Here is a 67,042-nt window from a genome sequence, read left to right on the forward strand (position 1 = left end):
AGCTGTACCACCTGCCACCCAGAGTGGTCTTTCCCCTCCCGGGGTAGCAGCTGCCTCTGGAGCCAGGCAGAAACCCCATTGCACCCAAATGCCCATGGTTTCCTTGCCCCTCTGACTTTGGCCAGGTGAGGTTTAGGTGGGGAGCAGGCACCCGGGTGGCATTCCAGGATCTAAATCCATCTCTGCTGGGTCTGATCTCAAGCCTCCTTGCTCCACCAGGGCAGCGCCTTCAGGTCCTATCAGTCCCACTCCTGCTCCCAGCTGAGTCCCTTATCTGTCACCTCTCCCATCTGTCCCCTCCTGATAACTCCCATGTCATCAGTGCCCCGAGCCAGCTGCCCCTGCCAGCACCCTGCAAGGAGCAGGACCCTCCCTTTGGCTCTGCTTTCCTGGGATGCTCCATGGAGCTGGCCAGAAGGGGACCTTGGGTTTCAAAGCAGACGTCCCCCCTGTTGTCCCCAGCCCCATGGGTGCCACCCCACCAGGGTGGACGTGTGCTGGGTGTGCAGGCAGAGCTGCATAGCTGCTGTGAGCAGGGTGGCAGGATGTGTGTTTATTTTAGCAGCTTGATTTTAGGCAAAAAGCTGCTGTAGGGTGAGCTGAGGGTCGACTGGCTCGCTGCAAGGGTTTCCTATGAAGCTCTCAGGAGCTTTTTTTTGAGGACAGGGAGCTGGATGAGAGGCTTCCCAGGCAGCACCCTGCCATCAGAGCAAACCTCCTCCAGGACACTCACCTCTGCAGCATCTTTCAAGGTTTCCAAACTAGTTCTTGCTGCTTAGAGGAGCAAGGTTTCCGAAGGTTTCCAAGGTTTCCAAACCTGGCCCTGCTCAGCCACTCATGGCCACCTCTCCTTCCCACAGACCACAAGGAGACCTGGATGGTGCTTACCCATCCCAGGATGCTGCAGGCATTGGGCTCACCCCCAGATCATGGACAACACTCCCCTGGCTACACTCAGCACCCCTTTTCCTAACTCAAAAAATGCACTCCTTTTCATTGAGCTAATGTTTTCCTGTATTGAACCTTCACTTTCTCATATGGAAAAGCTGTGACCAGCTCTCCCCCGCTGACCTTCAAGCAGGGAGCTGTTTCCCCTGCCTGCTTCCACCTTCACTGTTTTAAGCACAGTCTCTTCATTCTCCCAGCACTTACTGTTCTCCTCTAGCCTGTGCAACTTGCTGACCCAGCACTCCTGCCCAGTCCTCCATCCATTTTTTCTCTGTGCTTGATGTTCCTCCATGATCTTCCCAAGGAAGGACATGCAGAGTGGGGTCACTGCTGCACTGGGGGTCGTGACCACACAGAGGTCCCTGTGCACCAGCCCATGAGCTGCCTGGGTCCCCACACCTGGGTCTTCCTTGCTCTACACCCTGATATTTGGCCCAGACACTTCCAGGGATGTGGGAAATCCCGAAATATCTAATTAGGGATTAGATATTTCAGGACAGAGATGCTCAGTGGCCCTGCAGACCGCTGCACTAAGCCAGGCTCAGCCTGTCTACAGCCTCCTTGCATCTTTGTCCAGGCCAGTAAGGAGGGGGCTGGGGGCTTGTGACTGCCTGTAACAACAGCCCAAGGTGGGGGAAACAACAGCCCAAGGTGGGGGAAACAACAGCCCAGAAGTGAACAGCCCAGATCTGAACAGCCCAGCTGTGCACAACAGCCCAGCTCATGCCATAACCCGAGGGATGCTTCACGCCGGGGGTGCTGTGCCCAACGCTTCCCCCCTCTGCCCCAAAATCTCTCAGCAAGCACTGCCTGGGTGCAGCCCCTGGGGCTTTGCTGTGCCCCTGGTCACTGCCATTGTCACACCTGGTGACAGAGAGGAGAACCATCACATGGGACCCACCTGGAGCCTCTCCTCTTTCCATCTGTGGAGGCGCGGGCTGCTGACCGCGGGGCCTCGTTCGCTTCATGAATGAATTTCAAAGCTGAGCTTTTGGATGAGTTTTGGGAATACAGCAAACTTTTTGGGAATGCCAGGCTAGGACAGAGTCTCGGTGTCTCCAAAAAGCCTTGTCTCCTGGATTCGGAGTGAAACAGTAACCAAACCAGGGGATTCTCATAAAGGAAATCAGCAAAGACAACTACTTTTGTATGGCCGCTTAAGTATTTAGGTCAGTATTTTTAGAATAAATAGCCGTGGGTTGGTTCCTATCTTTTCACTTTCATTTTTCACACTTCAGCTTCATTTTTCCTGAATCTGGTTATACTGAAGCAGCAACTGGGTTTTTCAAAGCACTCACACCTACCAGCACGCTGACCTCACTGGCTCCCATTCCTCCACCAGCTCCTCTGACCTCCTCTCCTCTCCTGAGCTATTTCCACAATTATGGGCCCAACCTGGCCCCTTCCACCTTAAAGATATCTCCAAGACTGGACAAGGGAAGGGAAGGATGAACTGCAAAGAGGTCAGCTCTGCAAGGAACTGGGGAGTTTTGCTGGCCTGAACTGGGAAGATGATGCAGATGGTGGCCCAGGATGGATGTGGGTGATTGCTCCAATCCTGCACCCAAAGGCACCCGAGTCCCTTCTCACCGTGGGGAGAGCCCCGGCTGTGAGCTGCACCCTGCTATTAAAAGCAAATCATCTAGAAGAGTCCTTCGGAGTGAAGGCAGCTTTTAAAGGAAACATTGGCAGCCTCGTTTGGCTGCAACAAGCGCCTGCTTTTTGCTAACGGCCTCCAAAATTAGAAGAGGCTCAGAAACTTAGGATGGATGTGACTGCAGCAGAGCGGGGAGGGGGGCGAGGGGGAGGCTGGAGCCTGCTCAGCCTCAGATGTGCTTCCTCAGAAATCGGGATGCTGCTCCGCAGCCCATCCATGCAACCTTTTGTTTTGGGAGCAGGGGGTGGGATAAGGATCAGCTGTGGAGAATGGATGGTGGGGAGCAACACCTGACCAGTGTGGAAACCCTGGGGCTGCTCATGCTGCTGGAAAAAGCAGTGATCTCCCCCTCCCCAGTGCCACACATGCTCGGCGGGAGCACCGGAGATGTGCCAAAGCCTCTTCATGACTTAGCTCCTAATAAACACGCCGTGGGTGGGAAATGAGCCTTGGGATTTCTCCAGCATGGTGCTCACCTTGGAGATGCTCCATCCCCACAAATTGGGGGCTGCAGGGGGGGGGGTACATCCCTGGTGCTTGTTGAGGCTGGAGTCGGGCTCCTGCCTGCCCTGCATCACTCCTGGGGGAGTTTATACCCAAAGAAAGCTCTCCTCCCCTCTGGCTCAACAGCAGCTTCACCTCCAAGAGTTATTCACAGCTAAACTCCATAAATTTGGGGGACAGCCATTTTATCACTCCTGGCAGCTCTGTGCATTGCCTGCCACAAGGTGAAGAAGGCGAGGGAGCTGGGAAGGGATGGCAATCCACCTCCAGGAGAGCAGGAGCATCCGAGTACCTGGTCAGGGCCAGCTCTGCTCCAGGGCATCTGGGACCTACAGGACAGCCCCAGCTCTCACTGCCTGTTTGGGGTTTTGGAGGCTTTGTTAGATGCAGAGAAAACCTCCTCCTCCTCCTCCTCCTCTCTCTGCCTTGCCTCCATGGATGATTTATTTCGACATGCAACTCCAGCCTGTTTTGCTGCATCACTCCAGGAGCTTTATTGCCTCCGGCCTGGACTGCCAGCATCCCCTCACCCAACCCTGCCTGCCTGGGAGCAGAAAAAAGAGCCCTCAATCCCTGCCACCAGGGTTTGTGACCAAAATGCTCCCAAGCTTGGGTGGTTCGCTGGCCTTTCCTGACCTCCTGGAGCAGCTCCCCTTCTCCTGGCCCCTTCCTGGACCTGCTGGTCCATGGCTGCCAGCCCCATGCTGCCCACAGGCTCTCACCCAGGGTTGTTGAAGGTGCCCACCTCTGGAGGATGGATGGCTGCCTCACCACTATTTTGCTGGCACACCACCTATAAAAACAAATAAAGATTTTTTTTTAAAAAAACGCCCAACCCTCATTCACTTTGCCCTCCACTTACCAAAGGTTTATGGGGCTGTTCCATAGCTGGTGACAGCCTCGTGGGGCTCCTGAGGTGACCCAGCCCATCTTGCAGGACTGTCCCCCTGCCACCAGCTACTTGCTGCAGGAAGTTGGGATTTTGAATTATTATTTTCACCCAAATAAAGTGTTAATTTTTTTTTTTTTTAATGATTTATTTCCAAGTGGCTGCTTGGACACCACCACCCCCCCTCCTCCACGAAAAACAACTCCTCCCTTTCACCGAAGCGCAGGGTTGGTTCGAGAGGGGTTGGGTTTGGTACCTAAAATATCCCTATCTTCTAATAAGGCTTTTTTCTCCCCAGACAGGCGAGCAGGAAGAAACATCCCCCCCAAAACCCCCCCCCCATGGGTCGGGCGAGATTTCCACACCTCAGTGGCAGTGGCGAGCGCTCGGCATGGTTTGCATTCAAATGAAGTGGGTGCAGGGTGGGTGCTGCACCCACCTCCTCTCCCACCCCAACCTCCCGGTGGTTTTTTCGGCAGGAGGACTCGTTCGGCTCCTTCGGGGTTCCCGGGGGGGGGGTTGGGGTTTCCTGTGATGGGCTCAGCTGCCCCCACGGGTGGAGGTGGAGGTGGGTCGGGGCCGCCATGCCGAAACATCACCGGGTGCCATGACGCCCAGTTCGTGGCCTTCCCCAAAGCTGGCTCCTCGGTTTCAAAAAACAAAAAAACCCAAAAAAACCCCAGCCACCCAGCCTGGAAAAAAGGCGCTTTTTTCTTTTTTTTTTTTTTTTTGTTTTTTTTAGGACGATTTTTTAGGAGCGAGCTGCTGGTACGCGCATGATTAATTAAACCGCATAATTAATAAATTGCATTATTGATAAAAGGCTGGGGGGAAGTCCGGGATTTATCGGTGAGTGCCACCCTGGCAGGCAGGAGGAGGCACAGGAGAAGCCCCCCAGGGTGGGATGGACTGGGGTACCCCCCCCCCACCCCAGACCCTCCCTCCCACCACCGGAGCCTCCTGGCGCGGGCAGCGCAGGCAGCAAGCTCAGCCGGTGGGCAAGAGCCGAGCAGGCCGGGTCAGGTCCCGCTGGCTCAAACCGGGCCGAACCCCCCCACCTCCTCTGCCCCCCATCCCGGGCCGCCCCCCGCAGAGGAGCGCGGGCGGGGCGGTGCGCGGAAGGGGCCTCTTGAAACCGCTGCGCGCTGATTGGCGGAGAGCTGACCACGCCCTCTCCCCCCTCCTCCCCCCACTCCCCTTCTTCCTCCCCCCCCGCAGGGGCCCGGAGGGTGCCGGAGGGCGCCGTGCCCCCGCCCCCGGCTCTGGCCCCGTGGGCGGGCGGGCAGCAGCCGCCGGAAGGCCGCGCCTGAGCGCCCGGGCGGGGCGGGGCGGGGAGGGGCGGGGAACGGGTACGGAATGGCGGGGGGGGGAGGGGTGGAACGGGGAGGCGGAGCCGCAGAGCGCCCGCTCGGAGCAACGGCGCCCCCTGGCGGCGCACAGCGGCATCGGCACCGCGCGGTGTCCCCCCCCCGGGTCCGCTGTCCCTGTCCCCCCCGTGTCCCTGTGCCCCCCCCATGTCCCTGCGCCCCCCCGTGTCCCGTGTCCCTGTGCCCCCCCCATGTCCCTGCGCCCCCCCGTGTCCCTGTGCCCCCCCGTGTCCCTGTGTCCCAACCCCGTGTCCCTTTGCCCGTCCCGTGCCGCTCTGCCCCCCGCGGGTCCCCTGTCTCTGTGCCCTTCCTGGTCCCGTATCCCTGTGCCCCCCCGGGGTCCCAGGTCCCGTGTCCCTGTTCCCCCCCCCCGAGACCCGTGTCTCCCTGTGCATCCCCGTGTCACTGTACCCCCTCCCCCCCTCGTGTCCGGTGTCTCTGTGCCCCCCTCGTGTCCGGTGTTCCTGTGCCCCACTCGGGGTCCCGGGTCCCTATGCCCCCGCCCGGTCCCCTGTCCCTGTTCCCCAACCCCGTGTCCCTGTGCTCCCCCCAGTGTCCCTATGTCCCAACCCCGTGTCCCTGTGCTCCCCCCATGTCCCTGTGCTCCCCCCATGTCCCTATACTCCCCCCCCCCATTTGTCCCTATGTCCCCTGTCATATGTCCCTGTAACGTGCCCCCCCCCCCCCGTGGCCCTCTGCCCCCCCTGTGGCCCGTGGCCCTATGCCCTCCATGGGTCCCGTGTCTCTGTGCACCCCCCCCGTGTCCCTGTGTCCATCTCCCCCCCCCGAGACCCGTGTCCCTGTGCATCCCCGTGTCCCTGTGCATCCCCTTGTCCCTGTGCCCCCATTGGGTGTCCTTTGTCCCTGTGGCCCTACTGGGTCCTGTGCCCCCCACCCCAAGGTCGTGTGTCCCTGTGCTCCTACCCCATGGTGCTGAGTCTCTGTGGCCTCCTCAGGGTGTCTTGTGCCTGTGTACCCCTCCAGGATGTCCCTGCCCTCATGGACCCCCTGGGGTACTCCCTACCCCCACAAGCCCCCAGCCAGCAGACCTATTCCTTGACACCTCCCAAACCTTCTCCAGAAGGTCCTGCTCCCAACATACAAGTGGGAAGGGAGCCCCTGCTGCTCCCCGTCCCAGATGGACACCACGCTGGTGCCCCATGTCACATCCCATCCCATTTGCCCATCAGTGTTCAAACCAACCGCGCTGACTCTGGGTTTATGTTTGAATTAAAACCAAAATAAACCTCACAGCCTCCCTCCTCCTCCCTGCCACGGGGAGGACGAGCTGGCCTTAGAAAAATTAAGTAAATAGCAATGGAGGAGTTGAAAAATAGGTTACCTTGTAATTGATTTTTTTTTTGCCTGCAGCTAAAGAAAAATTAGCCTTCCTGCTATCTTGTGCAGCCTGTGTGTTTGAGAACTTACCAGGGTGTGTAATAGCTGAAAGGGTGGTGTGACAGCTCCTTGGCCCAGCCTTTTCAAACACCTCACTTCTGAGCTCTGTTTTTTTTTTTTTTTCCCTTTTCCCCTGCCTTTAAACTCCAAGAGCTGCCAGGGAAATTGAGAGCTTTGACAGCTTGGAGGAGCCAAGAACAGAACTCCTGGCAGAGCCATGTGGCCCCGATCCTGTGCCAGGAGCTGGGGGAGAGCCCCTCTCCAGGGGACACCCCAGCTTTTGGGGTGCTGTCACCCCATCCCATCACCCCACAACAAGCTCCAGGACAGAGGACCCTCAGTGGCTTTGGAAGTTGTCCTCTGGGGGGACACAGGACCAGGCAGACAGTGTGGCTACAGTGTGGCTCTGCTCTCAGAAGACACGAGGGTTTGATTTATCAAGCTGGTGCATCAGGATAATTTTCCCCCCCCCTTTTCCACAACAAGCTCTTTGCACAGCCTGTCCTGCTGCCCTCCCCACCCAGGTTTTGGGGGGAGAGTGGCAATTCCCAGGGAGAAGAGACCTGCAGCCCAACCTTGGACACTGCACCCCGAAATCATCCTGGCATCATGTTCTCCCCCAGCTGGGGTTCTCTCCCTGTCTTTTTGGCTCAATCTCCAGCAGCCCCATCCCTGTTGTGGTATCACTTCTTGCTTTGTGGGGCTGTGGCTGGACAGGTACCACGTTGCCAAGGAAAAAAACCCCTGTATTTCAGCAAACACCTGACTCATGCCACAGCCCCTTCCTCCCTCTGCAAACCCAGCGAGGAATTTATCCTCCCAGCCACTCCAAGAAGTGGTGAAAACCAGCAGATCACTTTTTTTTTTGTTCTTTTCCTTCCTCAGCAGTAATTAATGGTTTAATTAACACTCACGACATCCAATTCCTGTTGCTTTGCACCAGCAGCCTCCACTGCCTGGTCCGGACTCCAAACTCTCCACTAAGAAAGGGCTGGAAAGGGTTTAGACGAGGAGGGGGAGGGCAAGGAGCCGGGGGGAGCTGCGGTCTCCCATCCGGCCATGATTTCATCCCAAGCTGGAAACTTCTCCTCCTCCTAAGCAGCAGCAGCTTTCCCAACACGGGTTTGCAGCCTGCTGTGGTTTTTTGCACGGGCTTGTTCGTGGTGCAGCCGCTTTTAGAGCCCAGGGAAGGAGGGAGGGGACCGGGCGCCATCAGCCCTGGCTCCTCTTGGCCCTCGTTATTTACTCTTAACGATTTTACAGTATTTTAACACCGGTCCCCGAGAAAATTTCCCGTGTCCCAAGGAGAATAGCTGCTTGTAACCGGTTGCTAATTACAAGTATGAATGTCAGTTAATTCATTTAGCTAATTACCCACTCTCTGAGCATCACGCACCGAAGAACTGTAAGAGATGGGCATATGGCGATGGATCGGGAGGGAAAAAAACTGCTGTGTGCTGCCTGGGCAGGGCCGGGGGAAGGCGTGCAGGCAGGGGGAGAGCTGGGAGACCACGGGAGAATACAGCTGCCACCAGCCATAATTACTGCGTGCTGCTAATTGAGCCTGGAAAACATCAGCTCACTCCTTGCGACTTTCCTTTGGAGGCTTGAGTGAGGGTCAAGCATCCAGAAGTGTTTCTGAGCCTGCTGCTCCCTCCGACATTGGAGTGAGGGGGAAGAATCATTTCCGTGCATCCCTGCAAAGCTCTTGATCCCTGTTTGCAGAAACAAACAGTCCTAAGGAGGGAGCCCAGGAGCTCCCTGAGGAGCCTCCGTACTAAAGGTGGGGATGCAAATTGCAATCCGGCCATCCAGTAGCCTCAAAGGGCACCTGGGATGCTGCAAGGGGAGAAGAAAACCATCTTGGTGAAAAATAATCTTATTTACTGCCCCCGAAAAGGAACGTGTTTTAAAGGAAGGATTCTTTTCTGCAGTGGTTTGCATCTGGATTGCAAATCTGTAAAAGCATAGAAAAGGTTTTTTTTTTGTTTTTTGGGGGGTGAGAGGGGAGCTGTACCCCCTCCCTGCTCTCAGAAGCTGATGAGGGATGGCAGATTTTATATTGCTAATGCTCTGTGGGGTTAAAGCCCTCAATCTCCTTCTGGAGAGAATCTCTATCACCGTGCCAGGATCAGTCACTTTGGTGCCTCCTCCATTCCCCAGAGACTCCTAACCCTCAGTGGGCAACCAGCACCCCAGGCTGGGCCAGCAGCTCCATCCCTGCCCAGCACAGCCTTCCCAGAGGTCCCACAGCACCCAGACCTGGGGTTAGGGCTGTGATGAGCATTTCCAATCTCCAGCTTAAAATTTGGTCACTGAGGCCCTGAGCCCAGCACCCAGTGCATCCCGTGGCATCAGATACTGATGCTCAGTGCCCACTGTCAGAGTTTGCTCTGTTCCAGTCCTTCATTTTTTTCTTTACCAAAAAGAAGAGAAGCCTTGTTTCCTCCTGAATTTGTTTAATCATTTCACCTCTGGCTTTCCAGCAGCAACGCATGAGCTGGCTGTGCCTGCAAAGAGCCTGGAGCCAACTCTTGATAACCAAGATTCACTTACAAAAGTGGGTAAATCAAATGCAAATAGAACAATATTTCCCCAACCTCCCCCCCCCCAGAAAAACCCAATAATCTGTAGTGACACGGTGATTTGCACTTTATTTCCTGTTCTAAAACAAACAAACAAAAAAGTTTTTTATTATAAGCCGCGTTTTTCGTCCTTCAAAGGTAGCAGGGACAGGGAGAGGCTTGGGTGGATGGGAACAGCTCTGTATAAGTTTCTGGAGGCTTTTCTGGCTGGCTGGGGTGAGGAAAACGATATATTCAGGTAGGTTTGACTGGAGGAGCCCTGGGGAAGCAGCCAAGTACCCTGGTGGGGTAATGGGGGTGATGCGAGGGGTTGGGGAGGGGGCTGCTGGCCGGGGAGAGCTGGAAGGAAGGCAACAGCACCCTGCCCCAAGGATGGGGACCCCAGCTGCAGATGTCACCAGCCCTGTCACCTTCCGAGGTGCAAACCCCCTCCCCCCAAAAAATAAATTCCGGAGCACCGTCCATTTTCCGGAGCGGCTCAAGATTTGCCAAGCGCTACCTTAAGAAAAGTTCTGCCTGACCATATTTGAGGAAGCCGAGGGTGTGGGCTGGCCCCGTCCCAGGGCCCTGCGCCAGCCCCTCTGCCAGACGCCGGCGCTGGGCTGACTGCGAGCCCGTCCGATCGTCCGTGCAGGTGTCCGGACCTTTCTCCTTCTTTCCTCACTGCTCGGCCATCGTCTCATCGCCACCCACCAATGCTCAGCTTCTTCTGGCTGAGGTGAGGGGCTTGGGGACAATGGGGACAAGCGCTGTGCGTGTGTGTAGAGGGGTTGGGACACCCTGTGGGGGCTGTGGGACCCGGCGTCTGACCCCTCCGTGGTGGCTTCTCCTGGCTTGTCCTGGAGCCGGGAGGCTCTGCTGGAGGGGGGGTGTGGGGTGGGAGCCCCTCATGTGCTGCCCCCCTTGAGGGTGTCCGTCTTGTCCTTGGGGTGTGCAGACTGTCACGGTCAGCACGGGGACGTGGCACCTCCTGGCTGCAACAGCACCCCAGCTCCCCACCCCAATGTTTTGTGGGGTGTGCCGGGAGGGTTTTGGCTCCAATCAGCCTTTTTGCACCTCAAAGCAAGGGGCAGATGTTTGGGAAGTGTTGGCACGGAGCTGTCTGTTGGGAATGTTTTGAGAAAGGCAAAGGAATGGCAGCGTGGGTGGCCAGATGGGGTGGGTGGCATGACACTGTGGTGGTTTCCACCCTGGTGGGCTTGGCTGTGGTGGTCTCCAGTGAGAGGAGACCATGGTGGAGATTGCCACAGGCGAGCCCATCAGGATGGAGATCACTGCTCCACCAGAGTGTCCTCCCCTGTGGTCTCAACCAAGCGTGGTGGTGGGCACCACCACCACTACCAGGCCCTCCACTGTGGTGGTCCCCACCATGGTGGTCCAAGCCACCATGGCTGCAACTGGGACGATGCCCACTATGGTGGTCACTGACTTGGTGGTCTCGACTGTGGTGGTCTTGCTGCTCCAGCAGTCTCCTCCCCAGCAAGGCCGTGGGTGTCAGGGCAAAGGTGCTTGGGCTGGGCCATGTTGTTGGGTGTCTCTCTCACAGGGTGACAAACAGCTTTGCTTCCTCCTGAGCTGGAGTGCCAGGTGACCTTTGTCTCCCAGGATTGTCTCTGGGGGGACTTCACCTCCGTGCTGGCAAACCTGCCCTGGCCTTTCCAGGAGCTGCAGGGAGCAGCTGGGCAGGAACATGGATGGGGCTGTGGGCTGTGAGCAGGGCTGGGGATGCTTCATCCAGCTTTGATCTAAGTTGTCCCCATGAGGGACATGAACGGGCTGAGGGGGCCTCCTCTGGGCTCACCCTGAGGGATGATTTTCCCTAGGTGGCAAATATAAACCCATTGGTCCCTTGTCAGAGGCGTTGTCCTGATGTCCCCCCCCTGCCTTTGGCCCTTGCTTTGCACTTTCCTGGCCCCGTGCCTTGCTTTGCTCCAGGAAACTCACAAAAATACCACTCATAGGTTGCCTTGCCCTTTCTTCTGGGCTAGCCACTCTTCTGAGGTCCATCTGAGACCTGCCACAGGATCAGTGAACAGACCCTTCTCATCCCAGTAAGGTCACTATCCCAATAGCCTTGTGAAGAAACCAGCACCCCACACATGAGAGACCAGCATAGGTCTTGTCCTGGGGACCCTGCATCATCCCAGCAGGCTTGGGACGATGGAGCTGGGCCAGGCTGGGCATCTCCTCACCACTTGCTGGTGGGGTTCCCACTGGAGAGAACACCTTCTCCTTGCACAAAACCTGCCTGTCCCATCTTGGGCTGGGTCTCAGGGGAAGGAGAGCCCTGGCTGGCCCTTAGAGGTGGCAGAATTTCCCAAAGTAGGTCAGGTTAATTTTTTAACGCGTGCAGATTTGCTTGTTACCATGGATATTGCTCAATTATACACCAATAATCCCCCATGAGAACTTCATTGTCGCTGCTTTCCTTCTCCCCCCCCTTTCTTTTTTCTCTAAATGCTCCCAGGGAGGGATAAGGACACACTGAGGGGATGAGGCAGGGGTAGAGAACATGTGGGTGCTGCAGGACCCCTCTGACAGGGTGTAGGAGAGCAGTGGGGTGCTGTGGGGCTCCTCTCCCCCAGTGTTTGCAGGGTTTTTGGGGTGTCCCTCCCCTTCATACTGACTCCCCTCCCCAGATTTGCTCTTTGTGGGCTCTTTATGCCTTTGGCAGCACAGGAAGCGAGCATGGCAGGAGGCAAGAGAAATATTCAGCTGGAAGGGTTTTCTAATGCAAACTTTTTTTCTTTTCTTTTTTTTTTTTTTTTTTTTGGGTAGAAGTGGGTCACTCGAGGGGTGACAGAGTAAGAGCATCATTGCCTGGGTACTCCATCCTGTTGCCATGGTGACCCGAGGGCTGTATCAGTCAACAGCTTTAAAAATGTGACAGTTGAGTGAGGCTGAAGATTCTAATGAGGACAGACACTTGCTCGCTTCGTTCTGATAACCAAATCCTCTATAAATACCCACTGGCTGGCTGGTTCCTGCTCTCTGGAGCACATTTGTGGGTGCTCCCCTTCCCTGGGCATCTGAGTGAAAACATGGGTTGGGAAATAACAGGAGTGGGGGGAGGATGCAAATGAGATGGCTCTGTTTGGTTTTTTTTCCACCTCCTGCTGACCCAGCCCAGGGGACAAGGTGACCTGGGTTTCAGGTTTAGGTTTCTGTGGTGTGACCTGAACTGCCTCACCTCCAGCTGCTCTCACTGCCTGCAATAAAGCACACCTAAAGCTTGCCCAGCTTGCTAAAGAGGAGATCAACTCTTGCACCAGGCTCTTGAAGGGGTGAACGAGCCCTAAGGAAGCTCCCAAGCCTCAAGAGCAAGGCTGGAGGAAGCAAAACCAGCAGGGGTGGGAGGATTTTGGAAGCTCAGCAATGCCACTTGCATCCACCAACTCCAAGCAGCCTCATTTCATCCCAAACACAAGGGGTGCACACTGTGCTGAGCCCCAGTGCCAGCCCCCCTGAAGAGCTCATGGAGCAAGAGGCAAATCTGCAGCTTCCACTTTTTTAGACAACACTTTGCCAACTTTTTTGTCCCATGCTTTGGGGAAGGAGCTGCTACCTTGGGCATCCCATGGGAGCAGGATTCTTGCTGGGAGAGCTGACAACACCCCATAGGTGCTGTGTGTAAAAGCAAATTGTCAATAGGAAGCCTCTTCCCAATTCCACTTGCTCTTTGGAGCAGCTCCCACACTGCCTCTCCATCCAATGCCACCTCTGTGTCCAGTCTGGGCCCCGTGGCAGTGCATGTGCAAGGACACCTGATGTCTTGGGGGGGATGCCAGGACCCCCCAGGGCAGGGCAGAGGGGCTTGTGCAGGGCTCTTCCATTTGCTACCCCCGGTACCACCCGTGTGCAGTGCCAGCCCCGCCAAAAATACACTCCCAGCTGTCTTGTGACCCTGGCAGTGTCACCGTGCTGGCCGGGGGACCTTCAGGACACAGCCCTCTGTCACATGCAGCAACACGGAAAGTACTGACACGATGTCACCAGCCAAGGAACGGGCCACAGCACGGCGACCTGAGCTGGTCCCAGCACCCTGAAATAGCTGGGAGCTTTTCCATCACTGCTGGCCAGCCCTGACCTGACCCTGGAGGAATGGCCAGCACAAGCCCTGGGGCTGTTTTGGCTCTGGCCCCCCCCTCTGATAGGTGCTGGGGACAAGGTGGGACATCCCACGGTGCAGGTGACTCCGTGGCACCCACCAACCCACGCTGCCTTGTTCCACGGGTGCCCTCCCTCTCGGCTCCTCTCGGCCCTGCTGTAACCACAGCCACTCTTCTCCTTTCCAGGTGTCTCATAAAAATGGTCAAGGGGGATTTTGTAGCCCCTGAAGAGATCTTGAGCTTCTGTTGCAATGGCCTCCAGGTACCCCCTGTGCCGTGCAACTAACCCCCATCCTCCTGGTGGCTACTAACCAAGGCTGGGCTGGCCCGGGCCGGGGCCACCACATTCCCGGCACCGGCTCCCTCTGCATCCATCCCCTCCCCACATCAGCATCCTCGGCGTTTTTCTGCCTACAGTGGGATCAGGCCCGTTCCCATGGGGTGCTGTCTTTTTCCCGAGAATATTGAGATGCCAAAAGCTGGGAAAAGGAACGGGGCGGGAGGGAGGGAAGATCTCCAGCCGGGCTGGCTGCTCGCTTTGCAGCAGGAGGCTTTGGAGCTCTTTGCATTGCTGGCTCCTACCCCAGAGCCTGCTGGCTTCCCGAAATAACTCTGTTGGTACTTGTGTAGGCATTTTGGCATGCTGAGAAACAGCCGGGGAGGTTTGCAAAGGGGTTCGGGACCTGCGGGAGGGGCCCCGGCAGCCGGGGGTCCGTCTCGGTGCGGGATGGAGAGGAGGGAGAGGGGGGAGAGGGGGAGGGGACCCTTTCCCCATCGTCGTGGTGTCCCGCCTCTGCTCAGCCGAGGTTTGTGCTGTGCCTGGGATGTGGTGTACCAGTAGCTATGGAAACAGAGGTTTAGACCCGCTGGAGAAAAAAAAAAAAAAAAAAAAATTGCTATTCTGAGAGGCGCTGAGCCCGGGGTAGTCGGGAAAGCTTCATTTTTTTCAGCATCAAGCCATCTTTTAAAAGAAACCGGGCAAACCAAAGGGCGAGGGAGCTGCTGCTGCAGCCAGGGCTGTGGATGGGAGCCGTGGTGGGAGCAGAAGGCGGAAGGAAGGGCTGTAATGAAGCCCAGACAGCTCCTCATGGCTCCTCAATTACTCACCGGGCTAACCGAGTTCACCCCTTGTGTAACATGCCTCACTTGACAACTAATCAGCTATTTTTCTTGCTGGCACAGTGGCAAATACCACCCTTCCCGGTAGCACCACAACCCCAGGATGCTTTTCCCCCTTCCCTGCTTCTAGCAGCCAGGAAAAAAAACAGTTTTTGGTGTTTCCTTTGGCAAAAGGGGGGTCTTGGGGGAAAGCTGTGGAGCCCTGCCTGGCCCTGTGTGCAAGCTCTCCCCAAACCATCCTTTGCTTCAGCCCCCTGAAAATGAAGCTGTGGAGGGAGGGAGTGAAATTCCTTCCCAGAGAACTGATTGATTTTGGGAGGAGGATTTGCAGAGTTTATGGGAAGCAGCAGCAGGGTTAGGTGATAAATGGCCCGGGAAGCTGCAGCAATCCCCCATGGAGATCTTTTTAGAGAGATTTGTTTGTTTGTTTGCTTCCTTTTTGGCTGCAGGCATCACGACTTCGGCAAGGGCTGGGTGGGTTTTGGCGGTGCTAGGGGCTGTGGGTCCGGGTGTGTGTGTGTTGGGGGGGGAGGGGATGCTGCGGGGCTCACTTTTTTTTTTTTTTCCTACGGGGATTTTCCTCTCACTTGAGTACAACGGAGCTTTCATCCCCCACTCCCCTCCCAGGGCTCGACCTCTCCACCACGTGCCCAGGAGCCAGGGGAACGGGAGGAGACGTGGGGGGCCATGGCGAGCCCCTCGCCCCCCTGCAACCCCACGGAGGTGCAGATGAGCCAACTGGTGCTGCCCTGCCACACCAACCACCGCGGCGAGCTCAGCACCGGCCAGCTCCTCAAATGGATGGACACCACTGCCTGCCTCTCTGGTACACCCCATCCCACTCCCACCACAACCCTGAATCCCAGCGGGATGGGAGGGAAAGGACCTGGTGGTGCATCCCCCCCCCCCCTCCACCCAGGTGCTGATCCAGCAGCAGCATCTCTGGGGAGCTGATGCCAGCTCGGGACCCACGTCATGGCATTTTGCTGAGTAATTAGTGAAGATGGAGCAGGGGGGGGGGGGGGGGGGGTTTGAGACGTGCACTGCAGCACGCACGGTTGCTCAGGGATAGATGAAAATTGCTGTCTGCTTCTTCCAAAACACTGCCCTTTTCCTGGCCCGGTATGCAGGGCATGGGGTGACCTGGTTGGTGATGTCCCTGGAATCTTTGGGGTGGGTGGGGATGGCTCGGATCCTCTGCTGGGCAAGAAGCTCACCCTGCTGAGCGTGCTGTGGGTCACTGAGCACGGGGAGAGGGGCAAAGGGGTGCAGTGTTGCAGTGGGATGAGCTTCCCAGGGAAATTTTGCACTTTGAGGTTCCCAGAGTGCCAAAGGAAAGCTGGAAGAGCAAGATGGCTTTAAAATGTTTGCTGCATATGGGGAGATGATGTTGCCTGCCTGAGCATCCCTGCAGCAGCTGGAAGCATCGAGGGGATCATAGGATCATGGACTGGGCTGGCTTGGAAGAGACCTTAAAGATGATTTAGTTCCAACCACGGGCAGGGACACCTCCCATTAGACCAGGTTGCTCCAAGCCCCATCCAACCTGGCCTGGAATACTTCCAGGGAGGACAGGTTGGATGGGAAAGGCAAACATCTGGGCAGCTGTACCTCCCCCTTACAGCACACCCTCCAGACCCTTAAAACATCTGCAAACCCAGCACAGGGAAACCCCAAACCCCACAAAGGTGGCAGGGGGAGGGACGAGCAGGGAAAGGGACACCAGCCAGGTCCTCATCAGGTGTCACCAGCCCTGGGGTGACACAGCTGTGGGGCACACGTGCCCCTCGCACGCTGGTCGTGCTGCTGCAGGTAGCTGATGGGGTTTTGTTTTTTCCTTCCAGCTGAGAGACATGCTGGCTGCCCCTGCGTCACAGCTTCCATGGATGATATCTATTTTGAGCATACCATTAGGTAAATACTGGGCTTGCCAGGGGGGGGAATGCGTGGGGGAAGGTCAGTGGGTTTTTTCCTGTCTGCCAGGTGCAATGGAGATGGCAAGGCTGGAGCTGGGATAGGCAGCAGCGTGCTTGGGAGGGGAAGGGATGGGGTGGCAGTGCCAGCCCCTGGGATTGAGGCTCTGGCTGTGCTGGGGGGCTGTGGGGTGACTCTCTGCTCTGATTTATCCACTGTCTGGTTGCCTGGAGAGCTCCTGCTGGGTTGGCTTCCCAGTATTTCCTCTGACTCCAGCTCCTCCCTGGCTTTGTTTAAGGAATGACTCTTGAGTCGGTGCTCTGGAAAACTTAAATCTTGCAAACCCTGTCCCTGCAGCAGCCATAGGGGTGGCTGCCAGAAGAAGTGTGATCTCCCTGCATGTCACAAAATGAGATGCACAAAGCTGAGCATTGCCTGGCCCAAATCCCCTCCCTAGGGATCTGCTGGCCACAGGCTGGTCTGGCAGAACAAGCTGTGGCCTATAGGATCCATACATCCCTGGCTGTGAGTGCTCCAGCTCCCAGGAGCTCCAGCTTTCCCCTGTGGGTTTTGGGAATGGGAGGATGGACCCAAGCACCACCCCAGAGCATTAAATCAATCCCTGCAAAGCATTTGCCCCTCCTTGGGGTGAGCTGGGAACCATTCCAGGGGGCCAGGGAATTTGTGCTGCTCCTGACTCAGATCCCACTTGCTGTGTTCTGGATTAATGCTCCAGACCTGGGGCCTGGCAGGGTTTTCCTGTGGTTTGGAGGCAGAGGGAGCTGATGGTGGTGTTGACTGTCTGCTCTCCTCCTCACCCACCTCTTCTTGCTGTCTTGCCAGCCTTCCACCACGAGGGAGGGACCCTCCAGGGGAAGGAAGGGGCTGTGGGTGCTTGGGGGCACCGAGGAGACCCCAAAACAATCACTGACTTAAAAATTCACCACTGGGTATCATTTACTCTCCATCCCTCAGCACTGCCATGTGGAAGTGCATCCTCCCAGGAAGATGACACCTGGGTTTGTGGGGCTTTTACTGCACCAGCTGGTGCCGTTTGGTAAGGAAAGGGATGATAAATTATTTTTTGGGGGGAAGCAACACAGAGAGCCGGGGCTGCCAGTGGACCCCTGCCCTTGGCCAAACCCAGCTGGAGCGCCCAGCTTCTCCGTGCCACCACTCTGTCCTTCATCTCTAACCCTCTCCATCCATCTTGCTCTTTCTTTTCGCCCCAGCCAGGCGTCCACAAACCCTCCTGGGCAGCGGGACGGGAGGAGCGGTGTCTGGTACGGATGTTTGCAGCCCTAGAGCAGCCGCCCTAACGCAGCGCTGCCGTGAGTTGGGAGCATCCATTAACCCTGCTGAGCCTGCATGGAGCCTACCACCTAACTCTGCTAACCTCCTGCCATCTCTCAGAGGGGCACAGGGCTGGGGGCTGTGCCCTGGGCGGGGGGACAGCTGGAAGCAGCCATCCCAGCCTCGTGCCATCCCTGCCTCCAGCCAGAGCCAACGCGCAAAGCGTAGTGAGTAGGAGATGGGATTATGGTTGGCTGAAGCCAAAAGTTGTTGGCCTGGGGTGAAGGTGGAGCTTATGGTTCCAAAGGAAGGAGAGGGTAGCTTAGGTCAGGTGTTAGGAAGAAATTCTCCACTGTGACCCTGGAGCAGGCTGCCCAGAGAAGCTGTGGCTGCCCCATCCCTGGAAGTGTCTCAGCCCAGGTTGGATGGGGCTTGGAGCAACCTGGGCTGGTGGGAGGTGTCCCTGCCCATGGCACTGGGGTTGGGATTGGATGATCTGAAAGGTTCCTTCCATCCCAAACCATTCTATGAAACACATGCTGGCTCTCCCTTGCTACTGGGTTTAATCCCTCTATGGAGCAGACCCGCAGTAGCACTCCTAGGGCTGACTTTCCTGCTGATTTTTCTGGCATCAATCTCCTTTAGGAATATTTCTGATTTAATGATGCATTTGATGAAGACTCTGTTTGCTGTCAGTGTCCTTAATAAGCTGCCTTTGCTCCTTTAGTCAGTACCAGTCTGGAGCAGGTCAGGCTGCAGAACTGGAGCAGTTTCTGTACTCTGAAGCCCACTGAAGGCTCCTGGGCAGGAGCAGTTTGCTGCCAGCAGATGTTTCATGTGAGAGATGGCACAAAATACCCCTCTCAGCTCCTGCCTCCTGCTGTCTCCCAGTATCCTAAGGTGTCTGTCACTGGGAGACCCTGGAGAGGAGGAGGTTGAGGACCCTGCACCCTTTGGGCTGCTGCTGCCAGCTGAGGGCCCCCGTGGGTGCCCTGTTGTGTAGGATGGCACGTGGGATGCTGGAGGAGCTGTTTGCTCTGGCAGGAGCATGCACGCCTGCATGGTGAGGGTGCCAAGCAAGCTTCAGGCACCTCTGTCCCACCAGGAACCCTGGCAGCACCCCAGACATGGGGATCTGTTTGCAGAGAGCTGCTCAGGGGTGACATCTCACTGCTGGGATGGACACCTATGGGCTCCCATGTCTTGAAGGTGACAGTCCTCCGGTCCTGCTGGCCATCCTGGCATGTCCCCACTGTCCCAGACAGCTGCTGCCATGGTGGGGAGATGCTCAGCAGTGGCACATCGGCTGGAGAACCGTGGGCTGTCACCCCTGGTGACCTCTGTGCACTTTCTTTCTGTTTTTCAGTGTTGGGCAAGTTGTCAACATCAAAGCCAAAGTGAACCGAGCCTTCAACTCCAGCATGGAGGTTGGTGTGTCTCCCCCTGACCTTCACATCCCAACCCTGTCCCTGTCCCCCATCCCATGTGCCCATCCCCACCACCCACATGTGACCATTGACCATGGCCAAAAGCAAAATTCCCAAATCCTCCCAAGCTTTGGGTCCCCCATGTCTGTCCCTCCTGCTGTGCCTGGTGGGCTGTGGGTGCCTGGGGGTGCAGAGCTGGCTCTGAGGGGTGCTGTGCCCTATTCCAGGTGGGCATCCAGGTGAGCTACGAGGACCTGTGCAGTGGGAAGCACTGGAGCATCTGCAAGGCATTTGCCACCTTCGTGGCACAGGGACATTTTGGCACCAAGGTGAGTGGTGGCCGGTGGCTATGGGGGGTTGGTGGGGGCAGAGGTGGCAAGGAAATGGGCTCTCAGAGGAGGGATGAGGTGATCTGGACTTTCCATCATGGTGCGTGCCATTGCTTTGGGGCTCTCTGCACACAACTGGGGCCAGAATCCCTTATCCCATGTGTGTGTGACAAGGGATCATGGACCCAGTTGTGTGCATGGGGGGTGCTGAGGCTCTGAGCGCTGAGGGCACCTCTTCTGTGCCCAGGGAGGGCAGGAATGTACCTCTTGGCTGGTTCTGTGGGATGGCTCCTGGGCATCAGTGCCCATCCCTGCTGTAGGACACCTCCTGGGGGATCCTTGTTGGGGTGTAGGCGACATTTCATAGAATCAGAACGGGTTGGGTTGGAAGGGACCTTAAAGCTCATCCATCATCATGGGCAGGGACACCTCCCCACTAGACCAGGTGGCTCCAAACCTGATGCAACCTGTCCTGGAAGACTTCTTGCCCCCTGTCCCCTGTGCAGGTGAAGCTGAAGCCCGTGGTCCCTCAGACGGAGGAGGAGAAGATCGAGTACAGCATCGCCGCCGAGCGCCGCCGCATGCGCTTGGCCCACAAGGACACCCTCAAGGACCTCCTCACTCGCATCCCTCGTGAAACTGGTACCGTGTCCAAGAGCCTGGGCTTCCAGACCCAAAATAGCCCCAACACCCACCAGTGACACCCTTCCTCAGTGGGGAAAAGCAGCCATCACCGCAGAGGTTTGGGAATGTCCTCCCCGTGAAGGGATGGGGCTCATCCCCACCATCCTGGACGCTGTGGAGGTGTTGGTGCAGTGGGAGGATGGCTGTGGGGAGAGAGGTGAGGGTTGTTGGGGTGCCAGGTGTTGGGGTCCTGCTGGCTGATTGATCCCCCTTCTCTCCCCATGGCAGAGCTGGAGACACGGGATGGCAGCGTGGCGGTGCCAGCAGAGAAGACACGGGTGGAGAGTGTGGAGCTGGTGCTGCCCCCACACGCCAACCATCAGGGCAACACCTTTGGGGGGCAGATCATGGCCTGGATGGAGAATGTGGCCACCATTGCAGCCAGGTGACACAAAGAGGAGTCAAGGAGGGGGGTGGATCTGCTGTGCCAGGAGAGGGCACAAAGCCCACAGGGCAGTGTCTGGCCAGGTCAGGCCACAGTAGGGACCCTCCAAGGGCCTCATTCCCAGTACATTACTCTTGGATGATGCCATACAGGGAGTCCCATGGGTGTGTGGTGCTGGAGGACCCCAGGGAATGGTTCACACTCAGCCCAGTCTCCTTATTGTCCCTTCTAGTAACCACAGGGGTAGTGGATCAATCCTTGGACTTGATGATCTCAGAGATCCTTTCCAACCTGGCCGATTGATTCTCAGGGCTGGTTTGAACAGCTGAAATCCAGGGCTGACATTTTTGAGGATCTCCTCAGCTTTAGGCTTTGTTGGGGGGGGGTTCCTGGGGCTGCTGGGGTGCCATGCCCAGGGGTTAATGCCTGCTCCCTGCAGCCGTCTGTGCCGTGCCCACCCCACTCTGCAGACCATTGAGATGTTCCACTTTCGGGGACCGTCCCAGGTCGGGGACCGCCTGGTGCTCAAAGCCATCGTCAACAACTCCTTCAAAAACAGGTGGGTGCCAGCAGCAAGGGGTCCCCACCTCACCTTTCCTGCTGCCTCCCTGCAACCAAATCTCTTCTTTTTCTTCTCTCCACTCCCAGCATGGAGGTGGGGGTCTGCGCTGAGGCCTACGGGCAGGAGATGTCTGGCAACAGGAGGCACATCAACAGCGCCTTCATGACCTTCGTGGTGCTGGACCAGGAGGGTCGGCCCCGCAGCTTGCCCATGGTGGCACCTGAGCCAGGGGTAAGGATGGGCAGGGCTGGCTTCTCCTTGTGCTGGCAGGGGGCTCCTGGGAACCCTGCTTAGCCCTGAAAAGCTCTCAGGTTCATGACAAAACAGAAGAAGTTTGGTGATGGTGGAGATGGAACTGCTCGATAGCCAGGGAAAGAAATTGGTTGCTGGGTATAACTGGTAATGAGATAAAGCACTTGCCTGTGCACGGACAGGGATGGACACTCCATGCAAAGCTCAGCCTGCAGGTTTGGGCTTCACTTTTCTGTAATTCAGGGAAAAGGATGCCACCCCCCAGGTTGTTTTTACCTTTCAAAACAACCTCATCCATCATTTTGCTCCGATCCAAATATTTGACAAAATCCGTCACTCGAGCAGGTCGGGGAAGGTGAAACAAACACCCTTCTGCCTCAGGGCACATCAGAGCTCAGCTTCTCCTTGGCTGGTCCTGGTTGTTTTCACACCTTAAAACTGGGCTTTTCTTCCCACCCTGCAGGAGAGCATCTCAGGGCCAGAGCTGGGCTGCCTGAAACCACCTTTCCACCTGCTTTAAAGCACTGCATTCTTGCTTTATCTGAAATAAGCTGATTTTTGGTTTGTTTGTTGCTTTTTTCCCCCGGGAGGGGCTGTTTGCACATGCTGGAGGGCATGATTTGTGTTTCAGTGGCTGTTTGCCACAGTGAGGGTTTGTTCCTAATGTGCCAGCACCCATTGCTTGATCACAGTAGGGTGTGGATGCTGAAATAGCTCCCAGTTAATCACTACCCACCCCTGCCAGCACAGCCAGGGCAGCAGACAGAGTGCTGGGGCTTTTCACCACTGTTTTTGCCCACTCCCCCAAAGATATATTGGATAATTCCCCCACACCCTTCTTTTTGCTCTTAACCTAACGTGCTTTTCCCATTTATCAGGAAGGAGAGAGGAGGTACAGAGAAGCCAGTGCTAGGAAAAAAATCCGTCTGGACCGGTGAGTGGGAAAAGCAAGTGGGATGCAGAGATGGGGGAGGAGAAGGGGGGAGGCTTGACACTGGGGCACAGGGACAGTCTGTGGGTGGTTTGTGTGTGTCCCCTCCCATAAGAGAAATTGTTCCTTTCCTGCAGAAAATATGTTGTCTCCTGCAAACAGACCGAGGTGCCACTCTCTGTGCCCTGGGACCAAAGCAACAAGGTATGTGCTGCACCACGGAGATCCTGCCCCTGCCCCCCTGCCTGCCCCTTTCCCCCTGACCCCCTGTCCCTCTGACCCAGGTTTATCTGAGCTACAACAACGTCTCTGCACTGAAGACACTGGTAGCCAAAGCCAACTGGATACTTGCCAGAGAAAAGGAAAAGGTACCAAACCCTGCCCTGTGTCCCCAGATTGCTTCCTCACCCCCTGAGCCACACCATCCCAGGTGGGGGGGCTGGGTGGCGGTGAGCTCAGGTGTCCTGTGCTCCCCAAGGTGAGGATGTACACGCTGGAGGAGGACAAATTCCTCTCCTTCCGTATCGAGATGTCAGTTTCCATCAGTGCTGGCAGAGCCTTCTCCCTGCTCTCCGACCTGCGGCGCCGGCACGAGTGGGACAGCCACTACGCGTGAGTGCTGCGGGGCTCCCCAGCCTTCCCCCCAAAAAACCACAACTCTAAAATCAAACCTCATCACTCCTCTGGGCTTTCCTGGGACCAAGTGTGTTGCCTCAAAGGCATCGTGACTCCCGGAGACCTCTCTCTGTGAATCCTTCTTCTGGCTCCACCTGGGCTGCGATTTGTGGCAAAAAGAAAAAAAACCCACATCTATTTTGGCTCCCCCAAAATGTTGTAAATGTGGAGTTGGGGGCCACAGCAGGGTTTCTCTTAACTGGTCCCCTCCCACCTCCCAGGAGCGCAGAGCTTGTCCAGCAAGTAGATAATGATGACATGATCTACCACGTGGTGAGCCAGACGCTCAGCTGCGAGAACAAACCGCAGGACTTTGTCATCCTGGCATCCCGGCGGAAACCTTGCAGCAGGGGGTAAATGTCCCTGTCCCCAGCCTCCTGCTCCCTGCCAGCTGGGCTATGCTGGCTCACTGGGCTCTTTTTTCCCCCAGGGATCCCTACGTGGTGGCATTTCGGTCAGTGACATTGCCCACCCATCCCGCCAGTGATGTCTTCACGCGAGGGGAGACGCTCTGCTCCGGCTTCTGCATTTGGCCGGAGTCGGAGGAGATGAGCAAGGTGGGATGCTGTGGCCATGCCACGGGGCTGTGCCACCCCTACCCCATTGGGGAGGCTCCTCCTCACCCTACTAACCACCTCCCGTGCCTTGCAGGTGGCTTACTACAACCAGGCTACACCAGGGTACCTTAACTACGTCACCACCAACGTGGTGGGGCTGTCCTCCAACTTCTGCGCCACCTTTGAAGCCTGCGAGAAGTTCCTGCTGAAGAACAAGGAGGACCTGATCATGAGGCTGCAGAACCTCTAGGGCTTGGGCATCTCTGCTGACTGATGGACAGAGAGATGATGGGGGAACCTTCGGGATGGTGGTGCCAAGACCCTTCCTCCCGAGGGGTGAAGTCCAAAAGTCCAAGGGTTGGGGTGGAAGGGCATGACAGTACCGCCTCACCCCTTGCACTGACGTGTCATGTCTTTTCTTTTTTTTTTTTTTTTTTTTTTTTATGTAGACATTTTATAAGCTGATGTACAGGACCTTCTAGTTCACTTAATGCTACTTGAATCTTTATAAGATCCCAAGTCTTCCTAAAACAGTTTTGTTTTGGTTTTTTTTTTTTTTACTGTTTCTTAATGGGGGGAAACTGCTTCCCGTTGAGGCAGCGAATGCAGCAAGGGGACAGGGATGTGGGGAGAGTGCTGGGGTGGTCAGTGGAACATCCTGTTCCCCCTGGAGCTGCTCCTGGCAAACAGCCCCTGCTCCCTCTCCGGGCTGGAATCCCACCCCACAGGACTGTGGCAGGAGGGTCAATAAAAGTGCATCCAACCTGACCTTCAACACTTCCAGGGAAGTGGGCAACTGCTCAGTGTCTCTGGGCAACCTGCTCCAGTGTCTCACCACCCTCACAGCAAAGAGCTTCCTGCTATCTAATGTACATCTCGGGTTTTAAACCACTCCCCCTTGTCCTATCACTCTATACTCTTGTTAAAAAAAAAACAAAAAACCCTCCCCAGCTTTCCTGTACCCCTCAAGTACTGCAAGGTGGCTCTGAGGTCAGTTTGGAGCCTTCTCCAAGCTGAACAGGCACCTTCTGCAGTATGTGATGCTGCCATCAAGAGAAGGTTTCAAGGATTTCACAGATGCCTAAATAAATACATTGGAAATTATATATAAAACCACAACCTGTATTTATCTATTTTGCAGGGGGAGTGGGATGCAATTTGATGGCAGTGCCTCTCCCAAGGCTCTCCCTGCTGTAATTTACACCCCAGGACAGCCGGGGAGGGGAGGAGGAGGAATAAAGTAGGCAGCAGAATTAATGGGCTGCTCCCAAGTTTTGTTTTAATTAATTTCCAAAGCACTCCTTGTAGCAGAGCAGGCAGCTCCCTCTAAGCTTCCCCCCCCAACACCTCTTCCCTTGCTCTTGTGCTTGTGCCAGTGTGGGGGGCCTGGGCAGCAAGGTGACTCTGGAGCTGGACCTGGTTCTTCCAGCCCCCAGGGCTTTTTGGTTAAAGTGTGCAGAAGGTGTTGCTGTTTTGAAACATGGGGACCTCCCCTTGGCCAAGAGGCCTCTTTGATGGTCACTGCGTGGGCAGGCATTATTTGTCAGGGCTTTTCCTTCTCCCCTTCTATTGACTTTTTGCTTGGTTCTCCTGCCAGGGGTCAGCCAGGGCTTTGGCTGGACTTTGCTGAAAGTCCACCTGTAACAGCTGGTTCTGGGTGCTGACACTCTGCCCTGCCCCTAAGATATAAGGGGATTGAGAGCAGGGTGAGCAGCCCAGTCAGGTGTGTGGTGACAGGGCTGGGGTGACATGGAGGAGCCTGTCCCCAGCCAGGACACCATGCTGAGGGACACAGAGCCCTCCAACACCATCAAGCTGCTGCACCTGCTTTTCCTCTCCACCTCCTGGGGAATGCAGATCTGGGTGACCTTTGTGGCTGGTAGGTTTGAGATCCATGCATGAGACTCTCTGCTTGGGGTGGAGTGGGGGGGGAAAAAAGCCCAGGGGGAGGAGGCTTTTCCTCAGGACCTACCCACTTTTCCCTCTTGCAGGGTTTGTGATGGGCACCCACCTCCCTCGCCACACCTTCGGCTTGATCCAGCGCAAGCTCTTCCCCTACTACTTCCACATCCTCTCAGCTTGTGCCTTCCTCAACCTGACCCTCTTTGCCATGCACCTCCCCAGCGAGGTGCTCAGAAAGGAGCAAGCAACCCAGGTAGCCTCCTGCTTGAAAAGCCAAGCTGCCCCCCACCCCAAATCCCTCCCTCCACGGGGGTTCGTGCTTGGCTTACCTCTAGCGAGGCTGCTTGGCAAACGATGGCAGAGCCCACGTGTGGCTCTGGTTAAAAACAACCAGTGAGCCCCTAGATTGCAGTCAGATTTTACTGTGAGAAGGGGAGAAATTCAACCTACTAGAGGTGCAAGATACTCACTGTGGGTGTTGCTCCCCTGCAGATCATCATCTTCTTCGTTTGCGTCGCTGCTTCAGTGCTGAACACGCAGTGGTTCGGGAGGGTCACCTCTGAGATGGTGGCAGACATGCACCTCATAGAGAGCAGCCACGGCCTGGGCCAGGAGGTTGGGCTGCTGGCTAGCAAGTCCCACAGGCAGCTGTGTGCCTCCAACCCCAAGTACCAGCAGCTGTGCCAGCAGTTCAGCCTCTACCACACTCTGTCCTCCATCTGCAACCTCTGCTGCATTGCCTGCAATGGTCTGAGCCTGTACCACCTGGCTGCCCAGCTCTCTGCCCTCTGAGAGCAGGACACAGGCTCTGGGAGAAGGGAACCATCCTGCTGCCTGGCTGTAAACTTCAGAGATTAATTTCCAGCATCCTCCGTTCGTGCCTGGTGCAGAAATATGGGAATGGTGAAGAGAAATCCAGCTCTGGAGTAAGAAAAGTCCTCCACGATCCAAGCAGAAGCATTTCTGGCTGAACAGCTTCTTAGTGCTCTGTGCACTAGATGTGTCTAACAGGGCCATGTATTTCTGCAACCCCAGAAAGATTGCAGAAGAGAGAGAAATGGGAGCTTTAGAATTACTTTTAATTAAATGCTGACATAGAGAAGCACAGAAGACCTTTTATGTTGGCTTTACCAGTCAGTGTAATGGATAAGGTTATGGTTGGTTTTTGGATGACCCACTGTTATCTTCTTGGAGTATTTCATGAGGTGAGAAAAAAATACTGTCTCATTTATTAGGCAGAAGTCAGTCTCCTTAAAATAGACATGTTTATTTCCAGGTGATCAGTAAGGTAGCAAAAGGGGCAGTAAAACACAGGGCTCTGAACAAAGAGCTCTGCTTTACCCTGGCCAGCAGCAGAGTCAAGTGGTGAAAAAGCAGCAGCTGCTTAATCCCAGGCAGGAACCTGAGAGCATCCATCCTGCTGCACCAGGCAGGGATTGCCCCAGAGCACTGTTGTTCAACCCCAGCAACTACAGCCCACCTCGGAGGCAATCAGGGATTTTTCACAGGTACCTAAGTACCTTCCCAGCTGCTGTTGCTTCAAACTGCAGCCAGTGCTTGGCACTGCTTCAGGTTCCTTGCAAAATCCCATGCAGCCTATCATAGAGGAGGCCTCCTGCAAGCCAGCTGGATGGCTTTTTAAACAATTAATCCCCTCTTGTAAGCCCTTCATTCTCCTCTGCTGTTTTCCTGGAAGTTTCCCCATGTGCCAAGATTATTTCTCCCCTGAAGTGCACAGGGTGGTTTTTGTTCAAGCAGAAGTTTGCAGCCTGGGATAACAAACTGCAGCCTCTCACATGGACTCCTCATTACCTTCTGGCTCATTGTAGTCGATGCACCTTCTTGCCCAAGAAGTATTTCTTAGAGAAAGCAGATTGCTTTACAAATGCCAGAACAGTTGGGGTCCCAGCCTTTACAAAATACCTGCAAAGATTAAAAGGAGTCTTTTGGCTTCCTTGAAGCTGGCCAAGTGAGTGACTTCCACCCAGACTGACCTCCCCCAGGCCACTGACAAGGTTTTTTTTGCTGATGAGCAGAGCCTTTTGTAGCTACACAGATCTGAGGAGGAACGTTTATCAATCAGCTCTTCTCCCAGCAGCTATTTTTAATTCAAACAGTGGTTATCCTCCCTCTGGAAAGAGGTTTCTTTCACAAACTGCCTTTATAGACTGAAATATGAAGGTTAATGCACACTGCTGAGTTTTATGGAGATAGTTCAGCCAGCAGAGCCCTCAGCAGTGGCCCTGGAGCCCTGCTCCCACTGTGACAGCCTCAGCCACCAGCTTTGAGATGGTGCAAGTTAATAGCATAGGCATTTTATGCTAAGTTTTTGGCTTTACAAACAGCAAATTCTTCTCTCTGAATAACTGCACAACACTTTAAGGTCAGTTTCAGAGTGAAATTGTGCTGCATGCTGTGCCGAGGCTGCTCCCACAGCATTATTAACAGTGAGCACATTGTTAACCTTCAACATGCTCCCTTTAAATGCTGCTGCTTGTTTTTTAATTTTTAAGTAGCACTGTGTAGATGGGATCTGAAACAGCCCTTTTGTGTAAGCCCAACTCCCCATTTCCATCCAATCCTGAAAAGAGCTGTTCATTTTTGGGGAAAAAAACCCCTAAATAGGTAAGTCACTAAAGCCAGGCACAAAATTCACAATGCTTCACATCTTCAGGAGTTAGGACTGCTAAAATCCAAGAGTTAGGAATCTTAGATCAGAGAACAAACTGCACTCAAAGCCCAAAGCTTGTACTTTTTGCCTTTGTGCTCTCTCTGGACATGAACAGGTACAGCCTCACCTTTGGTGTTGCAGCACTTGCAGCAATGTGTGTTCTGGGTTTAGCTCATACATTTCTGCTCTTTCTTCATCTTCAAAATAAAGCTGAAAAAAATTGGGAAGGTTATTAAATATTTAAGGTAGGCAAACCACCAAGCTGTTGCAGGTCCTATTACAGCACACCAGATACTTACTACAGGTTTATTAAACTTCTGTACCTTGAACTGACAATGCTGGATACTAATTTCCCTAATGCAGAAACTGCTTTGTGTAGATGCCAGCTCTTCCCTGTATAAACCAGTTCAGCTTCTTATGGCAGTGGCAGACAGAAGGCAAAACACCCTGGCTATTGCTGTGCCTTACAGGGAAGCATTCCAAGTCTAAGGGCTGCTTTTTAAGGGGTGAAATGTAGCAACAGGATGAGCTAAACTGAACAGATTTAAGAGAGATTCAAATCCAGCAGCTGTGCCTTAGACTGTACATGCACACACAGGCACAACCCAAGGTTTTAATCAGGTAAAGTACACAGGCACTGTCCTTTTGGACCTGTCTGCTCACTGCAGTAAGGGCTGAGCTGTTGCCAGGCTGGAAAATTAAACATGTCTATGTACAGCTTCTGAAAAGTTCTCCAGACCTGCTGCAATTCCACCTCTGCTGAAGTCTCAACAGAAATATATTGTTTTGGTGGGATTCAGTGTTTAAGCCTCTCAAGCTGGTTGTGAAAATAACATTTTTTTCACTGTTTTTTCATGCATATTGAGCAATTTCATAACAATGCAGTTATAAAACCAGACAGCCGACCAGCTTGATGGTCTCAATTTTAATTTTCAAAGGTGGGAATCTAAGTAGTATCTGTGAATACAATGTAAATGGCAGACCAAAAACCTTCAATTTTCATTGTGGCCACGTCATCACATCTGGAAAATGTTATTTATGTAATGAATGTGGGTCTCCAAATCTCTATTTTTCATCTGCATCTGACAGAAGTGTAACCATGCCATTGTTTTCAGAAACTCAAAGCCATTTAATCTCACTCCAGAAACCAAAAAACAACCCCCAGCACAACCACCCTGAAGAAACAGAAGTCAAACTTCTCACCTCAAGATTGCTGGGAAGGTATTTTCTTTCTAAATCCCAAGGAGGCAACTCAGCAAACATCACCATTAAGTGATCAATAAACCTAAAAGCCAAAATACACTTGGTTAGCCTAGATGAAGTCTTCAGCTTCAATAATTTGTACAGTTGCCTTGGAACAATGGTAAAAATACATTAGCAGATTAGACAAGAGGCTTGAAAGTAATTTAGATCACTTTTAAGTTCTTCCCTTCAACTCAGCACCTTCCCAATGAGACCAAAGCCCTGCTGTAACCCAGGCCATTGGTTTAAAATTTGAGCAGCACAACAGCAAATTATTTTTAAATTCTTATTTTCACACTGAAAAAGATGCCAAAATAAACACCCTGCATTTTGTCTAAAATTGATTTTGCTTCTGCATGGCCCTACCAGCACCATGCTTCATCAGATCAGAGTGCTCAGAATCTGTTTGTATGTCAGAGGATTGTTTATTTTGGTCCTTCAGGAAGAGCTGATGGCCCATTTATTTTAAGCACCCATTTGCACTTCCTTTGGTTGTGAGAAGGTGTAGCAAACTCAGTTGTGTAAGAACCACGACTTTACTGATCTGCCTGCACTGTAATTTTAAATCCTACCTTCCCACAAAAAAGTTACAAATCCCAAGTTTAATGTTGGAAGATGAGAAACTGAAGGCAGCATCAGGAAAAGTGGAATTCCCACCTTGCCAGTGACTTGCTCACAGTCTGAAAGCTCTGAGGCACTTTCAGCCAGGCCTACTCTAAGCCCAACAGAAAACTATAAGGTGGTGGTTATAAGAGAACCCTTTTGGAAGATTTTTTAATAATTTTTAAGTTCAATCCTCCTTTCAAGACCCCATAATTGGAGGGCTTTGAAACAGCACTTTGATGAACACCTAAAATCCAGGGTGGGTGGGCTGCTGGTGTCACTGGCCCCTGCTCAAAGCTTGCACTGCAAACCCCCTTAACCACACCCTGGCTGGATAGGATGTGTTTCCCTGTGCTATAAATCTGTGTGACATCAAGATTTTGCCCTCATTATTTTAAAGCAGCATTTGGAAATCACAGAAAAAACTCAGGTTGGGAAGGACTTCAGGAGGTGACCCAGAGCAACCTCCCGTGCAGGGAGCACAGGGTGAGCTGTGAAATGAGGAATTCTGGAGCTGCTGCAGGGTTTCACTTGCTGTCTGCTGTCATCTACCCAAGCATCTCCTCTGCAAGAACCTTGCTGACTCTGCATTTACCTGGAGTTCTCATGAAAAGCTGCAATGAAGTCTGTTTGCTCGTGCTCAGGGTACAGAAAGAGGACAGGCCAGTTCAGGCTGCCCTCAGCATCCAAGTGCACCTTTGCTCCTGTGGCATTCTCAGAGTGGAAGCCATCTAAGGATATCTCAGCCAGGCCATCTGATATTTCCTCTTCTTCATTTAAAGAAGGCTCGAGGACCAGCTTGATATTTCTTTCCTGGAGGGGAAGAAGGAAAAAAAGAGAAAAATCCAAACACCACACCACAAGCCAAACAGGCACAGTGGGGAGAGTAAGAGCAAAAAATAAACAGGCAGTAAAATGATAAATTGTGTCATTAAAAAGTCAGCTCTTAAATATGCCATCAAAAGCCTTCCTACAGCAGACTCAGGTGACTGCTCTTCCCAGTAGAATCCAGCAGCTCTGCCAGACACCCTCACTGAAGATACGAGAAGTGGTGGGAATCCAGGAGTCTGCATGCCAAGAGAAGAGCCTGAAAACACGTGGGGAAAAGGATGCACCTGAAATTCTGTTCTTTGGAACTTAGCAGGCTTAACTTCAGGGTGCAACTACACCCATCAACTTCCAGAAAACTCAAGAAAACTCACTCTTTGGAAAGAAAGCTGCAGAAGAAGAGATTGGATTTACCTAATAGCCAAAAATGTTCTAACATAGCCCAAACATTGGCTGAGGAAAGGAGAGGATCCAAGACTGATCCTCTCCTCCACCCTGCTGGATGGTTATTCCATCCTTACACTGAGGGAATGCCCATTAATAGCAAATAAAAGAAATTTCATTGAGCCAGTGTGATGCTACAGCCCAGCAGCCACAGGCAGCCCTCTTTGGATGCTCAGTCCATCTCCTTACACTGAGATTTTGCACTGGTTGTTACCTGAAACATGAAAACCTGGAAGCTGGGGCTAAAGCCACACAGATGAGGAGAATCATTCATTTTTTTGGCTCTAGCTCTCAAAAGCCTGTGTATGAGAAAAACCTCCTACAGACAAATGAGAGAGCTCAAAACCCAACCAAACAATAAAACAAAGCACCCAAACCCCCTCACTGACCCACCTTTATTGCTGCAAGCAGGATCTCCTTTTGACACTGCTTTTTCTTCTCCATTGCCTTTGCTTTCCTCACATCCCGCTCCTCAGCTCGCTGTAAAAAAAGGTTGCACCCTGGTCACACACAGCAAAGTCAATGCCCAACACCCTGCCAGACAGTGGAGAAAGCAGCTGAGACCTCCAGAATCTCCCCCCCACCAGCTCTTTCCCCTACACACCTCAACACCCCCCCCACAAAGCCACTACTCATTTCTGTTGGGGACTTTTGTATTACACACAAACTTGGAGCACTCTTCAACCAAGAGCCCCAGAGTGCTGCTTGAGAGAAACCAGGTGAGAGACAGGCATTGTAGTTGCTCGACTGCCTTGATATTTACCTTCAGTCTGTCAGCTTTAGCTCTTATTTCCACAAGCTTTTTCTCTTTTGAATCTATCTGCAAGCCCTCCTCACACCATGCTATTGCTTCGGAGAAATTCTTTAGCTCCAGGTGACACAGAGCTCCTGGAAGGATAAAGATTTTAAGTTTCTAGTACTGGAGTCAGTTTATAACTCCTACACAAAGCAGTGGTTATGCAGACAGGGTTAGCCCTGGTGCTCTCAAGAGGCAGGGACAGCAGCACACACTGTTCTCTCTCTAAACTGAAGTTTAACTTCCAGCAGATCAGCTGAGAAGAAAACCTAAGATATTATTTCAGCAGTTCTTGTATCATTTGCTCATCCAGTCACAGGAATTAGCAGAATGATGCTAGAAGCAAAATATTATTGTTATAACTAACACACCTATATTTGTCTTGTAAGGAAAAATAAAAGTGGCCATTTCCAGAGTGAGGAAGAGTGGGGAAAGAAACCAAAGTGAGCCCCACAAATTAGCACTGTGGAAAATAACAAAAGTTATGATGTGCTCTACAGAAAGAGGTTTAATGCCTCCTTGACAAATACAGAAGGTGAAAAGCAAAGAGCAAAAAGATAGCATTTTGACCAAAAATCAAAAGCTCTAAAGCAGAGCTCTATTTGGGAGAGAAACAGCAACAACAAAACAAAGGAACAGATCTGCTTGAATTTTCTGAAGTGAATGATGCTGCCCTTAAATGAAATAAGAAGATACACCCACAGTAGTTTAAAGTTTATAAACACTGTTATTTAACAGACAGAAACAGGGAAACAAAGCAACACCCAATGTCAGCCTGAGTCAGGGCTTGTAAGAATCACAGCACAGTAAGCAAACCAAACATGCACAAAGCTGTTCTGAAAGGATATTCCTTGTGCTCCACGTGCTAACACACTCTTTCACTTTACCTCTAATGATTGCTTTGAGGTGGGTGGGCTTCAGCTTTTTTGCTTGGATGGCATCATTGAGAGCAGAACGGTAGTTACCTGTGAAGCAAGCAGAGCAGAAGAGTTGTTAACCCTCAGAATCCTTCATTTACACTTTAAATCCAACCAGATCCACACAGCTTATATGGAGAGGCGTGTGGAGGAAGAAAGAGCAACCTAAGAGCCAGACCTGAAGGGACGGGCACCCAGGGCTGGGTTGAGCCCCTTCCCATCCCACACATCCCCTCACCCAGGTGGAACTGTGCAGCCCCCCGGTTTGTGTGCAGCACAGCGCTCAGCTCGGGCTCCTCACACTTCTTCTTCAGCCCCTCGGTGTAGGCAATGACAGCTTTCCTGTAGTCCCTCTCCTTGAAGTACTCATTCCCTTCGTTTTTGTACATCCTGGCCAGCTCTGCAGGGCAAGAACAGGGATTCAGATGGGTGGGTGGGTGGGTGAGATGCCCGGCTCCCCACGGGCTCTCCCCAGGCCGGGCTGTACCGGGAGGACGCCAGAACCCCCCCATCCTCATCCCCCGGCTGCTCACCTGCGGGGCTCTTTTCCTCGTCGAAGAGCAGGGACTGCAGGCAGGCCAGATCGGGCTGCCGAGCCGCATCGATCTCAGCCGGGCACTGCTTCATGAACATGGGGATGGCCTCCAGCTCCTGCAGAGACACAGATAGATAGATAGATAGATAGATAGATAGATAGATAGATAGATAGATAGACGGACGTATGAACACTGCAGCACGGCCCTCGCACTGCAACGGCACCCCCGGACTCTCCCGTCTCACCTGCTCCCAAGTGTCGGGGTTAAAAGCGGCCCGGTACCGCGACCCACTGCCGCCCGGACCGGCTTCCGCCATGCTGCTGCCCTCCCGACTGGGCTCCGCCATGATGCTGCTCCGCCCCGCCCCCAGTTCCTCCCGACCGCCCCCCGGTTCTTCCCGACCGCCTCCCGGCTCCTCCCGACCTTCCCTCGGTTCCATCCGACCGCCCCCGGTTCGTCCCGACCACCCCCCCTGCTCCGCCTGCTCCCCCTGAGTTCTTCCCGACCGCCCCCCGGTTCTTCCTGCCCGCTCCCCCTGCTCCTCCCGACCACCCCCGGTTCTTCCCGACCTCTCCCCGGCCGCCCCGCCGGGTGCCAGCCACAGGTTTGGGTGGTACCTCCGAGGGGGATGGCAGATGGAGCTGAGCCCGCCTTGGGCACGGAGGTTTTTGTCTCCTTCTCAGCTCTTCTGAGCCCCCCCCGGAGCCCTGTGTCCTGTTCTGAAGCCCCCTAGACAGGAAGGACACAGAGCCCCCGGAATGAGTCCAGAGGAGAGGCACTCAAAGGCTGAGGGGGCTGGAGCAGCTCCGGTGAAGCCAGGCTGGGAAGGTTGGGAGAAGAGAGGGAGGCTCCAAGGTGACCTTAGAGCAACTTTCCAGTATCTGCAGAGGGTCTACAGGGAAGTTGGGGAGGGCTTTTTGCACGGGCTTGTAGTGATGGGATAAGGGGGAATGGTTTAAAACTGAAAGAGTGGGGATTTAGATGAAATATTGGGAGGAAATTCTTTATTATGAGGGTGGTGAGGCACTGGAATGAGTTCCTCAGGGAAACTGTGGCTGCCCCCTCCCTGGCAGTGTTCAAGGCCAGGTTGGATGGGGCTTGAAGCAATCTGGACAGGTGAGAGGTGTCCCTGCCCTGCAAGGGGTCTGGATCTAGAGGATCTTTAAGGACTCTGCCAACCCAAACCACTCTATGAAGGCCCAGGTGACCTCCACAGCTCCTGGAGCAGGATGTCACCACCCTCCACGACAAGGTTACAGTAGCAAAAACACGGCCAGGACATTTCTACCCCTCAGGCTTTCACATTTCCATGTTAATTTTTTTGCAAAGATTTTCTACCACCCTGAGGCCACATCCCCAAAACCACATGGTCACCACCCAAGCCCAGCAGATCCAGGCATCTCACCAGCTGGACTGACCTGCAGGACTGGGATACGGATTCCTGACACCATTCTTCACCTTAATTCCTGCAGCTTTGCAGCACTTGGGCACTTTGAAGGTGAACAAGGCTCCCAGTTCACTGCTTTCCTTTCATTTAAAAAGCTTTGCCTCCACCTTTGGGGAACCTGGGTGTCTCCAGAGAAGATGCAAATGGAGGAAATGCAAATGGATGCCTTCCTTTCCCTCTTAAAATCCCTCATTCTGAGAACTCAGCATCTGAATAGGGTGGGGGGCAGCCCTCCTGTCCCCCTCCTGCAGCCTTGGCAGAGGCCATGTTTGCCAGGGCAGCACTCCACAGCTGCACGAGGCTACATCTGCTGGTAAAAAGATCTCATGGGTGCCTGTAGCCAGAGAAGAAATGCTCCCATTCCTGTGGGGGACCATGAACAGAGCCCATCTCAACCCCAGCACCCTGTGTGGTTGCTCTGAGGTGAACTGGATCGGGTTCTGCTGACCCAGAGCCACCACTGCCAAGCTGTTGGGGCGGACGCAGTGTGGCAGTGGTGAAAGACTCAGAGGTGGTCAGTTTAGAGGATTTGCACTTTACTCAACAACTCAATGACCCCTTCTTTGGTGAGGAACAAAACCTCACCAGTCTTCTGCTGCCAAACCTCAAAGACCGGGGGGTCCTCACAAACTTTCTTCCCAGCAATGACCACGTAAGGGTAACCCAGCTTCTGGGCGTCCTTCAACCTCTTGCCGATGGTCAGCTGTGTCCTGTCATCCAGCACCGAGTCACCAGCCAGGTGGGGCAGTGCCTGGGACAGGCTGTCATACAGCTGCTCCAGCAGCACTGCTCCCTCCTCCTCCTCCTCCTTGCTGCCCTTTTTGGGGGGAATGAAGCAGAGCTGGTAGGGTGTGATGAGGCTGGGCCAACGGATGCTGTCCTCCACGGAGAGCACCTCGACGGCCGCCGCCAGGATGCGGCTGACGCCCAGGCCGTAGCACCCCATTTCAGCCAGCTGGGGCTTGTTCTCAGGGGAGTAGAAGACAGCCTTGGAGACAGAGGAGTACTTAGTGCCCAGATAAAACGTGTGCCCCACCTCGATCCCCCTGCTCTGGGTGAGTTTGGTCCCACAGGTGGGGCAGGACGCCGGCTCCTCCTGCAGGGTTTCCACGTTGGCGGCGAAATGTCCGTGGGGGCAGAGCAGCAGCCGGTCCTCCCCGATCTCTGCTGGCACCTGGAACTCATGGGACATGGTGCCCCCAATGCTGCCCGTGGCTGCACTCACTTTGACAAAAGGGAGGCCCAGACGTTGGAAGAGGCTGCAGTAGGCACCACACACCAGGTGGTAGCTGTGCTGAGCTGCCTCTGGGGAGGTGTCGAAGCTGTACATGTCCTTCATGTAGAACTCCCGGCTGCGCAGCAACCCGAAGCGGGGCTTGGGCTCATCCCGAAACTTCCTGGTCACCTGTTGGGTGGGGAGTCAGATGAATAATTGGGTTTCAGAATCACTGAATCATCCGGGTTGGAAAGGACCTCTAAAAGCATCAACTCCAACCCTTGATCCACTCCCCCCGTGGATCCCAGCCCATGGCACTGAGTGCCACGTTCAGTCTCTTCTTAAAAACTTCCAGGAACAGAGAATCCACCCCCTCCCTGGGCAGCCCATTCCAATGCCTCATCACCCTCTCTGGAAAGAATTTCTTCCTGATATCCAGCCTAAATCTCCCCTGGCAAAGCTTAAGCCCATGCCCTCTTGTCTTACTGGGAGCAGAGCCCGACCCCCCCTGGCTCCAACCTCCTTTCAGGGAGTTGTAGAGAGTGATGAGGTCTCCCCTGAGCCTCCTCTTCTTCAGGCTGAACACCCCCAGCTCCCTCAGATGTTCCTCTGGTTTTCTTGCAACCAGACATTGGAAATTAGGCCAGATGAGGCCCCGTTTCCTTTTTTTTTGCCTGGTGCAAGTGGCTGAGATATGTGAACCTGAGGCCTCACTGAACTGTTACCTGGGGAAGAACAAAGGACAGAGGAGTGCAGTGACAAAGCAGTGAAGCAAGGGCCCCGTGACAGCAGGACAATAGCACATGACAGGAAAGGGGCCAACTCAAACCAGAATTCTAAGAAATCTTAATTGAAGAAATGAAGAAAGAGAGCATTCTACCTGGAGACAGTTTCAGCTGCAGATGGAGCAAAAGATAAAATCAGAGGCAAGACAAGAAACCAATCACCTTGGGAGATGTACCTCAGGCAGACTGATTGGGTAACAGGCCACAGGGACAGACTGTGAGGCACTAAAAGGTACAGGTAAAACATGGGCAGGACCCCTCTCCACAGGCTTGAGCTGACTCTGTGACAGAACCTGAGGCTCTGAACTCTTCTTTACAGTCAGGGGCTAAGACTGGGTCCAGTCACACCAAGACTCCTCCCTGAGGAGCTCACAAAGCCTGTGCCTAGGGGCAATCTGAAGCACAAACACAGGCTGGGTGGAGAATGGACTGAGAAGAGCCCTGAGGACTTGGGCACTTTCGTTGATGAGAAGCTCCACAAGAGCCAGCAATGTGTGTGTGTGTGCAGCCAACTCTACCCTGGGCTGCATCAAAGGATGGCCAGCAGGCTGAGGGAGGGGATTCTCCCCCTCTGCTCTGCTCTGCTCTCTTGAGACCTCTCCTGGAGCACTGTGTGTCCAGTACTGGAGCCCCCAACACCTGAGGGACATGGAGCAAGTCCAGAGGAGGGCTGTGAAGATGATCAGAGTGCTGGAGCAGCTTTCCTATGAGGACAAGCTGAGAAAGTTGGGGTTTTTCTGTCTGGAGAAGTCTCTATGGAGACACTATAGCATCTGAAGGGGCTGCAGAAAAGCTGGAGAGGGGCTTTACACATGGAGTGATAGGATGAGGGAGGACAGCTTCAAAATGGAAGGGGCAAGATTGAGATGAGATACCAGGAAATTATTTGCTGTGAGGGGGGTGGGTGAGACACTGGCACAAGCTGCCAAGAGAAGCTGAGGCTGCCCCATCCCTGGAAGTCTTCAAGTCAAGGATGAGGTTTGGAGCAACCAAGCATGGTGAGAGGTGTCCCTGCCCACAGCAGGGCGGTTGGAAACAGATGATCTCGAAGGTCCCTTCCAACCCGAACCGGTCCACAACCCTATGAACCTTGCTGGGTGGGAAGAGTTTTTCCCTGAATCTTTTTAATTTTTTTTTTTTTTTTTTTTTTTTTTTTTTTTTTTTTTTTTTTAATTTACCTGGTAGAGTCGCAGCGGCAGCTGCTTGTAGGAGAGGTGGGTGTGCGCGGCCACCAGCTGTGTCACCGCCTCCTCGTGTGTGGGTCCCAGGCAATACTCCTTCCCGTGCCGATCCTCCAAGCGGAACAGCTCCGGGCCCATCCGCTCCCAGCGCCCGCTGGCCCGCCAGAGTTCCGCCGAGCAGAGGCTGGGCATGCTCAGCTTCTGTCCCCCCACAGCCCTCATCTCCTCATCCATCAGCCTCTCCAGCTTCTCCATGGCTCGGAGCCCGGGCGGCAGGTAGTGATAGCACCCGGGCCCGGCGGGATGGATCAGCCCCCCCTGCACCATCAGCCTCTGGCTGCGGCAGCTCGGCTCCCCGACACCCCCCGCCGCCGCCGCTGCCGCCGTCCCCGCGCCCGGCTGCAGGTTGAAAGGTTGGAAAAGCTGCGAAAGCAGCAGCCATTTGGCTTTGCCCGCGGAGCCGTGCCGGAGCCCGCAGCTCTGCCGCCGGCTGCTGGGACACCGCGCCCTCCATCTTCTCACCAGGGCCTGCATGGCCGGGACGCGCCGCACGCCGCACTCTATGGTTCCGGCGGCGGGGGAAGAGCGCCCCCTGCCGCCGGGATGCGGGCAGTCCGCCCGGCCTGACTCTCGGGGGCTCCGCTGGGACCCCTCTCCCCTGCACCCCCGGGGATGGGCTGAGCTCCCCCGGGGTTCTTCTGAGCTCCCCGGGGTTGAGTTGAGCTCCCCAGGGTTGATCTGAGCTCCCCCGGGTTTTATCTGAGCACCCCAGGGTTGGGTTGAGCTCCCCCGGGGTTGTTCTGAGCTCCCCCGGGGTTGATTTGAGCTTCTTGGGGTTTATCTGAGCTCCCTGGGGTTGGGCTGAGCTCCCTGGGGTTCATCTGAGCACCCTGGGATTGATCTGAGCTCCCCGAGGTTGTTCTGAGCTCCCTAGGGTTGGGTTGAGCTCCTTGGGGTTGATCTGAGCTCCCTGGGACTGATCTGAGCTCCCTCGGGTTTATCTGAGCTCCCCAGGGTTGGGTTGAGCTTCTTGGGGTTCATCTGAGCTCCCTGGGGTTGGGTTGAGCTCCCTGGGGTTCATCTGAGCACCCTGGGATTGATCTGAGCTCCCCGAGGTTGTTCTGAGCTCCCTTGGGTTGGGTTGAGCTCCTTGGGGTTGATCTGAGCTCTGTGGGGTTGGGTTGAGTTTCTTGGGGTTGATCTGAGCTCCCCGGGATTTATCTGAACTCCTTGGGGTTGATCTGAGCTCCCCAGGGTTGGCTTGAGCTTCTTGGGGTTCATCTGAGCTCCCCGGGGTTGGGTTGAGTTTCTCGGGGTTGATCTGAACTCCTCTGGGATTTATCTGAGATCCTCCGGGATTGATCTGAGCTCCCCGAGGTTGTTCTGAGCTCCCTGGGGTTGGGTTGAGCTTCTTGGGGTTGATCTGAGCTCCCTGGGGTTGGGTTGAGTTCCTTGGGGTTGATCTGAACTCCAGGGTGGGATTTGGGTGCTGGGAGGGACCCCATCCATGGGTAGGGGAAGGTGATGATGGGTGGGCAGCAGTGGAGCAACAGCGTGGCTCCCACCACAAGGGAATTTGTCCAATGCTTTTCTTAATCAGGTTTTGGAAAACTGGGGAGGTCCTGACAGCTCAGGAGTGGGGTACCCTCTCTGCAGAACCTGCTGCCACCCCAATGACTTGGAGGGACAGTGGCACTCCCTCCTCCTGCCCTGGGGGGAACTGAGCTTCATCATCTTAGACAGCTCCAGCCTCCCCTGGGGCATCCTGGTGTGCAGAGCTGGGTCACCTCAACCTCTGACTGCAGCATCCTCATCTTTCTTAACACCCTGCTCCACCTCTTGCATCCAAGCTTTTCCATCTTCAGCTCTTGCTGACCAAGGAACACGAGGAGTGGCTCCAGGAGGCACCACAGCCTCTCAGGGGCTGTCTTGAAGCACCCCATGGCGAGGGTTTCCTTGGCTTTTAAGGAAGCATTTGCCCCAGAAGAACTTGCAGGTCATGGTCCAAGTCCAACTTTATTGCTTTTTTTTCAGAGATTTCACCCAGCAGGAACAGTTCCTGCATGATATCTGTGTTCAAGCAATAATAAAAAATGGTAAACAGGGGGGACAGGACACAGTGGGGCTGAATTTCCTTGGGTACTGTTCCTGACCTCACCATCTCCCTCCCACCTAACTGGAACAGAACCCAAAAGAGGCAGACCCAGCCAAGGGCCAGGCCCCCTCAGTCTTTGTGGGGCTGAGAGTTCATGGAAACCACCCCCAATTTTCAGCCTCCTGCCTCTTGCTCTGAAGACTTCAAACCTCTCTGTGGAGCAGTGGAGAGCACAAGATTGAAGATATCTCCTAGAGGAGATTTCATTTCACTGAGCCTCATTTCATGAGGAGTTAAAATAATCCTGTTTAAATATAAGGAGGGAAGAACGAGTCCTTATTTTACTTTAAAAATGGGATTTGAAGAAAACCTTCATCATTCTTTTCTAATGGGAAATACTAATGTGAGCTCCTGTTTACAGGGGGCTGGAAATGGGGAAGATCAAGGGATTAAAGGGTGCCTTTTTGATCCTCCTAAATGATTTAGGAGCATCAAAGCCATTAAATACTTGAGCCAGTTCTGCACGGTGACTCAGCATCCTATAAAACCTTGCCCAGAGGGGCCTGGGGAAGTGCAGGATCTATCCCAAATCTCTACCTGGCTGTAGCAGCTTCACTCCCACCCCAGCTTTCCCCAGTTCCATCAGGCAATTAATTCTCCCTACACATTTCTCACCACAATTAAACCAGCAACAAAACCCCAAACTGCTGGGGAGGCTGGACAAGCAGGACCTGTCCCCAGGGAAGGGGACCTGCCCACCCCTCAGACACCCAGAGGTGCTCAGCAGGACATCCAGTGCCAAATTCCATACCCCTGTGCTGAAAATCTCCTGTTTGCCCAGGAAGAGGAGGATTTTTCCCCAGGCAGCTCAGGACAATGTGGGGGGGGGGGGGTTGTTCCTCCAGCATTTCTGCTGCCTGTTTTGAGGCATTTTTGAGACAGAAGTGAAAGATGTTTCTCTGTCAGTGACTTAGTGCCTGCTGTGCTGATCAAAGAGACAAAAACATCTTGGATTGATTCGCCAGGGCAATGTTTGAACTGAGAGGGTTTAAGGCTACACAAGAGCCGTGGTCTGTGGGGGAAGCTGAGCTCTTATTAAATCAGCAGCCAGTGTGGGGCTGAGCTCTGGGGTTATGTGCCTGTCTGTGCTCTTTATTTTTTCCAGCTGTGCTGGAGGGATCTAATAAAGGCACAGATGTCCCTGCAGACTTTCACCCAACCACTCACTTTGCCAGGGGCTGATTTATGGCTCCTTTGGGGCCAAACGCCTGGCCTGGGAGGGGTGTGCACCCCACATGGCAGGTTGGGAGCCTCCTTTACAATCAGGATCCCTGCTTCCATCCTGCTGTCCCCCAGCCCTGTCTGCTCCCAGGAGGGGACATTCCCTGGGCAACTGGAATGCCAGATGCCACGGCAACAGCTGCCATGGTAAGGGCTGGCTCTGTCCCTGCAGCCTTCAGGGACAAGAGCTGCCAAAATGAGGCTGCAAGAGCTCCCCAGGGATGTGGGGAGCCAGGTGAGGCCACCAGCCAGGTTTGCCTGGATGTGTGGGAAGAGCTGGATGTCCTGGTGTAGCTCTCCTCACCTCTCAGGTTTTCCACTGGGAAGCAGCTTCTTGCACAGGCATTTTTTGCATGTTCAGGACAATCCAGCTCAGGCTGGGAGCATCCCAGGGTGGGAGAGCAGGATGTGGGCTGCTCACACCAGAGCTCACTGGTGCTTTCCCAGTACACAGCAAACACAAAGCATGAAGGCCCAGGATGTGAAGCATCAGATCCCTGTGTCCCTATTCCCTCCTCCCTTGGCTGAGGATGGGCTCAGCCTCATGCTCTGGCTCTGCATTGCAGAGGGAGACATCAGCCTCTGGCTGTCCCAGGGAAGAGATGGGCTCTGGGCTTATCCACCTGCCCAAGCTCCGCCCCGAGGAGATAATGAAGGAGCGCAGGCGCCAGGTAGGAGCTGGGTTCCATCCACCCTCCCTACACATGGGGTGAGTGAGCAGTGAGCTGCCCAGCCCTGTCCTCACCCTCTCCACTCTCCTCTTGCAGCTGGCAAGGCTGGGCCCAGGAACCTACAACATCAGGGACTTTCTGCAGGAGACACGTCCCTCCAGCCTCCGGGGCATCTGCAACACCAGGGAGCAGCGGTTCCGAGACACCAACAGGGTACATCCCTCCTCCCCTGCCTGGCTGGGGGATGTGGCTCTGGAAAACAAGCCCTTTGCAAGAGCTGGGGACTGTCCCCCTTTCCCACAGTCTCTCCACCCCGTCTCTCCTGCAGGATTGCTTCCCTGGCCCCGGAACATATGGGAACCCCTACACCCACCTGGAGGAGCGGGACAAGCGCTCGGTCTGCACGCGAGGGCTGTTGGATTGCAGGGTGGCCAAGCGTGGCCTGCCAGAACTCACAGCAAGTCCTGCCCCTTGCCCTTGGGGACATGTTTGTGGGGTGGCCCTGTCCCAACACCACTGAACACATCCCCCACTGCCTCTCCCCCTGTGCCTGCAGGGCAGTGGCCTGGGACCCGGCACCTACAACCTGCGGAGCAGCATCGATGAGAAGCTGCGGGAGGCAAGAGGCTCCTGGCCCTGCCCGCCCACCTCAAGGGGCAAGCTGAAGCCCACCCGTGGTGGCCGTGGTCCTTTTGAGGTGTGTTGCCACCCAGAGGGGGTTTCTTATGGCTATAAGGATGGAGAGGTGCCTCACGCCAGCATCCGTCCCACTCGGATGTTGCTTTGGAGTTTCCTTGGATCCTGGAAAAACTCCCGCAGGCAGCAGGGAGCAGGGTGCAAGGAGAGGTGTCTGTGGGCAGCAGCAGAACCACGGGATGGGTGGGGTGGCTGAGAGACCACTGCTGAGGGTCTCACATTCCTCCCTTGTCCCTGCAGAAGGACACCAAGCTGACCACTGGTGTCATCAAAGGTTTCCTGGATGAACTGATTTCCAGTGAGAACAAAAAGAAAGGCTGCTTCAGCACCCTGCCCAGGAACCCAGGATGCCCCTCAGAGAGGATCTTCTGGGCCACACTCAGCCAGTGCCCCAGGGAGGCGGTCAGTGGCAACAGGGACATCAGCACTGCCCAGTGTCACCTGCAGCACTGGTGGGGCTGGGGTGCCTGCGTGGGGATGCATTAGGTTGAGGGGAAATGGGTGACTGGAGAGGTGACAGGGTGGGTGGATGGATGGATGGTAGATGGATGAAGAGATGGTTGGTAGATGCTGGATGGGTGTGTGGATGGATAGATGGATGGTGGATGTATGGAGGGATGGATGTATGGTGGATAGATGGTGGATGGATGGATATATGGATGGTGGGTGGATGGTGGATGGATGGGTGGGTGGATGGACGGATGGATGGATGGATGGATGGTGGATGGATGGGTGGATGGGTGGATGGATGGATGAATGGTGGATGGATATATGGATGAATATATGGATGGTGGGTGGATGATGGATGGATGGATGGATGGATAGATGGATGGATGGATGGTGGATGGATGATGGCTGGCTGGCTCTCTGATGATGCTTTGTAGCTCTTTTCCCAAGCAAACAGAAGTGTCACAGGTTTCCTTCTGCCCAGTATGCAGTGGGGCCAGGCTCATACGACCCAAAGCCTGTTGAGAGGACACAGTACCCCAGCCAAGCCCCGTTCTGGTCATCTGCCAAGAGATTTGACAGAAAGTCCTTTCGCCTCTTTACTGGGAATGAGGTGAGTGAGCAGTGAGAAAGGGAGAGGAGAATGCTTGGGCTCTGAGCTTCCTCCATGACCATCTCCAATCTTTTCCCAACACCTCTGGGAGAGGATGGAACTCTTCCTGAATGCCTCACCTGCTTCAGCCAGATAAGCATTTGGGGTGTCCTCTGCAGGATCAGCCCCTCAGGAGTAGTCCTGGATCAGGTGGCTCACTGTGGCAGAAGGGCAGACTGACCTCAGGAGGTGCTTTTCTCTCCCTGTTGATTGCCAAAGAAACCTGGGCAACTCCATCAGCTGCCCATCCTGAGGAGTCCCAGGGAGCAGACTCCCACTGAGTGCTGTTGTTCTTACCCAGAAGAGGCTGCTAAAGGATAAACAATGAGTAAAGGCCCCCAGGCCAGTGTCCTGCTAGGTCAAGGGAAGGCTGTGCCCTGTGTCCAGCAGCAGCTGAGCACCCACTGCCTGTAGGCAGGTGAGCTTGGCTGAGCAGAGAGGCAGGAGCTCAGCAACAGCCACGTTATCTGTCTGCACCCTCAGGCCTTTGCCCTTTTCAGGGGATGCTCAGACAGTCCTTCCCATCAGATCTGCTCTGCATCAGCTGTAAGCAAGCAGATGCATTTCATGGATGAAGGTTCCGAGTCCTTTCAGGTGCCAGGAGCTCCTTGTGCCCTCCCAGGAAGTCCCATTCTGCTGCTCAAAAGCCAGTTTTCCCTCAAGCAGCATCAGCAGCACATTGCAGAGGCAGTGCAAGTAGGAGCCCCTCTCTTAGTACATGTTCCAAGCATCTTGGCAGCTTCCCCATGGAGAACCAGAACAAAGCCTAGAAGGGCTCAAAAGCAGACGGGGAAAGCTTTAGTTTGAAATAGTCCATCTTGGCTAGGGATGAGGAGCAGGATTCTCTCCTTTGCCCAGCTGAGTGGGGAACAGGCAACTTGAAAGAGGTGAAGGATGAAGATGTCTTCATAATTGCTGGGGGGATTGAAAGGTTCCATTTCAGTGGGGAGGTTGTGACAGGGCAGCCCTTCACTGCAGCTAGCAGAAGGTGACTGCTGAGCATGTTCAAGCCCGCAGACTTACTTGATTTATTTATGGGCTGCTCTGACAAGAACTGCTTGTGAAGGAGCCTGGCTGGGCTGACACTGATTAGTGTGTCTTCTCCTCCCTCCCCTGCAGCACAGGCTTGGTTTGGTTAAGATATGCCACACACCATTGTAGTTTTTTTGCAACTGAGGGCCTGGCCACGTGAAAGCACTACCTGGTTTTGCCCAGCTTGCATCCCCTACTCTGCCTCTGGATGGGGAGAAGCAAGTAAAACCTTCTCCTTCCAGAACCCTGTCGGTGTTGGTCGCTACGACATCACCAAGAAGGAGAAATACCCTCAGAATCTAAGGTACCAGTCCCTGTACCGGTGTGACACGGAGCGTTACCTGAGCAACCTGAAGAAGGATGTCTGCCTGCTGTAAGTCTGACAGGCAAGGGGGCTGTGGCTGGTGTCAGGCAGGCTGACAGGAAAACCCTCTCGAGCAGCCCTGGGGAGACTGAGTGCAGGTTACACTCAGAAATGGGATGACCATGCAGCTAAAGCACTGGGTTGGGACTGAGAAAGGTTCAGCAGCCCCACTTCAGGTGGCCTCTGTGGGCAGGGAGGTTGGTGTGGCTGCACCTCTGCCCTCCCAGCACAGCAAGACCTTCATTCTCCTTTAGCCTGGAGGGGATAGTGGGAGGGCTGAAGAGCTCCTGGCTCCCAAGGCACTTTCCAGCTGACAAAGTGGTTGTTTTATCTTGTGCAATGCAATGCCTGCCTTGGAGCTGTAGGCAAATAGTTTCCATGGAGTTAGAGGAGGCAGCCTGGGAAGGAACTGGGAGGTGGATAATTGGGCTGTCTGGGCTCGTTCCTGGTGGCAGCATTGGCCCCTGAACAAAAAGTTCCTTCTCAAGCTGTGCCTTGGTTTACCCATCTGAGGACAGAGGATAACACAGCTCACTGCCACCACAAAGGGCTTTGAAATTGCTGGTGTGAAAACCCTGTGAAGCAGTTGGGAACTGTACTAATGAGACCTCGGGACAGCCCTCCACTCTCACCTTTGCTTGTGGACAAGATCAGCAAACTGCTGTGGTGACACCACGGGCTGATAGCTCTGCAAAGGTCCCTCTTGATCTCCAGAGGTAGTCAGAAACCAGTCTTGGCTGAATACAGCCTGGCAGCTTTCAAGGGGGCAGCCAGAAGTTAGTTGTCCTGTAATGGAGAAAGCATAATGAAACCTAGCTTAGAGTATTGCCCAGCTTTGTACATTGTGGCCTTCCAGTAGGAACAGAAAAGGCATCTGAGCAGTGAGCAGGAGTTGGGATTCTAATGCATCTCTCTGCTCAAATAGCACTAGCTCCCAAATTACTTTTCGAACTACAGCTGTGCTTCCTAGGGAATAGGCAGGCTTCTAAGAGCTCTGATCACCTCCATGCTCATTAAGACTAATGAGATTAATCCAGCCACTAATTTGAGCCCACTGAGTCGCATCTTTTCCACAGTGAGCGGCTCAAGCCTGTTGGTAAAAACAACTGGAGTGCTTTGATTTCTGCTCCACGTTGTCGGGATAACTCTGAAGAATCCACTGCTGTTTCCCAAACATAAGATGGTGCTGGGAAGTCCAAGTCAGTGAGCAAAGGGCAGACATGCCTGCAGATGAGATGGAGTGGATGGAAACACAGCGTGCTGCCATGCAAGGCAAGAGATAGGTAATAAGTCCTGTTCTGGGGTAATAAAACATTTCTAGACAATCAACAATCTCACTTTTCTGTCCAGTGATTTACAGTTTCCACCCTGGCCTTTATGAAAGAGATGTGCTTGAGAAGAGGGGGACTTTTCCAAAGGGAAGTCTGCTGGCACGCTCTGCCTGCTCAGTGTTAACCACTGCCTTTCAAACAGCTCTGCTGAAAAAACTTGCAGGTACCTGGTGTGGGCATGGTAGTGTGACCATGGCTGGAGGGCACCAGAGCCACCAGTACAAGTCAGTGGAGATCTGGGTCTGAGAAAGCCCTGCTGTGGCAAAGTAACACTGCTGTAATTAGACCTTTGGCAACTGCCCGTGTACCTGTGCTCTGCCATCTTCAAAGTGGCTGCATGCAAGGATCTTCACAAGCTGTGATGTGCAGCTTCACATGAATCAACACTGCAAAGTGTTTGCAAGAAGCTGGAGAGACTGAGAGGGAATTTAGTGTCATCATTACAATTTTTTTTTGGTTATTAAAGCCTTGAGGTAATGGAGAAAGTGAGATGAAGAGAGCTGTGTCAGTGGTAATAAAGAGTGGCCATAAAACTGTACTGAGTATGGTGGTTAACTTAGAATTAACCTCTAAGAATTGTCATACCAGTGTTTAGACCAGACTGGAATAATTAAATCTGGGTGTAATTACATGTTAGTTGTGGCTGATTAAGTATGCTAATTAATCTGCAATCATCCTTTGGTGGGGAGAATAATTGAACACAGGTTAAGCTGCAGGGATGTAAGGAAAGCCTGATGGTTGCTCTTAGGGAGGCAAGGGAAGGAGGGAGGTGTCTGCAGGGAAACACCCCAGCAGTGACAGGGGTGGGTGCTGGCTACACAAATGCTGCAGGGTAACAAGAGAGAGGTTGTGAAATGCAGCAACAGTCAGGGCCAAGGTGGAATGTGATTAAAGGGCTCTGGCACCAAACTGTGGTTCCAGCAGGGCTGGGGTGTTTGGCAGCCCGGATTCCAGAAGAAAGTCTGGGTGCTTTTCCCTGGGAAGAGAGCACAGGAAGAGGATGCATGAGCTGTGGCAAGGGAGGGGCAGGATTACCTTCGGCTCCACCTACAGAGGCGCTGTGAAGGCGTTTTAGAAGGAATCAGGAGCTGTGGATGTGAAGCTCCTCAAGCTGAAGAGCACCCTGAACCTTCCTCCTTGCTTCTGCACAAAACGTCGTGGGGAATGAGGCGAGGGGGAGATAAATCAGGATTATTGGCAGCAGGAGGCTGTGTGGAGTTGGTGGGGCAGAACTGAAGGGTTAAGGCTCAGCTCTAAGGTGCTTGCTTTGTAGGGGTGGGTGTGTCTTGGGGCAGAGATAAGGGTAGACTCACAGCCCTCGATGATATATATTCCTTCTAAGGTGTTCGCAGCACCAGGCTCTTCACCTCCCAGCCACCTCGCTGTGCCTCTGGTCTCTTAGCCAGACAGCAGCTTGACCAATGGTAACAACAAAGTAAGTATGAAAAATGCTGAAAATTAAGTAATGATTCATTAAAAGACACCAATTTGAACAGTCTGCTGGCTGGATCTTTATTTTAAACAGCCCATACAACCAGAAGTTAAGAGCAACAGCAATTATGCATCTGCATGTGTGTGGCTGGTACAGCACCTGATCACACCAAATGAAGTTTGCCAATAAATTAAGGAGTGAAAAAAACCCAAATACAGTGCATACCTAGAGATCATCAGTACATAAGTGAGAGAAACACAGCCTAGGTAAAAATACTTGTGTATCCTCTAGCTGTTTTAACATTGCCCTTTAAAAGCTAACCAAGCCCATCCCTGCTCTGGGCAGATGATTTTACAGAGCACTGGGCTAAACTGCAGCTTTTTTTCCAGGGACAAGGAAATGTTTCCTGTGCTACTTCCCTCGCAGGGGCAGGAAGGCAGGTTACACCCTGAGAATGTGTGTTTGCCTTCTTGTGTACACCCCACACTGTGCCAAGCACTCCTGGATCACTGACACAGCCCCCTGGCCTGGGCAGCATTGCAGGTGCTCTGCTTTGGGTGTGTCTCCCCTTGGCAAGCTGCCCCTGGGTGGGGTTTGATGGAGTAACTTATCTGCAGACAATTTGCCCAGAGTGCAGCACTGAGTAACAGGTCATAACTTATTTCTGTTACTGCTTTATCATTGGTTTCATCTGGATCATAAACATCCATCTATCAAATAAATAAAATCATTGGTTTAGCACTCACAAAAATGACGCCTCCCACTGGTAACTGTTTAAAAAGCTCTTTGTTAACTCTCCCCCTCCCCCCCAGTTGCAAGCCTCAAGAAAATTATTTTCCCCCAAGCTCAGCAAGGTTTCAAGTAACGATTTAAAATGCAGCTTGGACAAGAGATGAGCTTAGTTTGGAACCACGTTTCTGGCTACAGGGTCAAAACATTTCCACACTTCTACACTTGACTGTGTAAGATGATGACAGTGCTGTTCTCACCAGCGAGCAGCAGAAGGGGATCTGAACAGCACTTGCTGCTGATTTCCTCTGCAGGTGACTGAAACAGCCCTTTCACAAAGCCTATCAACCTAATCCAGCTAAAATGAAAAGCAAAAATGTCCCTCACGTCAGAACCAAAGCCTGTGTGTATCAAGATTCACACAAAGTGTCCCTCTGATTCACAGCAGCTTGCTCTGACAAACCTCCTGTAAATAAAGCCTTGACTTTTTTTTTTATTTCCTACTGGCCAGGACAGAATGATCTGGGATAACCCACGTCTTCTTCCAACTGAGTATTTGTAAGGCACTAAACTTAAGCAACAACCAAAAATCAACACCCGTCCCTCCCAAAAATTAAGTAAAAACAATCCAAATAAACTGAGCCACGACAAGTAAAAACTGAATACTTGCCTATATGAAATAGCAGCATTATTTCTCCCAGTAATATGTGAAACCAGAACACTGGTATTTTGGGGGAAAAAACAACGCAGTTAACGAATTTCAAAGTACTTAAAACCTACACCCACTCACACTTCATAAACAGCATCAGTACAAATCTGATAGGCACAAGTAAAAAGCATTTTCTTCACACCTTGAGGCTCAGTTTTGAGACTGAAGCCACTGCCAGGGAGGTCAACTGCTCCCTGGGGACCACTGCAGGGGACAACCCCAGGAGCAGAGAACCACAGAGGATGACAGCCCCACCCCACAGCTGTCCCACACCTTACCAACTGGAGGCAAAAGTTTTAACATAGTGATTCACTTGACAATGCATTCAGCTTTGGCACCTGTTTCTGAACCCTCCTCACCATTTTCAGAAGTAATGTTAAATATAGCTATAGTACACAGCTGGTGTCACTCCAGTAGCTTCTTCCCTTCCCATTATTTTTCTTATGCTTGGAAGTAGGTGAATTCTTCACCCATGTCACGACATTAGATACAAAGGCTAAGCACTTGAGTTTCCTTAAAAACAATCACTTTTGAGTTTGCAAAACTGGTTTTAAAACATACGAAGGAAGTACTAAACATAAATTTATAAAGCAGGAATTCATACCTTTAAACATCAACAAGATTCAGCTTGTTTGGAGAGCAATAAAGCTTTTTTTTTAAAAGGATATACTGACTAGCTACAGGTAACTTCATCTTTCCCTGATTGCTTAGGTGATCAGATCACTCAGGCTCAGTGCCTTGCAGCTTTGCAGATTTTGTCATACACTTCTGGAAAGGCATCCTTGCAATTCATTTGCTCCCTCAACTTGTGGTATAATGAACCATCAAACATATCCCAGAACTCCTCACGGGTCATGTAACAATCTGCATACAGCATCTGGAAACTGAAGGGGGAAAAAAAACAAACAAAAAGACAGATATTCAACATTAATCGTGCCACAACATTTGAAACAGAGTATTAAAACCCCCCCAAACAAACAGGGCAAGCTGTGAGCAGCAAATATTCAACAAAAGAACCCAACAAAAATGCTTTTTGAAAATAGGCACAGATGTGGGACACTTGGGCAACTGTATTTTGTACATTTAACATTACCATGAAAAGGACCTAACATATATTAATGAAAACAGCAGAACACTGCTGCAGTCATTCTGGTGAAGGGGAGGATGGGAAAAGAAAGCAGTTAAAACAACTGTTGATTTTAAAATCCAGCTGGAAACACTTTCTTTACCCAGCAATGTATTGATGCTTTCATTAGTTTTGCTGCTCCAAAAAGAAAGTGTGTAAAGCAGTTCATGTTCAGACATCCTAACCATGTGCAGCCACATCTTCTGACAACTTTGTTGTAACAATTTCTGTTCCCAAAACACAAGCCCAGAGAGAATTCCAGAAGTTCTCCCAAACCAAGAGCCTGGCTCCTTGCACTGAAACCCACACATAATCTAAATTCTCCCTGACAAATACTTTTCTATCTGCTTCTGAAAGTCTGCTTTCCTTTTTCTTCCATTAAACACCTTTTAATTCCAGCTTAAAAAAAAAATGGATTTGTTTTTTTTTTGCATGTCTTCTTACAATCATACAGTCTTGGTGTCTTGTACCAGCCTAATGCTACAAAATGTGTTCAAAACAGATGTAGAAATACATCCTTTGACTTTTTACAGTTTCCTTGAACTGGACATTGAGAATATAATGGAGAAGGCAGAAGTGTCAAATCAGACCAGGCCTATAGGATATATTTATACTGTAAATGAAGCACAATGTAACAAAGATCTCCTCACAAAAAGAAATTAAATCCTTGCTTAGCTGTAGGTTCTTCCTTTCTTTCTTACTGTGGGCTCTAAAATGCAGCCAGCATCAAGAGCACAGCAGTAAAACTCAAGACTCTTAAATAAAAGCTCTGCTGTCCTGTGATTATGAAGCTGAAAAGATGAAGCATTTTTCCATTGTTCTTTTCCCAGTGACAGGTAGAGAAGAGACAAAACTTTACTAGTAAAGAGCTTGAAATTAAAAGCATAAAGTTAATTAAAAAAAAGCTTAAAATTAACTTTCAGTTGCTTTTTTCTCTGCTAGATCACTTATTGCAGCAAAAAGTAATTTACACTCTCCAAATCATCTTGAAGCAGGCTCACCAGTGTAACTCAGCCACATGGGATCTCATCACTGGTAGACTGAGAATTAGGTCAAAACAGAAACGTGGATAAATTATACTGATGGTGTAAAAATACCCTGTAGTTTTTGGGATTTTTTTTTCCTTCTATGTTTGTTCCTGAGAAACAAGTCTGTAACTTGCTTCTCCACTGACAGCACCACAACAAACCAGGCTGCCAGGAGCTTGTGACAGATGGTGGGCACAGACCTCACGCCTACTGCAGTCCTGGGTGGTAAGAACTGGGACAGGGGAAAGGAAGCTCTGGCAGTACAAGTTGTGAGGGAAAAAAGAATCCCACTGCCACACAGGGATGTAGGGTGGAGGCCAGGCTGGAATCCCTCTGCAAGGACACACCAGGAGTCCAGGCTGGAATCCTTCTACAAGGACACACCAGGAGCCCAGGCTGGGATCCTTCTGCAAGGACACACCAGAGATGTCCAGGCTGGAATCCTTCTGCAAGGACACACCAGGAGCCCAGGCTGGGATCCTTCTGCAAGGACACACCAAAGCAAGGACAGAGCAGAGCTGCAGCATGACACTGAGAGGACTGCAGGGAACAAAACAGTCCCAAGGGCAGGCAGGGAGTCTGTCCAAACTTCCAACAGGCTGTGGGATTCCTGGAGGGACTGCAGCCACTTGTCCTCAAAACAGCACTTGCTCTGCCCTTGCTCTGAAACAAACTGGCCTCCAGCAAGATGAGTGTCTGACTTCCAGAGGGCTGGGCCAGCCAGTCACCCACCCACACCAACACAGTAAAGGGACAGCAAAGTTTAATGCAGTCAGTCCCTGCCTGCTGAGGTCTTTCTGCCCTGGGTACTTGGTTGCAGCAAAGACTCTGCTCCCCTGGAGCTGCAGGGAGGCACAGGTGACCTGAAGCTACACAGCTACCAAGCAGACCACAAGAACTTCAGCCAATGTGCTCACCTGGTTGGTTTTGCAACCAAATAATGGGAGTGAAATCATATTTATAAATCCTGGCATCAAAGTTAGCAATTGAAATTAATTTGCAGTTATTGTGGTTGTCATATTATTGCAATATAAAAGTGCTGTGGGATTAAATAACTCTGACTCAGCCATGGTTGTGTATTTTATGGCATTATTACTATTCTAAGGAGTGGCTCCTTACCCGTGCACACTTCTTACAAACTTTTCCATTTGCCTCATTGAAGCCCTGGCTTCAAATTGTTTCCTTTTGGGCTCTCCATAAGCTCCTATATCCACATAGAGTTCTGCTTCATCTCCTTTTGGGTGGACCATACCAGGATTATTTGGCAATATGAAAGGGCATAACCAAAGAGGATACACCTGCAAAGGTCAGAAAACATTTATCACTGATTTTTAACATGACAATCTTCTAAGCTATCTCCTTGTAAAAGTGACAAAATGAAGTTAGGAGGATTTCTTCCCATTTTGGAATTGAAATTTACATTATTTATTCCTTTCCAGTTCTCTTCATGTGCTTCTTTCTAATGCCCACAACACAAACAGATTGAGATGTTCAGAATATGTGCTGTGTGCTCCTAAAATGACATCACCTCCCTCTTAAATATTTGAAATGGAGAAAGTCAAACCATCCCTGATCCCAGAGCAACAGCTGAATACACATTCTGAGTAGAAAAGAGAATGAAGTTTTCTTTTCCATGGCAGCCCAAAACTGTGTTTACCAAGTTCATACTTCTTATACTAATTAAAATAGAGTCAGAAATACAAGAGAGGGAACTTAACTCCCACGGTTTGGGTTTAGTGAGACTGCCAGACATTTCAGGTGAAAAAAAAATCAGTTTAAGTTTCATTAAGTGATAAAATCTCCTAGAAGTGTTGGACTTCTATTAAGTTTGAATCTCACTTTTTCTAAATTCTTTTTTTTTTCCATAAAGCTGTTAATTTCTCCTGCAGCCTTGTACCACAGACTTGCAAAGCAAGTCCCCAGTATCCAATAATGACCTTTTCATTAGCAGATTATTATGCCTGAAAATTAACAGTTCTTATTACACACAGCCCAAGATTCCCTGCATTTAAAAAGCAAATTCTTACATTAAGGTCAACGTGGAAGGTTTGGATAGATTTTTCAAGGCTCTTCATTGGCACCAACATGTCCTGTACAACATGGTGTTGCTCGTACAGCTTCCTGATAGCTTCTCCTTGGGTGAGTTTTAACAGAGAGATCTTTGGAGGAACCATCCAGCCAAACAGGTACCGGAAAACAGGGTTATTACCAAAAGGAATGATATCCTTTGGAGAGGAAAGAAAAAAACAGAGTTTGACTTAAGAATGTGTAAACGAACCAAAAGATATTAATCCAGAATTCCCAGAGCAAGATGAAGCCAGATTTTCAATAAATTTAACTGCTGATATTTCTGCTAAACTTCTGGATAAAAATCTGAACAACCACAAGAATGAAAACCCAGAATGAAAAGCCCTGCCCTAAGCCTCCTCTGGTTAGGACTGATTTTCAGTCATATGAATCACAACACACTCAGCCCCAAATACTTTCAGCCAATTATCAGTCACTGTTACCTTAAAGCAGCCAAGGAAGCAGTGCCTAAGAATCTAAACTCACAGAACTCTTGCCAGAATGAACACACACAAAAGATCAGGTCTTAAAATGAGCACACACACAAGATCAGGTCTTAAAAGAATTTTAAAGCAGTAAAAATTGATGTATTCCCAGCACAACCAGCTCCTGCTAACCTCTCTGGGAGCTGAAAGGGTCTGGTAGCTCACTCCAGAGGTTCAAAATGCAGCAATGAGAATCCTTCAGAATGCCCAAAGAAGTGTTGTGACAATGACAACACCATGACAAACACCTTTCTAAAATTCAGAGTAATGACTTTACTGCAGAATTACTATTCTGAGTTTAGGCAGGGGAAAATTTCAGCCATAATTTCACATTCATGTTTTTTTTTTCCACCATCTGCCTTTGAAAAATCACAGAGAAAAGCTTAATGCTACTTAAGGTCTAAATTCAGAAAAGCAATAAAATGGAAACATTAGGAGCTTATGATATATATATATATACTTATATATAAAAAAGTGCCTTTGGATCTGTTTTGCCCAAATGCAAGACTTTTACATTTGCCATAAACTTTGCTGTTTTTTTCTAGAATGAAAGACAGAAGTGTTGCCAAAGGGAAGGAGGGACTTCTTTTCTTGCACCTACACTAGGAGAGAGCAGAGCACCTTCCTGCAGATGTTATTTTCATTTTGGAATTGGTCTTACTTGGAGCTCCCAGAAGATACTGCGTGTATGTCTATGGTAATACTGTCTTGAGGGAATGTATTCTATTCCAGTCCTGTCATCTTTCAGGTACTTCTCCACATGCTTAAAGAACCAGGGCTTGTAGTAGTTGCCAATTCTGTTTATCTACAAGAAAAGAGGCATTCCTTAGCAAATACTGACACAGGTAACAGTTGCACCTTACTCAACAACAGTGTTTCTCCAGATTCCTTTGCTGTGAAGAACAAACTCAATGAGACTGTCACAGGAGATCTAGGGCACTTCTCCACATGCATTGCTCCTTCTTTTCTTGAGATTCAGGTTTAATTTAAATCAGGTATGCTAGGAGATCATGAATGTGACAGAACCAGATTCCTAAAATACCAATGTCTCAGCCCATCATAAACCCCAAGTCTCATTATGGCAGAGAAACACCCAGGCTGAGGGGCAGTGGTCAGTTAGTGATCCCTACTGTTAATTAATAATACAAAATTAAACATTTCCTGGGGAGGGTGAGGGTGGGGGGGAGGTGTGCAACAAAAAAGAGAATTTGGGGGGGGGGGTTACCAATAGTAATACTGTTACCAATAGTAATAGTACTAACAGCTTGCTGGGAACAGAGTTATTCTGGGAAACTGCAGTTTAAAAGAGCATTATTCTGTACAAGAAAAAAGATCCTTCTCTTTCTCCTGAGATACAATGAAAAGGCTGCAGCCTGAATTATTTGCTAGAATTATGAGTGGGTCATTTTTTAACAATGGAAGAGATTTAGAGCACAGGCTCTGTTGTGGGAACAGAGCTGTCATGTAAAATATTCTGAGGGACACATCTAACTTTTAATCCCATGCTAAGAGATTGGTCCAATCTGATAATAACTTTGGGTTTCTATTGGCAGATAGTAGAGCTTCAGTTAAACTTTGTGAGTAACTTCCCTCTAAGTTACCTTGCTTTGCTCAGCCTCATCAGTCAGGACTCCTGTCATGATGACTGCTTCATCCAGAGAATACACAAGTCCTTCCACAAAGCTATTCTCCTTTTTCTTAGATTCCTCAGTAAACTTTTGGCAGATCTTCTGCAGTCCTCTCACAGGTTCATAATGTATTTTGACATATTTCTTGGCAGGAATCATTTTTATTTCTGCTGCAACCAGGAAACCCAGAGTACCACAAGACCAAGGCACTGCATAAAATAGGTCTGAGTTTTCAGTCTGCAAAAAGTATGTCATACCAAATCATATATCCACACTGTAACTGTCAAGGACATTGTAAATGATAGCAAAATAACATTTTTTGTCTTACTGGTGAACATCTCACAAGGCTTCCATCAGCAAGAACAAGTTCATAGGCCACACAGGTATGCTGAAAAAGTCCATAGATATGGGATGAAGATTCAATGCCCGTTCCCATGATCAGGCCACCTTATCAAGAGAACACAGAGGAACCCAAATGAAACACATTCTAAAATAAAGGTGTTTACAAGAACAAACCCCCATGTTAAAGCTCTGAGCGTGGCTATAAGACCACCAAAAAAAGCCCAAAAATGAAAAGGAAGAGCTTATAACATAAATAGCACAAGAGAACATAAGGTTCTACGTAGTATTTCAGGAACTTTTAAAATAATGCAGCATGTTACTAAATCAGAAGCTAATGAAAATGCTGCAGAACCAGTGAGCCTCTTGCCATCACAATGATCCTTACCCACTGTGAGATCATCAAGCTCTGGCACCACAGGAAGAGTCCAGCCCATGGGATTCAGGTGTGCAGTCAGCTGGCCCATGGTGACCAAAGGTTCCACACGAACAATCTGAAAAGGGAAAAAAACCCCAAAACAACCCCACAATTCCCCCATGAACCATAAATTAAGTGTTCAGCGTTAACGATGACAAAACATGGTTAAGTGGATTGTACTTCCATCTGTTATCAGAAGTCAGACTTACTCACTACTAAAAATAGTTGGAACTGTTTAGTGATTCCTCCTCTGCCTCAGCAGCTTGTTGCTCAGTCCCCCAAACCATAGATCAATCTGGTCTTTTAGCTAAGCCATCCCATATGCTGCTTTTTTCCTTTTGATAGAATGATTGAAGCACAGACTGCAGAGCTTCAAATTGGATGGGTCTACTGATTCAAATATCCTTTGTTCTCTAGAGAATCTCATCTCTTCAGTCATGAATACAAGAAAAAAAAGCCATAAACTTCCTTACTATGGAAGCTTTGACATGAATTTGTTACCTGTCTTTCACTGTCCACTTCCAGCACATCCATTAAGTTGATCATGATGTTCTTATGAATCTTCTTGTACTTCCCAACACGAAGAGATACAGTTAGCCAGCCAGGACGACCAGTGCACATGTATCTTTTGCTGCCTTCATTTTTCCACTCCCGAACCTGCAAGAGGAAACAACTGAACTGGTGCTGCAAGGCAGCCATGTGTCAGCAATAAGGAGTACCAGAAAGTCTGGCTGTAAAACAGTGTCCAGAAATATTGTTGCTCCTCTACCTGCATGCTACCTACAAATAACAAAGCCTGGCTGTCTCCATGTTGAGCAGCAACGTTTGAGGAGTCTCTCTTCAGGCTTCTGAACTTCTAAATAAAATACCACCAGAAGGGTCTGCTAATGTAGAGGAAGCATTTCCAATACCCTGTAGCTTTTGGGTTGTTTTTTTTGAGACAGGATTCAGAAAACCTGCAGGGAACTCACAGAAGAGTTTGAAAAACCCACAGGAAAACCCGTGGGAGGTTTTCTCTAAGTGAGGTATTATAATTGTCATAAATAATCTCAGTTCTGTGAAGGTTAACAAAGCAATGCCTCCTCCTAAACACACCAAAAAAATGTTCTGAGCCTGCAGCTGAGCAGGCAAAGAGAGAAACCTTGAGAAGGAAAATGTATAATCCACAAAACACAATCCACAAAACACATCCACCGATTTTGCAAAGCCACAGTGGTTAACATTAGGAGAACAAACATGAACTGTATCGTTGCCTTCAAACTCGACTGCTACTGCAGCTGGAGACAAAAAAACCCAAACAAACAAACAAACCCTCAAAGAACAACTCCGTGCACATTAATACCCATCCGCAGCTGCAGCCAACAAGAGAGCCAAGGAAAGAAACAGAAGTACACGTGATAAAACGTCCATAAATACAAGAGAGAACAGAAATGTCGAAGACATCTGCATCTCTGGGGAAAGTTTGGGCTCCCCTTCAACCAGCCAAGGAGCTGGATTTAAGTGGTATTAAAACAGGTTATTAACCCTTGAAAGACTGACATGTTCCCAGTGCACACACACAGACACAGACCCTCAGAATTGCCATGGTGGGGAAACTCCCCTCAGATCACCCTCCCTTAGCGTCAAACATCCCCTCAATAAAATATATTTATCCGCATCACCCTGCACACCAGAGCACCTCACCTACACGGCTTTTAAACACCTCGCTGCCAGCAGGCAGCATCTTCGCCACAACTTCCAGAGGAGTTCCAGACGGGGGAAGAAAAATTACAAACCAACCCAAAGCAGAGCGGCAGCAACTCCCTCCGGCTTCGATTCCTTTTCCCGCTGCGGCAACCGCATTCAGGGATGGGTTTTGCCCGGGCTCCGAGCGAAGCAGGGCGGGGGACAGACCCACACCTGTCCGCCGGGCAGAAGCGGGGCAAGGAGAAGGGGACGGGGCAAGGAGAAGGGGACGGGAGAAGGGGACGGGGCAAGGAGAAAGGGACGGGGCAAGGAGATGGGGACGGGGCAAGGAGATGGGGACGGGAGAAGGGGACGGGGCAAGGAGAAAGGGACGGGGCAAGGAGATGGGGACGGGGCAAGGAGATGGGGACGGGAGAAGGGGACGGGGCAAGGAGATGGGGACGGGGCAAGGAGAAGGGGACGGAGCCCCTGGGGCGGGAGGGAGAGGGTGTGGGGCCTCACCTGAGCTTGGATGTGGCGGACGCGCTGTGCGTGCTGCCGCGGGGCGCTGTGGAGGCGCCAGACGGCCCAGGCGCGCAGCTGGTAGTAGACATCGAAGAGGATGGAGAGCGGGAGGAGGAAGAGGCAGACGAAGACCCAGCGGTGATGCACCAGCACGGCTTCCAGCCCCCGGTGCCTCACCCACAGCAGGAGCAGCAGCACCCCGGCTCCCAGGGACCAAACCGGAGACATGGCGGCCCGGCACGCGCTGCCTCACGGCCGCCCTGAGGGGTGTGTGGGGAGGGGGGGAAACCCGCGCGGACACCGCCACCCGCCGCTCGCGCGCCGGCAATCCCGGCCCCGCCCCTCCCACCCCGCGCGCCCAACAGTGATTGGCCGCCGCCGTGGGGAGAGGGGAGGGGAGCGCCCAATAGGAGGGCCCCGCCGAGATCGGACCAGGCGCTGAGGGCGCTGATTGGCTGAGAGGCACGGGACCCCCTCTCTCCCCTCAGCGCTGCCGCCGGACACCCCCACACCCCCCACGCCCCCACCCGCTTTCCCGCTGCCTCCGGCGGGAGCTGAACCGCGTCGGGGCGGCACGGACAGGGGCGGGAGAGAGCCCGGGGCAGGGGCAAACCCACGGGCAGGGCTGGGAGGGAACACGGGGCACCGTGAGACCTTCGGGCAGGGCTGGGAGGAGGGGCCCCGGAAGGGTAAGACCCCCGGCCAAGCCCGGGAGAGAGTCTGGGACAGGGAGAGACCCCCGAGAGAGGGTCTGGAACAGAGAGAGACCCCCGGGAGAGGGTCTGGGACAGAGAGAGACCGCCGGTCAAGCCCGGGAGAGGGTCTGGGAGAGGGTGAGACCTCTGGCTAAACCCGGGAGAGGGTCTGGAACACGGTGAGACCCCTGGGAGAGGCTCTGGAACACGGTGAGACCCCCGGGAGAGGGTCTGGGACAGGGTGAGAACCTGTCCATGGGAAGGGAATGGTTGATGAGGAATGGGGACAGGATCTGGGCTGGAATGTGGGGCTGGGGCCAGGCCCCTGGCAGCTGGGTGCTGCGGTGTCCCTGGGGTGAGGGGCTCACCCTGTGCCTTTGGGTTTGAGGGGCAGGAGCAGAACGTGTCTGCATGCCTCGCTGGGGCACCCTCAGGGTGGTGTTTTAGGTGCCAGGGAGCCTGGCAGCGCAGGTGCCTCCCACTGAAACTCCAAAGTCCCACGCAGTCCAATTTCTAGGAGAAAGAAGGAGACAGCCCCCTCCAAAATGTGGTTTGTGCTATAAAGCCCTGCTGGAAAATTTCTCTCCTCCCCCTGTCCACGATGGAAGAGCCTGAGGGAAGATTATATAAATCTGTGAAAAATAAAATAAGGCTTTCTCGTTGTTTTTTGTTTGCTTGTTTTGTTTTGTTTGTTTGATTAGGTTTTGTTTTTAAGCTAAAAATCGTGGTGTCCCTCAAGAGGTTTGCTGTTTGAGAGGATGGTGGCAGAGTCACCCCAGGAGATGCTGTCAGGAATCCTGGAGTCTGCCACAGCACCACTGGATTCAGGAAGGAATCTGTTTGGTGAGCACCTACCAGAGGCACTGACCTATCAGGTGGTGCCACTTCCTCTTTGTCACTGGGACAAAGAATCATCTTTGCCTTTAGATGCAAAACACTGGGGAACACCAGGCTGGGAGGGATTGCTGCCTCAGGGTTCTGTTTCCTTCAGACATCTGGCAGGCATTGTTTTCAACCCATCCATTCTTCCTCCCACTGCTTTTATCAAAATACTGATCTGAAACTTCCCCACTCTCATGGTTGCAAATGGTCTTCTCATCTCCAGCCCCAGTTTATTCACAGCTCAATTCTATTTGTTGCACTTGTGCCTTGCCTGCCCACTTGCTTTTTCTTGCCCCTGAGTTGATGTGATCTGCTTTGTTTACACCAATTTGTCTGCTGACAGGAATGATGCCTGGAAAAGAAAACTCCTCTGCCCTAAGAGAGGTTGTTTCAACCTCTCTGAAGGAGCTAAATAATTATTCCTGATCTGAGCATGATCAAGTGCAGGGCTTATTGGATAACAGCATCATTTATTCATAAGGGGATATCTGTGCCTTCAGTGTAAATATTGTTTTTATGGAGACCCATTAGGAGCATTTGTAACATTTTCCATGTTCTGCTCTTGGGAGTAGGAGAGGTGAGCTCAAAGATTGTGATGTGGAACTGCTTCAAGTGGAGTGAATCACCATTAAAATGTTTGGAAATGGCCTGTGATGCCAATCATCAAAAAAAAAAAAACAGGAATTGGGAGAGGATGAGGGAAGGCCAGACATGTTTTAGCAGCTAACATGTTTTATAATTTTAGTTCTTCTAGGTGTGAGCAAAACAAGGCAGCAATCTATGTAGGCTTAGGAAAGCATCATCTTGCAAATCTGGTTTGAAAAGAAAAGCTAAGATCCCCTCAGTATCTTTGGTAAGACTGAAATCTCTGGTCTCTTTGATTAAATTATCATTTTAAATGTATTTAAGCTCTTGGTGCTTCTTAAAAAAAGCAGTCCTCTGCCTCTCCTCCCTCCCTCTCCTGCCATCCCATCCTCCCACTCACACTGTTCTGGGCACACTGTGCAGTTCTGCTGTCACTCAGTAGAGCAGGTTGGGGAACTGATCTGACTGAAGAATGGAGCTGGGTGTTAGATCATTATATATTTTTTTTTCCTTTTTTCTGCCTGGATCAGTTCTCTGGCAGAGTTAGAGACAGTGCAGAGGCAGTGGGGCAGGACTCTGTTACCAGCCAGGGCTTAGTAATAACTACACAAAGGCTTTTGGACCAAAAAATAAAATAAATAAGAAAAAAAAAATAAATAAAAAGATGCAGCTGTTTGTCTAAGGCATCTAAAAGGGACATGGTGACAATAATATCCAGAGCATTTGAGCTGCAGACAAAACTGGGCTGCAAACCTCTCAGGAAAGTACCACGAGGCATTCAGAGGAACCAAAGAAAAGCATTGAAAAGGGTTAGAAAGCCCTTTTTTTTTCCCCCCCCACTCAAACTCTGGTGGCCCTGGTACCGACTGTCACTGCTCTTGGGTGACACCAGGATGTGGGAAGCACAGAAGAAGTTTTAAGAGTACTGGTTGGGAAAACCAACCAAGAATTTTGGGAAGGCAGCATGGCTCAGTCCAACAAACAAACCAGACCCATGGGTGCTGGGCTTCGGGGGGCATTTCCCTCATCACCTCCTGTCAGGTTTCCTGCAGGGGTTTTTTGGGCACAGAGCTGGTTCTGTTGGGTTTCAGAGGGTTCCAGGGTTGGAAGTGCTGTGTGAGAAGCTCCCTCTGGTGAGAAAACCGAAGCAGGTCCAGAAGGAGAAGTCTGATGGGGGATGTGGGGTGGAGCAGGGCTCTCCCTGAGACAGCGCACATGGCAGGAGTCTTCAGAGCTTTTGTGCATCCAGCAGCTGGAGAAAAATGTGAAATTTCGACTTGAAGGGGAAAAAAAATATATATACAGGGGAGTTTTATAGACTGATGATATCAGAGGAGCTGCTGGAGTACTCCAGAGGAATGATGTGTCCTTACATATCAACAAACAAACAAACAAAAAGTGGTTTTGTGGCACTGCAAGATTTAAAACCCTGGTCTGGGGAGTGCTCTATGCCTACATCAGGTTGAACAAGGTTGTACTGAGGCATGTACCCCACTGGACAGCCATGGGATTGGGGTAAAATTCCAGAGAATATGCTGAAGGGCAGCCAAACCCTGGGAAATCCTTTTGATAGCATAAACCTAAATGGAAAATAAGTGGTGGGATGGTCCTACCTGTTGGAAGAGAAGGGATGTAGGAGTTGGAGTGGCTCCATGTGACATTTCTCCACCTGGAGGCATAATTTAAAAAAAAAACAAAACAACACAAACCAGCAGAGACATTTCTACTGATGATGATTCACCAAACCTGAATGCTGTACCTTAGAAAACCTCTTCAGAAGGGTGTCTGAGAAGAATGCCTTTTATCTCATGCTGAAAAATTGCCCAGCTTCCAGGTGGTTTTTTGAGAGGTCTTTATCACTAGAATATCCATTATCTCAGGTTTCACAAATATTTGGTGTGAGGGAGCAGACATGCAGAAGAACTTGAGGAGCAGGAGGGCAGAGGGCTTATGGCAGCTGTAGCTGTGGTGGCTCTTGGGATTATCAGAAAGGGACAGTGGGATTATAGTTCCTTTTAACAACTGCCAGAGAGCTCTTAGGGAAAGTGAAATACCTTAGACCAGGATCTTAGGTGGCTGCTTGAAGTGTAGGTGGACCTGATCTCATGCTGAAGGAGTTGTTTCCCATCTGTGATGGGGAAGGGTCTCCAGGTGGCAGTCCCCCAGCCAGCTCAGCACACCTTGTCCTCAGGGTGACCTTGCTCTTTCTTCCTTGCTTTCCCCTGGTCCTCCCAGGGATGCTCTCTCCTTGTGTGCACTGGGGAGGGCTTTGGGTCCAAAGGAGGGCAACGAGGCTGGTGAAGGGATCCAGCACAGATCCTATGAGGAGAGGCTGAGGGAGCTGGGGGTGTTCAGCCTGGAGAAGAGGAGGCTCAGGGGAGACCTCATCACTCTCTACAACTCCCTGAAAGGAGGTTGGAGCCAGGGGGGGTTGGTCTCTTTTCCCAGGCAACTCTCAGCAAGACAAGAGGGCAGGGTCTCAAGTTGTGCCAGGGGAGGTTTAGGTTGGAGATTAGAAAGAATTTCTTTCTGGAGAGGGTGATCAGACATTGGAATGGGCTGCCCAGGGAAGTAGTGGATTCTCCATCCCTGGAGATATTTCAAAAGAGCCTGGATGTGGCACTCAGTGCCATGGGCTGGGAACTGCACTGGGAGTGGATCAAGGGTTGGACTTGATGATCTCTGAGGTCCCTTCCAACCCAGCCAATTCTATGCTTCATCAAGAGAAGGAGTAACTCTGGTGCTGCAAGGCAGGACAAGAAGCCAGGGGTGCCTGGGCTGTACCCTGTGTGCTGGCACACTGAGCATGTTGTGTGGCTCCACTCCTCCAGCAGCAAAGTGTTGTAGAGGTCTGGTGAGACCCCAGTCACCATCTTGGGTGGAAGGAGATGTAGGGTGTGAAGTGAAACCTGATTAACAAGTGGCTGATTCAGTGGCTGCAGCAGGAGACAAAGTCAGCTGTTGGTCAGCACATTTGCAGAGCTACCAAAAAAAACCACCAAACCATTCCACACCACAGAACATGCGAGAGCTTTCATGTATTCTCTCTGACATGTATTAAACCCAGCTTTACAGCTCCCTGTGAAAAGACATGCTGTCTGGGGGTTATAAAAAGAAGCAGTTGTCAAAGGAATTCATCCCTCCTTTCGTTGTCACTGGGGCCAATGTCCTTAGCAGCAAAACTGTGCCCAGGTAACAGGCATGATGAGCTGGCTGCTGAAGGACCTGAGGCAATAAATATATTATTTCAGACTCATGACTTACCAGGCACTTGTGTCAGTGGCCTCTGAGATGCCCAGGGTGAACATTGCCATGACTCCCAGCTGGTGATGAACACCTCCAGGATACCTTCTCCCATCACTTGCCTCTGGCCTCCTCTTGCCCGGGGTGGCCAAATGCCACCTGCAAAAAGTACTCAGGGAGAACGTGCCAGTGAAGGGTGCCAGTGTCACACTGGAAGATGTTTTTCTGTAGAAGCCACATTTTTCTCCCCCTTTCAGCTCCCAGCAAATCTCCATGTGTGTTTAGCCTCCCAGTCCCAGCTTTACTTGCAGCCCCTTTGCCTCCAAGTAAAGCTCAGACTTGTGCTGCCTTGGCCGTCACCATCCTCTCTCTCTGGTGCTGTCACTCTGTCACCTGTCCCCTTTCATTTATGTCAACAATTTTAAAATTTCAACTCCAGGCCATGCTCCCAGAACATCAGTGGAACTGTAGGATCCAGCCCCTCTGGTTTACTCACCTCTGCCAAAGAAAAATAGAAAAGCAGCAAGTGAAGCAAAAAAGGAAAAGAACGGCTGAAAACCAAACCAAACCAAACCAAACCAAACAAGTTCAAAATGTTGGTTATATAAAATTTGCTCTTACAGTTGCCCAGTAGATCTTTGAAGCAATCCCAGCCAGATAAGAATAATTAAGGGTGACAAAAATATACCATTGTTCCAATCATAAGGAGCTGCATTAGCCTTATCAACAATAAATGGAGGCATATTTAATAGGGTTCAGTGCTGTGCTGATAGACTTCAAGTGCCCCTTTTTCCCAAGAAAACTGAGTACAAAATCAGGCCAAAAGCTGATTTCTGGTTTGTCTCAAGCCATTTTACTTCCCTCTGAGTTGCTGACCTGCTTTCAACAGCAGATAGAGGAGTATTTGTGGAAAGCCACCTCGGGAAGTGACTCCCACATGTAGGGAGCTGAGCAGAAGGAAGCTGGAGGCTTTGGGAAGAGGTTCCTGTCCCATCCTATTGGCAGTGCCAGGATGTGCTCCTGTGTGTGGAGCAACTCGTGGAGATACTGAACACTCTGAGCACTGAATAAATAAACTGGTCCTCATGCCTGCAAATAAATGATTGGCAAAAGTCTCTGCTCAGGATGGGGGTGTGATTGGTCAGTGTCCTTTAAAACAAATCCAGCTTGGTAGTCTTGGTTATAGAAATAATCTGTAAAACAAGGCAGCAATTCCAGGATCTCCTGACACAATCACAACCCAATTTTTTCATACCCCTAGCAAGCAGAGAAATGTGATGGCAGCAGAACTGTGCTGATGGGGAGCAGTGGCCTTTCCATGCCCACACACAGGAATCCTGTGACTCCCAAAACAGACCTGAGAATGGGCAAACACACAGAGCACTTCATCACCCTTCAGCTCACACAAAAACCTAGAAACCCTCCTCAGCCCTCCTGAGGTGAGCTGGAGGCTCACACAACTGCTTTCTCTCTCCTTCTCCTCCCTCCTTCCTCGATGAGGCCCATTTTTTTTCACAGGATGCTTCAGAAAAGCATCAAGAGATCAGCCAGCAATTGTCATCCCAGAGGATGGTTAATTACCATTATCTCTGGCATCAGCTGAGAGCACCCATAACAATCTCTGAGCTTCTCCTGCTCCAAGGTGTCCGTTCACATCCAGGCTGATGCAGATTATAGAGCTGGGATGAGCTCTCCCTCCTGCTGCAAGTGTCACCATGAGTCACCGAGGGAGAAGAGTTTCATCCCTCTGTGGGGTGAGGAGTTGTCTGCCAGCAGGAGCTGACAGTTTTCTGGCACAGGAATATTTACACCTCTGAGGAAGTGAAACTACATTCTTTCAAATCAGATGAGTAGCCAGGCTAACTTCTAGCTAAGAAAAAGATAGGAAACATTCTGGGGAGAAAGATTAACTCTCTGGGCTCTGGAAACTTCTTCAGGAGGTTGAGGAGGGAAGGCAGTGTCCTCCATCAGGGATGCCAGGTCCCTGGTGCTTCTTTTGGGTGCTTTCTCTGAGGTCGTGCCAGCAGTTTGAGATGCTGATGGTAAATCATCTGGAGGTGGGAGACAGAGATCTTTTTTTTCTTTTTTCCAGTCTGAAGGTAAGTGATTTAGGCAATGTCTTCCATCTGTTTCTTCACATGCATCTTTACATACATCTGTTCCTCACCTTCATGTCCTCTTTCTCCAGTATAGGGTTTGTTTTTCTCTGAGGGAAGAGATAACAACCAGGACTTGGAAATTGCCTCCAGCTACCTAGAAAAAAAGGTAAGAGAATGAAAATATTCCATGTTAAAAGTGAGGCAAGGTGTGCAGGCAGAAATAGCAGCTTTTCCCAGGTCAACAGATGATGCTGCAGACAAGCTTTGAAGACAGCAGACAAGCTTCTGGGCAAAGCAGTACAGGCAGCCCTAATGCTGGAAGGAAGGGAGTGATATTTGGTGTCTGCTCTGTCCTTTTTCTGAAGATCATAATCAGTCTTGCTTTTAAGCCTCTATTTTGCATTTCTCTGCTAAAAAAAAAAGAAAAAAAAAAAAAAAAAAAAAGAAAACCCCATTAGCTACTCCCTGGAGAAGACAGCTGTAATAGCTGAGTGCAGTGGACATGCAATCATCCCATGGGTAATGCTGAGTTCTCTGGAAAGCAAATTTAGCCAGTTTTAGTTTTGCTTCTAAATTTTTTTGACCATAAAGATTTGAAATCCAGGATGCAGCACAGATCCTCAGTAGTTTCCTCTGCTCTGCTCTGATAGGTGCACTCATGACCA

The 67,042-nt window shown here is 51.8% G+C and overlaps 6 protein-coding genes across 9 annotated transcripts; 3 read left to right on the forward strand and 3 right to left on the reverse strand.

Annotated features, from left to right (window-relative positions):
• The first annotated feature begins 9,901 nt into the window (after nt 1–9,901).
• Nucleotides 9,902–24,698, forward strand: ACOT11 (acyl-CoA thioesterase 11). Of its 2 annotated transcripts, XM_030455113.1 has the most exons (18): nt 9,902–10,066; nt 13,644–13,719; nt 15,204–15,402; nt 16,421–16,490; nt 17,723–17,773; nt 19,150–19,210; nt 19,438–19,539; nt 20,046–20,181; nt 20,452–20,608; nt 21,048–21,167; nt 21,257–21,401; nt 22,301–22,356; nt 22,491–22,557; nt 22,638–22,721; nt 22,832–22,965; nt 23,250–23,381; nt 23,459–23,585; nt 23,680–24,698. In XM_030455113.1, exons 1-18 carry the CDS (start codon nt 10,044–10,046, stop codon nt 23,833–23,835), a joined length of 1,896 nt encoding a protein of 631 aa, XP_030310973.1. In that variant the 5' UTR covers nt 9,902–10,043; the 3' UTR covers nt 23,836–24,698. The 2 variants fall into 2 exon arrangements, with proteins under 2 accessions (XP_030310973.1, XP_030310974.1); XM_030455114.1 differs by lacking the exon at nt 17,723–17,773.
• Nucleotides 24,699–25,273: 575 nt separating this feature from the next.
• TMEM205 (transmembrane protein 205) lies at nt 25,274–26,592 on the forward strand. The gene is made up of 3 exons (XM_008502844.2): nt 25,274–25,464; nt 25,577–25,740; nt 25,980–26,592. The coding sequence occupies exons 1-3, from the start codon at nt 25,335–25,337 to the stop codon at nt 26,277–26,279; spliced, it is 594 nt and encodes a 197-aa protein (XP_008501066.2). The 5' UTR covers nt 25,274–25,334; the 3' UTR covers nt 26,280–26,592.
• A 143-nt stretch (nt 26,593–26,735) lies between these two features.
• On the reverse strand, nt 26,736–34,260 carry TTC4 (tetratricopeptide repeat domain 4). Of its 3 annotated transcripts, none has more exons than XM_030455211.1 (10): nt 34,142–34,260; nt 33,522–33,639; nt 33,227–33,388; nt 32,959–33,036; nt 32,039–32,163; nt 31,669–31,755; nt 30,599–30,816; nt 29,362–29,443; nt 28,286–28,368; nt 26,736–27,410 (listed from the first exon to the last, which is right to left on the reverse strand). In XM_030455211.1, exons 2-10 carry the CDS (start codon nt 33,619–33,621, stop codon nt 27,308–27,310), a joined length of 1,038 nt encoding a protein of 345 aa, XP_030311071.1. In that variant the 5' UTR covers nt 33,622–33,639; nt 34,142–34,260; the 3' UTR covers nt 26,736–27,307. The 3 variants fall into 3 exon arrangements, with proteins under 3 accessions (XP_030311071.1, XP_030311070.1, XP_030311069.1); XM_030455210.1 differs by lacking the exon at nt 34,142–34,260 and adding an exon at nt 33,769–33,906 and having other exon boundaries at nt 33,290–33,388; XM_030455209.1 differs by lacking the exon at nt 34,142–34,260 and adding an exon at nt 33,769–33,906.
• Nucleotides 34,261–35,486: 1,226 nt separating this feature from the next.
• On the reverse strand, nt 35,487–38,690 carry PARS2 (prolyl-tRNA synthetase 2, mitochondrial). The gene is made up of 2 exons (XM_030455671.1): nt 38,151–38,690; nt 35,487–36,376 (listed from the first exon to the last, which is right to left on the reverse strand). The coding sequence occupies exons 1-2, from the start codon at nt 38,685–38,687 to the stop codon at nt 35,492–35,494; spliced, it is 1,422 nt and encodes a 473-aa protein (XP_030311531.1). The 5' UTR covers nt 38,688–38,690; the 3' UTR covers nt 35,487–35,491.
• LEXM (lymphocyte expansion molecule) lies at nt 38,283–46,570 on the forward strand. The gene is made up of 10 exons (XM_008502878.2): nt 38,283–38,429; nt 42,096–42,200; nt 42,297–42,413; nt 42,529–42,657; nt 42,757–42,897; nt 43,137–43,298; nt 43,828–43,956; nt 44,659–44,691; nt 45,270–45,400; nt 46,468–46,570. The coding sequence occupies exons 2-10, from the start codon at nt 42,132–42,134 to the stop codon at nt 46,568–46,570; spliced, it is 1,014 nt and encodes a 337-aa protein (XP_008501100.1). The 5' UTR covers nt 38,283–38,429; nt 42,096–42,131.
• Nucleotides 46,571–49,379: 2,809 nt separating this feature from the next.
• On the reverse strand, nt 49,380–59,219 carry DHCR24 (24-dehydrocholesterol reductase). Its single transcript, XM_030455489.1, has 9 exons — nt 58,871–59,219; nt 57,185–57,340; nt 56,654–56,759; nt 56,255–56,373; nt 55,900–56,163; nt 54,960–55,103; nt 53,774–53,971; nt 52,866–53,044; nt 49,380–50,476 (listed from the first exon to the last, which is right to left on the reverse strand). The coding sequence occupies exons 1-9, from the start codon at nt 59,099–59,101 to the stop codon at nt 50,323–50,325; spliced, it is 1,551 nt and encodes a 516-aa protein (XP_030311349.1). The 5' UTR covers nt 59,102–59,219; the 3' UTR covers nt 49,380–50,322.
• Between the last annotated feature and the right edge of the window lie 7,823 nt (nt 59,220–67,042).

The sequence above is a fragment of the Calypte anna genome, chromosome 8 (assembly GCF_003957555.1).
Source record: "Calypte anna isolate BGI_N300 chromosome 8, bCalAnn1_v1.p, whole genome shotgun sequence".
Taxonomy (NCBI): domain Eukaryota; kingdom Metazoa; phylum Chordata; class Aves; order Apodiformes; family Trochilidae; genus Calypte; species Calypte anna.

Excerpts from the sequence above, each read along its gene's own strand:
- DHCR24 (XM_030455489.1), bottom strand. The coding sequence starts at position 59,101 with ATGTCTCCGGTTTGGTCCCTGGGAGCCGGGGTGCTGCTGCTCCTGCTG. Across the intron at positions 53,045-53,773 it reads CCTTCCACGTTGACCTTAAT|GTGTATCCTCTTTGGTTATG; the intron begins GTAAGAATTTGC and ends TGACCTTTGCAG. Across the intron at positions 50,477-52,865 it reads TTTGTAAGAAGTGTGCACGG|TTTCCAGATGCTGTATGCAG; the intron begins GTAAGGAGCCAC and ends TTCCCCCTTCAG.
- TTC4 (XM_030455209.1), bottom strand. The coding sequence starts at position 33,870 with ATGGCGGAGCCCAGTCGGGAGGGCAGCAGCATGGCGGAAGCCGGTCCG. Across the intron at positions 32,164-32,958 it reads CCTCAAAGCAATCATTAGAG|GAGCTCTGTGTCACCTGGAG; the intron begins GTAAAGTGAAAG and ends TTATCCTTCCAG. Across the intron at positions 27,411-28,285 it reads CAAGTGCTGCAACACCAAAG|GTATTTTGTAAAGGCTGGGA; the intron begins GTGAGGCTGTAC and ends TAATCTTTGCAG.
- ACOT11 (XM_030455113.1), top strand. The coding sequence starts at position 10,044 with ATGCTCAGCTTCTTCTGGCTGAG. Across the intron at positions 20,182-20,451 it reads TCGCATCCCTCGTGAAACTG|AGCTGGAGACACGGGATGGC; the intron begins GTACCGTGTCCA and ends TCCCCATGGCAG. Across the intron at positions 22,722-22,831 it reads TTGCCAGAGAAAAGGAAAAG|GTGAGGATGTACACGCTGGA; the intron begins GTACCAAACCCT and ends GTGCTCCCCAAG.
- TMEM205 (XM_008502844.2), top strand. The coding sequence starts at position 25,335 with ATGGAGGAGCCTGTCCCCAGCCAGGACACCATGCTGAGGGACACAGAG. Across the intron at positions 25,465-25,576 it reads CTGGGTGACCTTTGTGGCTG|GGTTTGTGATGGGCACCCAC; the intron begins GTAGGTTTGAGA and ends TCCCTCTTGCAG. Across the intron at positions 25,741-25,979 it reads GAAAGGAGCAAGCAACCCAG|ATCATCATCTTCTTCGTTTG; the intron begins GTAGCCTCCTGC and ends GCTCCCCTGCAG.
- LEXM (XM_008502878.2), top strand. The coding sequence starts at position 42,132 with ATGGGCTCTGGGCTTATCCACCTGCCCAAGCTCCGCCCCGAGGAGATA. Across the intron at positions 42,201-42,296 it reads TGAAGGAGCGCAGGCGCCAG|CTGGCAAGGCTGGGCCCAGG; the intron begins GTAGGAGCTGGG and ends CTCCTCTTGCAG. Across the intron at positions 43,957-44,658 it reads GCCTCTTTACTGGGAATGAG|CAGCATCAGCAGCACATTGC; the intron begins GTGAGTGAGCAG and ends TTTTCCCTCAAG.
- PARS2 (XM_030455671.1), bottom strand. The coding sequence starts at position 38,687 with ATGCAGGCCCTGGTGAGAAGATGGAGGGCGCGGTGTCCCAGCAGCCGG. Across the intron at positions 36,377-38,150 it reads TGCCGCTGCGACTCTACCAG|GTGACCAGGAAGTTTCGGGA; the intron begins GTAAATTAAAAA and ends CCCACCCAACAG.